This window comes from Aquarana catesbeiana, linkage group LG04 (genome assembly GCF_042186555.1).
Source record: "Aquarana catesbeiana isolate 2022-GZ linkage group LG04, ASM4218655v1, whole genome shotgun sequence".
Lineage (NCBI taxonomy): Eukaryota > Metazoa > Chordata > Amphibia > Anura > Ranidae > Aquarana > Aquarana catesbeiana.
In genome coordinates this window covers 298,389,297-298,461,385 of record NC_133327.1, presented here as the reverse complement: position 1 = coordinate 298,461,385, position 72,089 = coordinate 298,389,297, and positions in this window count along the sequence as shown.

Here is a 72,089-nt window from a genome sequence, read left to right as displayed (position 1 = left end):
GACGCTAAAACTGATATCACCGTCGGGCGATTAGGGGGTTAAACCTTTATTGGGTAATATATGACGGGTGCCCTGATGCTATAAAAAACAGACTAACTAACCAGCGTCACCAGTAACACTAATACGGTGATCACTGGTGACAGGGGGTGAAAGGGTTAACTAGGGGCAATCAGGGGGTTAAAACTTTTATTAGGTAGTATATGGGGGTACCTGACGCTATAAAAAACCTGAGGGTGAAACAAATCAACTAACTGGCTAACTAGCATCACCCGTGACACAAATACGGCGATCAATTAGTGACACTGGTGACAGGAGGTGAAAGGGTTAACTGGGGGATGATCAAGGGGTTAGGAGGATAACCTAGACCTAACAGGGGCTACTACTAACTGCCCTAACACTTATTTCAGTCACAGATGACACCAATGCAGTGATCAGTGAAAAATCTGAAAACTGCAATTAGTGACACAGTGACAGGGAGTGAAGGGGTTAACTGGGGGGGGCGATTAGGGGGTGATTAGGGGGTGACAAGTATACCTGTGTGTACTGGTGCTAGTGTAGTGTTGGTGCAACTCACGGTTAGATGTTATCTCTCCGCTCACTGGAATCGAAAAGACTCCACGAGGAGAGATGACATCACTTTCTCCTGTCTGTGCTTACACAGACAGGGGAAGGTTTCCATTCATTAGGAGAGATCACCAGGTCCAGACCATAAATCATTGGTCTGGCCCTGGGGACTGATCAGTCCTCTAACGAATCCGACTGCCGCGGGCACAGAGGGGTGCGATTGCGCCCACAGAGAGGGAGGGATGTACAGGTATGCCCATTTGCTCACCTGTGCCATTCTGCTGATGTATATCGGCGTGCAGGGGTCAGGAACCAGTTAACTTGCAAAACTGTCTGTTCTTCAGGATCTGTTCTTCAGGATCTAAGCCTCTGCCTCAAATGAATCTGTGTAAGAAGTTTGAGAACAGTGATAAGGTCTGTAATGACAGCAGGATTTATATGATTGTATCATCTCTGAGGAAAATTTTCAGTTTAGAAAGTAGATGATGACCATAAATGACTAAGTAAACCTATTATCATCCTTCTGCAAAAAAAGACACAAGATAAAGGCATTTTCAGGCAGAATATTGTGATCTCTGTGAAAGGTAATAAATACCTGAAGGTTTTACATGTACAAATTAATACTATATTTAATAGTAAGTCCCACTTTAGTAACAAAAAAAGAACAAGCTTGTTCATATAAAGCTGGGTCATATAAAAAAATAAACACTGATTTAATTATAACGAAATGCAGTCATTAAAAATACATTAAATGTTTCCTTTAAATGATATGGAAACAAATTATAGCTATAGTTATGAACAAAGTAAAACAACTTAAACTAGGAAACTGCAAAATTATCTTTATTTACCATCAACTAGAAATATAAAGATATATGATAATTGAATAGTTCTTAGCCAGTTGTGGATTTTATTAACATACACAGAGAATCCGTTAAAGTTCATTAGGAAATAGCAATTCATGCAAACATCCGCACTGTTCATGTACATTTAAAGCATCATTAGTTGTTGGCAATAAACATCTCCTCATGAGAATAGTTCTTGTTAAACAGACAGAAATTCCCTGATATTGTGAGAAATTGTTGGAGAGCAATGTCTGTGTGAAAAATAATTGCTGATATTGTCAATTAACTGTTATCAGTCTCAAGTACGTAAAAGCAATGTTTATGTTTTGGAACAACATTAATTCTTTTCACACTTTTGCAGGCAGCGATGCCATTGATTATGGGACTGCTAAGGTTTAAAAAGAGAAGAAAACATCAGGCTCATTTTGTGGATGCTGTCACTTAAAAATCGACAACTCTGCAGTAATAATCATAATGCTGTGAAGGACGATACAGTATGTAAACACTGTACTATGTTCTTGGTGTTAATCAAGGCAACAAACCAACTGGCTCATTGTGTGAATGTTGTCACTTAAAAATGCACCTTACTATAGTAATAGTTATAATGCTGTAAAGCAGTATGTACAAGGAAATAGACATGACTTTTCCAATGAAACCATTAGTGTTAGATTAAATAATATCTTAGTCATTTGTGTCTTCGGTGGTAGGTGATGTCCCCTTTGAAGAGAGAGTATACACATATTTTTTACATTGTTTTTAAGCACATATTAGACTTTTTTTGGGGCACTGTTTTTATAAAGAACCATGCTTATGTTTCTATTATGCCTTTTGAATTAACTTTTGCATTGCACTGTGACAGCTATACCCTCATGACTTTGATTGTAACTGTACCTGTCCCTTTGTGTAAGCATAGTAACAGCTGAAGCTAGAAGGAATGTTTTTAAATAACTTTCTATGATCATCATAAATGCTGGTCATGGTGTTCATATGATCTTGAAGCATGCTAATGATTCCTGATCATTAGGAAAAGATCAGTGCTGTCAGTCATAGCACAGACTTAGAACTATTAAAAATAAAATATAAAATACTAAAAATATAAAACAGCAGTTTAAGGACTTGTAAATATAAATATATAAACAAATACTAACCTAAAACCAATAAGCCGTTATAGTTTGCTTTTAAATATTAAGTAGATTTGTATTTAAAGGATACGTTCACCTATTTTAAAAAAAATAATAAATATTCATTTTTTGCAGGTAAAATAATGTGCATTTACTATTTCGTTTTTGAATCCTGAAAAGCATTGCACCAGTGATTAGAAGATTGTTGTTACCATTCAGGTCTCCTGCAGGCTGTCAGTGTAAGCTGTAGGTAGTTTTACACTGACAGGAAGAATAAAAAAACTACTAGTGCTACAAAGGGAAAAAGCCTAAAAAAAGAAAATGAATGCAGCCACCACAATAAGTAAACTTTTCATTAGAAAAGTACACAGTATAGCAGTTAGAGCGTCAGCACGACAACCAAGCAACTAACATTTTCAGACAGACAGGTCAGCAATGACATCCTCCATGTTTGTTTCCTGATAGGTTTGAGATAAGATTTAAGTCACATAGGAAAAGTAATGTTTTATTGGGTCAACTGAACCAGTAAATAGCAATCATCTGTGTAGTGTAACCAAAATTAGCTGAAAAACAATACTTGTGGTAGTCTTACTGAAAAGAAGAGAGCTAATATACATATTATTATTCTAAACCTGGAAAAGTCAGAAACTTAATCAAAAGTGTGATCAAGATATTGGTGAATTTTAGATTTAAATGTGTTATCACATTTTTCCAGATTCTCTGAGGAAAATGAAGTGGAGAATCTGGATTCTCCAGGTTCTCCACTTCATTCTCCATCTCTTCATTACTAGGCCATTGTTCAGTTTTCAGTGCTGTAATAGTTTGACTGGTCATACAGCACTTCACCCAGATGAATTTCACATAATTTGTGATACTGATAGAGCTTTCTTTTGGTGGTAGTTAAAAAAAACAATGATTTTTTTCCTTGCTATATGTACAGTATATGGGGAAAAAGGACCACATTTTGAAAAAAAAACTGATTGTGTTATGATCTCTTATAAAACCTTTGAAATAAAAATGCCAGAACAATATGAATCCCTTCAAAATCACTTCTTTATGTAAAGTATATACCCAAAGGTAATTTGTTTATTTTTTTTTTTGCTTGTTTTTGGAAATGCTGCTGCTCCCCTCAATGATTAAATGTCCATTCATAAAATCAGCCTTCCTCCCCTTCCTCTATTGTGAGAGGAAAGGGAGGTCTCCTAAATGTAATCATAGCACAGTTTATATAGCTAATAAAATGTGTAAAGTGCTAGGTATCAGCAAAAACTCCTAAAATACACCAGGTGTCTACTAAGAGACCCTAAAAACTTGCATAAATATCCAAAATACAAATACAAAATGTTATACAAAATAATATATTGTGTATTATCCCAACTTAATGCCTTTAAATGTCTACTAAAGTTCAAAAAACAATTTAACAGCTAAAGTGCCAGCTGTGATCTCATCACACTCTTTAAAGGTGTGCAACAATATTCATGCAATAAAAAATGCTCTTCAAAAGGTACTCTTTAGTGGCTCCATTCCTTCCCCCTACACACTAATGCTGCGTACACACGATCGGAAATCCTGGAATTTTTTTCCAACGAATGTTGGCTCAAGCTTGTCTTGCATAAACACGGTCGCATAAATGTTGTCGGAAATTCTGATCGTCAAGAACGCGCTGACATACAACACTTTCGATGGCACTATAAAGAGGAAGTTCAGTAGCCAGTGCGCCACCCTTTGGGCTCCTTCTGCTAATCTCGTGTTATTAGAAGTTTGGTGAGAGACGATTCGCGATTTTCAGCCTTGTGCTTTTCAGTTCGTTACTGCTCTTCAGTTTGTGCTTGTGGGTTTGTATCTGTTCTTCAGTGCGTGTAGTCATTTTGCATCTGGTTTTCAGTGTGTATTTTTATACTACGTATTTGATTTGCAGTGCATTCTTGTCTGCTCGTTTCTGATTTTCAGTGCGTTCTTTTAGACCATTCTGACCAGCCAACCGTTTTTAAGCCATGTTGAGGGTACATACTCATTGTACAGTTCGTGCTGTGAAGGGGCTTGGTGTTGGGGTTCTTACTTTGACCCAAGTCCAGTCCAGGAACAGGGCGAGGAGGAGTTCATTGATGAAGAATTGGTTGCTCCAGCGTGACCAATTCTCTCATATGTCTTTGTTGCGGGAGATCCGTGAGAATAATCCTGATGATTTCAGGAATTATCTCCAGATGACGGACCCGTTTTTCACCATCTGTTGGCTTTGCTGTCCCCTTATATTACCAAGCAGGACACCTGCATGCGGCAAGCCATCACTCCCGAGCAGAGGCTCGTCACCACCTTGCGGTACTTGGCAATGGGGAGAAGTCTGCAGGACATCAAGTTCTCGACAGGCATTGTCCTCCAGGCTCTGTGAATCATTATTCCAGAGACCTGTTCTGCCATCATTCAGGTCCTGCAGAAGGACTATATTAGGGTAAGTTTTATCCTTTAACATCACATTATATATATGTATATATGTATTTAAATAAATGTATTTTATATGTATTTTATATGTATTTATATGTATTTAAATAAATGTATTTTTAAAATAAATTTGTATTTAAAAATGAAAAATATTTCCTTTGATTTACTGCTTGTGTTTCTTTTAGCTGTCTCCTATGTTCTCCAATGGGTCATTTTCTTCAATAGTTCCAACGTAATTTCTTTGATACATGAGGTGACAATCTCTTCTTCAGCTAACTATTATTTATGTTGTGGTTCTGCTACACACACACCTTCTTTTTGTTATTAATGTATGTATTCAGCACCCTGAATTAATTTTTTGGAGTGACGATAATGGCCTGATTGATGCAAATTATAAAGCACTGTCGGTGTTATTTACTAAAGGAAAAAATACTTTGCACTACAAGTGCACTGCAAAAGTGCACTTGAAAGTGCACTGAAACTGCACTGAAAGTGCACTTGTAGTGCAAAGTGGATTTGCCTTTAGTAAATAACCCCCATTATCACTGTCAACTTAAGCAAAAAACTGCTATTGAGCATTGAAAAAAGCCACACATTGTTGAATACAATTTTTTTTTTACTCTGTGCACATTCACATGTGCATTTAGAAAAGGGTTTTTTCAAACCAACATATTTTTTGGAATTTTTTTTTTTTTTTTGGGACAGTAGAAATATCATTTTTTGTGGTAAACAGGCATGTTTTTCAAAACATAGTACAATACACAACTCAGGAACTTACAAAGTTCAACTTTGAAAAATTGAAGGCAATATCAGACATTAGTATGTCCAAACTGTGTTGATATTGCCTTCATCAGATGGGGTGATACCACCCTTGTGAAAGCCAAATTTTGAAGATGCACACAAATTGAGAGACAAAATGGGGATTTCCCTCATGATCCCATGCCTAAGGTCAACATGTGCTAGCTCCCATCACGGGGGGGATCAATGGACGTGTTTCGGGGGTACAACCCCTTTCTCTCACCTACTTTAATTGCGAGGAAGGGGTTACACCCACAAAACGCATACCTTGATATCCCATGATGGCAGATAACACATGTTGACACACTGTGTGCATCTTCAAAATTTAGCTTTCAACATATTTTAGAAATGTTATAATAAAAATCAAAAAACTTTAAAATGTTGGTGTGGTTATTTTCTGCCTAAAACATCAATGATGTTTTTGAGTCTTTTTTCCTCATCATTGATGTCTTCCTTGATCTTCTGTAAAGCCAGATTGCACACCATGATCTCCACGATGAGGACGTGTGCACTTGCACTTGTGAAATGATATTCTTCTTCCACAACATCCACATCACCTAAAAGAAAAAAACACACCATGTATTATAAATATGCAGGCATACATTGATTACCTGAAGCAGTGGCCTCAGACACTCACCTGTTGTGGTCACTATTTCGCCCAATTCATAAACCTCTCTTTCCTCCACATCCTCAGGTTGTGGTTTTGGGATTTCCCCTTCTTTAGGAGGTTGGGGGTCCCTGGTGTCCTCTAACGTCCCGATTCTTTTCTCCCCATGTGAATAAAATAAAGGTATACTTAGCACACACATATTTGAGGCAAGAAATAGGAATATGAAACATTGCTTGAAGTGTCGTACAATTGTCGGTTTTGGCAGAGTTCCAAGCAGAAGACATTAATTTGTCCCTTTATTAAAGCTGAATACTTACCTTTTTGGGTAAAGTTTCACACATGGAGATACCCCTAATATCCACTGGAGCACCTGTGTGGGACAAAAGTTTGTTCTGGTGTCCCACACTAATGCTCCTGCGTCCAGATGTGTAGACACCCCTAATATCCACTAGATTACCTGTGTGGGTCAAAAGTTTGTTCTGGTGTCCCACACTAGTGCTCCTGCGTCCAGATGTGTAAACAGCTGCTGAGTGTTCTCTCCTTACACTGAATCAAGTTTGCATTTCATTCTAGTTACAAACCCATCTAGACAATAATGTATTAAACTTCTTAATAGAAATAGGCCTGAACAAATGTAGTTAACCTGCACCTGGCAAAAACATTGTATTAGCGGGCAAACAAACAAATGATTACTGTGCCCACGAACCTGAAACTTGCCATTTTAAACTGTACAACAGTAAAGAAAAGCACATGGAGCAGCATGAACCTAATAAGAAGAATAGGAACACACGACAAAATACTTACTTTTTTGCAGCACTCTCTTGATTCTTCAGTACTGATTCTGCTCCTTCAATCTGAGGTCTGACCATCGTTTCCTCAGTTGATCTTTCAATCGACGTACCCCAAAATTCTTCTGCAGACTTTTCACAACTTTAGTCATGATCTTGGCCTTTCTGACATTTGGGTTTGGGTAAGGTCCATGCTTCCCATCATAGTCGTCCCTCTTCAAGATGTCCACCATCTTACTCAAGGACATATTAGAGGCCTTAAATCTCCTTCGGGATCGGGATGTTCGTGGCTCTGGGCTTTCCTTGTTGCTGCTCTCTGCTTATGCTGTCTCTCCACCATGTGCTCTCCCACTGCGCCAAATGAAAAGGGGCTGCTGCACCCATTTCCTACAGTCACCTACAAAGCTTCAGTGGCTAAGCCAAAGAAAAAACAAAAGTTTTTCCCAACCAAAATGATCCTGCCATTAACCCAACCTGCCTCCATACCCACCAATCTGTGCCAGCTTGAAGTTCCGGGACCAGTATCCCAGCCTGAAGTGCCAGAGTTCGAGCCCAAAGTGCCAGAGTTCCAGCCCAAAGTGCCAGAGTTCCAGCCCGAAGTGCCAGAGTTCCAGCCCGAGGTGCCAGTGTTCCAGCCCGAGGTGCCAGAGCCAGCGTTCCAGCCTGAAGAGCCAGAGCCAACGTTGCAGTCTAAAAAGCCAGAGCCAGTGTTTCAGTCTGAAGAGCCAGAGCTGGCATTCCAGTCTGAAGAGCCAGAGCCAGCGTTCCAGTCTGAAGAGCCAGAGCCAGCGTTCCAGTCTGAAGAGCCAGCGTTCCAGTCTGAAGAGCCAGAGCCAGCGTTCCAGTCTGAAGAGCCAGAGCCAACATTCCAGCCTGAAGTGTCTGTTTCCCGGTCTGAGGTTGCGATGCCCGTTTCCCAGTCTGAGGGTGTATTGCCTGTTTCCTGGCCTGCGGAGCCTGCTGCCCAGCCTGATGTGTTCCTGTCTACTGCCCAGCCTGATGTGTTCCTGTCTGCTGCCCAGTCTGATGGGCCTCTGTCTGCTGCCCAGCCTGATATGTCCCTATCTGCTGCCCAGCCACTGTCTGCTGCCCAGCTTGAAGTGCCCATGCTTTCTGCCCAGCTTGAAGTGCCCATGCCTGCTGCCCAGCTTGATGTGCCCGTGCCTGCTTCCCAGCTTGATGTGCCTGCTGCCCAGCTTGAGGTGCCCATGTCTGCTACCCAGCCTGATGTACCTGTGCCTGCTGCCCTGCTTGATGTGCCTGTGCCTGCTGCCCTGTTTGACGTGCCTGTGCCTGCTGCCCTGCTTGATGTGCCTGTGCCTGCTGCCCTGCTTGACGTGCCTGAGCCTGCTGCCCTGCTTGACGTGCCTGTGCCTGCTGCCCCACTTGATGTGCCTGTGCCTGCTGCCCCGCTTGATGTGCCTGTGCCTGCTGCCCAGCTTGAAGTGCCTGCTGCCCAGCTTGATGTACCTGCTGCTCAGCTTGATGTGCCATGCCTGCTGCCCAGCCTGATGTACCCGTGCCTGCTGCCCAGGTTGATGTGCCTGCTGCCCAGCTTGATGTGTCTGTGCCTGCTGCCCAGCCTGATGTACCCATGCCTGCTGCCTAGCTTGATGTACCCATACCTGCTGTCCCGCTTGATGTGCCTGTGCCTGCTGCCCTGCTTGATGTGCCTGCTGCCCCGCTTGATGTGCCTGCTGCCCCGCTTGATGTGCCTGTGCCTGCTACCCAGCTTGAAGTGCCTGCTACCCAGCTTGATGTTCCCATGCCTGCAGCCTAGCTTGATGTGCCTGCTGCCCAGCTTGATTTGCCCATGCCTGCTGCCCAGCCTGATGTACCTGTGCCTGCTGCCCAGCTTGATGTGCCTGTGCCTGCTGCCCCACTTGATGTGCCTGTGCCTGCTGCCCTTCTTGATGTGCCGTTCCGGCTGCTCAGCTTGATGTGCCCATGCCTGTTGCCCAGTTCGATATGCCTGCTGCCCAGCTCGATGTGCCTGCTACTCAGCTTGAGGTTCCTGTGCCTGCTACCCAGCTTCTCATACTTATTGCCCAAGCTGATGTGACTTTGCCTGCTGCCCGGCTTGATGCCATGGACTTTCCCCAGCAATGGCTAGTTGGAGCGTATGGAGGTCGCTCCTTTGAGGGGGGGACTGTCAGGAGAGGTTCCCTCCGCTGGTAATATCTATCATTTGGCATGCAGTACTAAGGTCCAACAGCAGGTGTCTCCTGGCAGTTTGGAACTGTCAGGAGAACCTTTCCTTGCTGGTATTATGTGATCTTTGGGCCGCAGTCCCGGCGTCCACCAGCGGGTAGTTCCTGGCAAAGAAAATATTTCCACCGCTCAGGCTGACACTGAACCAGGTGTAAGTAGAAGTTTCAGAGCAGAAGAGCTCCAGGTGCTGGCTGAATGCTAGGCAAAGCAGGCTTGAACGGAGGAGAAGATTCGGATGCCGCACATCGGATGTAGTCAAAAAATTTTCACTTTATTGAAAAAATGGGATCATCAAAATAACAAGACTGTCATGCAGAAAGTACAGATAAGCTGACGCGTTTCGCACTCAGGACTGAGTGCTTACTCATAGCTAACAAATATTAAAAAGACAAACTTTTATATAGCTCAATGGGGTATCACATGATTGCCCAATTAGATGGTCATTGAGTCTCAGCTGGAAGCCGATTTAATGAGGTCTTGGCATCTGCTGGCTATTTGGTGTGTTGACTGATTGAGAAATGTTTTCAAAACCGTGACATGTAAATAGATGACAAAGAAGGTGAAAAAAGATGTGTATATGCACATGTGTAGGCAAAAAATATATATGTGTGTATATATATATGGTGAATCCTATCAATAAACGTGTATATAATATTATATACACGTTTATTGATAGGATTCACCATATATATATACACACATATATATTTTTTGCCTACACATGTGCATATACACATCTTTTTTCACCTTCTTTGTCATCTATTTACATGTCACGGTTTTGAAAACATTTCTCAATCAGTCAACACACCAAATAGCCAGCAGATGCCAAGACCTCATTAAATCGGCTTCCAGCTGAGACTCAATGACCATCTAATTGGGCAATCATGTGATACCCCATTGAGCTATATAAAAGTTTGTCTTTTTAATATTTGTTAGCTATGAGTAAGCACTCAGTCCTGAGTGCGAAACGCGTCAGCTTATCTGTACTTTCTGCATGACAGTCTTGTTATTTTGATGATCCCATTTTTTCAATAAAGTGAAAATTTTTTGACTACATCCGGTGTGCGGCATCCGAATCTTCTCCTCCATTCAAGCCTGGTTCCTGGCAGCGTGGGACCAACATTACCTCCTGCAATCAGGCATCACCTGAGTCTAATTGAGATGTGTATAAATACCCGGCAAGTGCACACACACCTTGCCTTGGTATTGTCCTTGTGCCCTGACATGCATTCTGTTTATCTGTTATCCTGATCCTGGACCTGAACCCTGATTCCTGTATCCTGAACCGGTTTGTATCTGTTCCTGTGTTCCTGGATCCTTGCCCTGCAGCCTGATTCCTTCCATCTTGTTCCCTGTCTGTTTATTCCTGGACCCCTATCTGCTGATCTCCTGTTTATGACCCTGGCCTGGCTTGACTATGATTCTGGTACTCCCTTTTGCTGTATATATACTGGTTGGTTTATTATCACTGTTTGGTTGTTCTGTTTGTTCACTCTGTATTGGTGATGTGTTCACATTTATATGCATTTACTTTAATAAACGTACTTTCTCCTATTTATGTCTGGTTCACTCTGTCGCAGTCACACAGTTCTGGTCACATCTGGTTTATGACAGGCGGGGAATATACTATAAAGAAGGTCAGGGGTGGGCAGAGTTTCACGTATGCGCAGTGTATATAAAGCGTAACGCGCGTGCACTGTATGTACGATCTGTGAGTGGAGGACGGAGTAGTGGAAGCGCCGATCATTCTAACGAAGGTACAATTTTAACTTGGGGCATCAGTGGCCTATACTGCTTAGAGATTGAGGCCTATATTGGGACAAGATTATACGAGTTTAGCCTGACATTAGGGTTTGTCTTGTGTTGTGTCTTGCAGAGAAAATGGATTGATTCAATGATCATGATTTCCTCCCCCAATTCATTGATTTGTACAGAGAGCTGTCCTGTCTGTGGCAGACAAAACACCCCTTTTATACAAATCGACTAAAGAGGAAGGTAGTGCTGGATAAATTGCTGGAATTTGTGAAGCCGCAGATCCCCACGGCAGACATCAACTATTTGATGTGCAAAATTGTTGGCAGGAGAAGCACATATAATAGGGAGCACAAGAAGGTCCAGGATTCCCAGAAATCAGGAGCAGCAGCAGATGACATTTATGTACCCAGGCTGTGGTACTACGACAGACTGTGATTTCTGTCAGACCAGACTGAAATCAGGCCATCACTCTCAACCATTCCTTCCACTCTTCCTTCCACCCCAGCTGAGGCTTCCGATGTTCAACCTGGGCCTTCCACCCAGGAAGAAGATATGGAGGAGCCCAGCGTGAGTCAGGTATAGCATTGTTCAACATATTTCTCAAAATTGTGTGTGATTGATGAACAATAAACTAAAACTATGTCCCTTTTTTATATACACAGGAAATCCTCAGCCAGGAGGAGGCTGTAGAAAGTGGCAGCCAGGAGGTGGCAGGGGAAAGTGGCAGCCAGGAGGTGGTGGGGTAAGTGGCAGCCAGGAGGTGGTGGGGGTAAGTGGCAGCCAGGAGGTGGCCGGACCCAGTAGCCTGACCAAATCCCAGGTCCCTCCCCTCCACCTTCAACAAAAAAGGCCCAGGAAGGGGAGGAATAAGGAGGAGTCAGCACTTGGGTTAATTTGGCAGGCTTCTGCGGCCCTCAGAACCCCCACCAATCTTCTGGAGGCCTATGCCTGCATGGCTGCTTACGAAATTCAGGAAATGGAGGTGGGCCAATGCCTCTTTTGTGAGGAACTGATATATATGGCCCTAAATACCATACTCACCTGTGTGAGTTGGACCATCCTCCTCCTCTTCCACCTCCCGCCACAACTCCAACACCAGAGCCAAAGCCTGGAAGCAAACATGGAAGTAAGCATGTAAGGAAGACAAGAGAGTGAAGGCATGGGTTCGGTCTGGTCTGGCAAAAGATGCAGGCTGTGGTAAGACCACAGCCTGGGGACATATATGTCATCTGCTGCTGTTCCTGATCTCTTGGAGTCCTGGACCAGATTGTGCTCCCTATTAAATGGACTCCTCAGGCTCCCAATTTTGTCTGTCAAATAGTTGATGTGTGCCTTGGGGTACAAAGGCTTCGCTAATTTCACCAGTTTATTCAGCGTTGCCTTCCTCTTTATTTTGTTCGGACCCCTAATAAATGTATATTTTTTGTTCTTAAATCATTGGCTATGTGTTATAATTAAAAAAGGACAGTTTGTTTGTGAGTAGGCAGGTACATTTCAAAAATACAATGTCAAATTAACAAGGGACACCAACACCAACCAATCTCTTTGAGGTTAAAAAATACAAGATAATAATGGTGTTGTGGTAACTTGACACACAAAACGAAAAAAAAAGTATAAAGATCACTAGAAAAAAAAAAAAAAACAGGAGATGTTGAATTCCAAAAAAAAGGAGATTACTATAAATAAAAATTAAAAACATTATTCTGGAGATCTGGCGAAAAAACTAAAAATTTTATTCATGCGATCATAAGAAATAATAAAGAAATCCGTTTGTCAGAACTCTGTGTGAATATCAGCTGCAAAACAACTTCATTATTCTGGCATTATAAAGAAGAAGAGAATGCGCTGCATTGAAAGATTTCAAAATGTGCAGTGTGACCACATTCCCAACCCCAAAGTCCCATGGGTTAGATTTGAAAAAGACTCCATCCAACCATATTCTATCTCAAGTATATTATGGGGTAATAAAGTATCAACTCACATCCTAGACAACCTTAATCAATTAGTCTCCCATTCATATCAATTATGGAAACTACATAACAAAAAATATAACTTAACCTCTAACACACCTCCACTTGCATCTTTTATTGGTGACCCAAAATTCCCCCTTTCCTCAAATGAGAGAGGAGACTTTTCATGGTGGACAAATAATAACCTAATATCCCTCTATAATTTTTTAGAAAACAACAACTTCACTTCATTCTCTTCATTGAAATCTAGACATCAGATTCCCAATACTGAGTTTAATAAATTTCTCCAAATCAGACATTTTTTAGTACATATTTCCAAACAGTAAACTCACTCCCACCATCATTTTTTGAAAACATTTGTCTAAAAACACCTAGGAGAGCAGGTCTGATATCTGAAATCTACTCTAATCTAGTCAATAATGCAGAACAATCCAAACTTCCCTATATGCTCAAGTGGGAACAAGAATGTGATTTCTCATTTACAATGGAAAATTGGGACAAATGTATCTCTAACTTGCACAAATGCACAAGATCAATTACGATCAAAGAAACTGCAATCAAACTTTTTACAAGGTGGTATTATACTCCAGTTAAAATTCATGCTATTTTCCCTGACACCCCTCATACATGTTTCAGAGGTTGCAATTCAGCAGGATCCTTTTCTCATATCTTCTGGAATTGTGATAGAGTTACTCAGATATGGAAACAACTGGAAAAATTTGCCTCCAAAATCTTAAATAGCAACATAAACCTCACTAAATATAACTGTCTCCTATTTTCCCCTATCATCGGTCTTTCCATACATAATATGAGATTGATCCACACAATATGTGTTGCTGTACACTGGTTGATAGCATACCATTGGAAATCAACCACAGTTCCTCTTTCACATTTGAAAACCAGAATTAACAATATTAATTTAATGGAAAAAATATTCCACACACTACAAAACACTAACCAATTCTACACAAAGAAATGGGACCCATGGTTTAACCATGCTAATCTCTTCTTTAACCCTGAATAATTATACTAAATACTGAAGTTCACTGAAGAGTATTATAAGAATATAGAGTTTAATGTATAATAGGAATTGCTATATTTATATATAAATTTATACTCCATTCAAGAACCGCTTAATATATATTGTTATTCCTTTTTGTAGAAATTACTTTGATTGTACATTTTATGGCATATGTTAATAAGCTTTTTGTACTATTTCTTTGTACCAAATAAAAAAGTTTGTAAGCAAAAAAAAATGTGCAGCGTGACGAATGTGCTATCTTCATTAAGAACGCTAGTTTTACCAGACCGAGCTCTTCCATCTCGTACTTGATTCAGAGCATGGAATTTTGTGTGTCGGAATTGTGTACAAACGCTCGGAAATTCCGACAACGGATTTTGTTGTCGGAAAATTTGAGATCCAGCTCTCAAATTTTTGTTGTCGGAAATTCCGACAAAAAATGTCTGATGGAGCCTACACACGGTCAGAACTTGCGACAAGCTCACATTGAACATTTGTTGTCGGAAAATCTGATTGTGTGTTCACAGCATAAGACTCATCAGACATTTAGACCCTGGTGATACACTAGCGTTTTTCCCAATAGGAACGGGTTCCAGCGGAGTTCAGGAGGAAAGATTTTGAACATGTTCTATTTCTAGGTCCATCAGAATTTTCAAAAGAAATGGTCCAATGAAGCCTACGCACGAGTGGTTTATACAATGAAAAGATTCCGTCAGACTTTTCCTGTCAAACATTCCGCTCGTGTGTACGCAGCATTATGTATACACACCAGCTCAGGGATAAAAGGCCATGGACAAAATCATTATACAACCAGTTTTTATTGAAACAAATGCACACTCACATGTTCCAGGTGCCTAATGCCCTGTACACACGGTCGGACATTGATCGGACATTTCGACAACAAAATCCATGGATTTTTTCTGACGGATGTTGGCTCAAACGTGTCTTGCATACACATGGTCACACAAAGTTGTTGGAAAATCCGATAGTTCTAAACGCGTATGTCGGGACTATAAACGGGGCAGTAGCCAATAGCTTTCATCTCTTAATTTATTCTGAGCATGCATGGCACTTTGTGCGTCGGATTTGTGTACACACGGAATTTCCAACAACGGATTTTGTTGTCGGAAAATTTTATAGCAAGTTCTCACACTTTGTGTGTCTGAAATTGTGAATTTTGCAATGGAAAATGTGTGATGGAGCCCACACATGGTCGGAATTTCCGACAACAAGGTCCTATCACACATTTTCTGTTGGAAAATCCGACCGTGTGTACAAGGCATAAGACCTTGGATTTGACATACAAGCACAGTTAGACCCATGTATCATCTGGGTTTAAATGTCTGGTGACAAAAACAAAACATACCTGTTCTCTAATCCCAAAAGCTTGTACATATATATTTTCTATCAGGATCTAAAAGGGCGTGACCACATACTAACACTACAAATTCTGTATGAACCCTCTGCACACTGCTATACACTCTTTCCAGTACGCTATGCAATGAAAAACAGGGATTTTTAGTTCGGACATATAAATGTCTGGTGAGTCTTTTTTTTTTTTTTTTTTTTACAATTATAACCAGCATATACATATTAACCAAAAAAGGAATAAGCCTATTTTAGAATAAAAGGAGAAATAATATCAAAACCAACATCCCTAAGCAGATATACAGTAACAAATAAACCAACAATAGCACTTATTGAATTTGTAAACTAAAAAATAATAATAATAGGAAGTTGGTACGGGTTGTGAATTAATACACCACCTTAATGAAAATTCATTATCAAAAAGAAAAAAAAGAATTGTAACCTCCAAAATATGATATGCGAAAAATGCTTCAATTGTTAACCTATAATCCATATAACTTGACTTATCTACCTTAGGATATAAGAAACCTCTCTCCTGGCCCCTAACATTGCGGGTCAGGAGACAGAATCTCCCCAAAAAACAAAAACAAAAACAAAGAAGAGAGAAAGAAAGAGCCTACCCCGCCCCCCTCCCAAATCTCCTCCCTCCAACCTGGCCCACCCAACCTATATGGGAATACAATCATTATACTGGGATGTACACGAAAAGGTCATCCATGGCCGCCAGGTGACCCTACACTCCTCTTCATTACCGTAGAGAGACGCTGTCATAAATTCCATTGTCCTAATGTCATCCTATCCTGGAGAACCAATGTTTCAGAGAGGGAGTGATTGTGGACTTCCACATGTCTGGGATATGTGCCCGGGCAGCATTCAACATTTGCGCTATCAATGTCTTTTTATAGAGCTTAAGAGGCAGCTCATTTAAATGCAAGAGATATCCCGGGGGGTCAGTACCAAGGTCAACTAAGGTCAATTGTTTAATCATGTTCCTCACTTCAATCCAAAATGATGTAATTAGAGGGCACAGCCAGAAAATATATAATAGTGTCCCTGTCTCTTTATTGCAACGCCAGCATAACTTAGAGGTTTGCGGATATAGTTTATTGAGTAGGGCCGGAACCCTATACCACCTGACCAATAGCTTGTATCCCTGTTCCTCTTCCCAGCGGCGTGTATACGAAGGAATTTGACCTTGTGGAGGCTCAATAATCTGTTTATACAGAAGAAACAACATATGTGGTACATGTTCCTCCGCCACACATAGGCACTCAAAGGGTGTTAGTGGCCTAACATATAATTCTGCTTCTGGTATAGACCTTAAATAATGTGACAGTGAAAAGCAGGCCAGGGGCTCAGGAGAGGCTGTGAAAGAGTAGAAAGAACTTGCGAAGACATCCAGCCCTGCTGGGTAACAAAGTGCATGCATCTAGATATACCTAGTCCTATCAACCCCCGAAGCTGTTTATTGTCGCGCCCAGGTGTGAAGTCTGGATTCTGAATCACTGGAGTTAATAAGGATGGATAGGGAGAAAGGCCTTTTGATGAGAGTATGTTAATAAGAACTGCGATGGTAGCCCCGATTGTAGGATGCCTCTTCAATCCCCGATAATATTTATGAGCAACCCATGGGAGTGCGGACAGAGCGATCGGTGAGGCATGTTGTTCCACTTGAACCCACAATTTGGTTTGCGAGGGGGGTGCACCATGACACCACTCTGGAAAGGTGTAAGACTCGGTAGTATGAGATCAAGTCAGGCAGACCAATACCCCCCGTGATTTAGGCAAAACCAACAACGAATGAATTCTAGAGACTTTACTGCTCCAGAGAAATTTAGTTAACAATGTCCGGCATAAGAGAAAAAGGCTTGAGGTAATTTAATAGGTATCGCTTGCATTAAATATAAAATCTGAGCGAGCAGTGTCATCTTAAATGCATTGCACCTCCCAGACCATGTGAGGGCGAGGGTCTGCCATAGTTGAAAGTGTGATTGCATTTTCAATAATAATGGGCAGAAGTTTGTCCCATAGAGTAAGGCCATATCCGGGGTCAATTAAACTCGCAGATATTTCATACATCTTAAAATTCAACCCAAAGTGCAATACCTCTCCTCCACTCCAATATTATTACTGTGTTATTTTAGTGATAATCAAGTGCAAGTGCTATATAAAAAGAAAAAAAAAGGGGGGGGGGAGAGGGGGAGGGGGGGAAAGAACAACAGAGAGGGAAAAAAAAAGAAAAGGGGGGACTATCACACGCCCCACCCTCCCCCACTATACGTAATCATACAATACTTAATCAAATCAATACATAATCAAATCAAGATAATTCCATGCTCATTATATTCTTCAGTATTATAAGTTTTTCTTATTTTCCTCTAACCACTGTGCCACATCAGCCGGGGAATTGAAAAATTAAGTTCCGCCAAGTGCTGACACCTGCAATCGGGCCGGACACAACAATGCATACGCAATCCTGTGTTTCATTAGAGTGCGCTTGATCAGTATAAATTCAGCTCTACATTTCTGGAGACCTGGCGAGAAATCAGGATAAAATGAGACCTTGACCCCATTATACTTAATGTCCCCCATCTCTCTAGCCTTCTGTAGGAAGGTCACCTTGTCGTTGTATTTGAGAAGTTTCAGGAGTAGGGGTCTGGGGTAATCGTCCGTCTGGTAGGCTTTAGACTCGGTGTGCTCTTTCAATCACAAATGTGGTGAAAAGGTAGTGAGCCCAAAAATTTCCCCAAACCACCTCTCCAGAAATGTTATGGGGTTGAGGCCCTTGCTTCGCTCTGGCAGTCCTATCACTCTCACATTGTTCCTGCGACTTCTATTCTCCATTTCATTGAGTTTAGCCACCTGTATATCCATTTGTTCCTTCAACCCTTTAATTTCTCGCCTCAGTGGGTATAAATCGTCCTCAACTGTGTTTAATCTCTCTTCTAAAGCATTAGTCCTTTCCACCGTTTTACACAGTTCTTGCCCAATAGTAAGTATTTCCTCCTTGATGTTTTTTAACTGGTTATCGAGGCTAACAATTGAATCTTTGCAGTCATTAATCGCATTTAAAACATCTCTTAATGAGGGTTCCTCTTGCAGCAAATTAGGACCAGCCACAGGGGCTGTCTCAGGCACCATAGCAGGCTTTGTAGATACAGTTCCTGATTTTCCTCCCCCTGGCCCTTTGATAGTCACTGCTTTGGCGGTTTTGGCGGTTAATGGAGTATATGGATTAGAGGATACCTGTCCTCTATCTATCTGCTGATGAGCCTGTCTGTGTTATAGGTTGTATTATTGCCTGTTGGCAACCACCCTTAACAGGTGACAGGGAAGCTGAATGGGCATATCGCTCCAGTTTGGCTGCTGCAGCTGCTTGGTGCCCCCTCTCCTTCTCAGCGCGCGTCAGCTGGGACCCTTCCTGGAGCAGCTGCTCCTCCGGACCTCATTTTTTGGACATATTGATCCAAGACTTTTCCCCTCTCTTCTTTCTTTGGCCCCAAGATTATTGCTGAATTTTTATTAAGAGAGGGATTAGAGCCACCAATGGCACTTGCTGCAGCATGCATACTGCCTCCACACTGCCTCCAGCTCCTTCCGTATCTATCAAGCACCGTGGCTTGTTATCAGGTCAGCAGGTCTTTCAGCAGGCTTTCTGTCCCCCGAACTCTTGCGAGACCACGAAAGTTCGTTCCCTGCGCGGCTTCGGCTTCCTCACTTCACCTCATATACCAGAGCCAGCCCAACACTCCAAGCTCTGTGAAAAGAGACCGGGGGAGCCAGGTGCCCCCTCCAAACATGAACCGGTCCTCGAGGTCTTCAAGCAGTACCCAGAACACAAGGCTCAGCACACCGGCCACTCTCCGTCTTGAAGTGGTAAGGTAAAGCGGAGTGGAGGAGAAGCACCTTACTCACTCGCTCTCATCCTCTCACACGCTCCTTCCCAATCAATAATCTTAAAAATTTTAGTGTAAAATATAACCAGTATAACCCCCAGATATTTCAAAAAGGATTGGACCCATTTAAACCGGTAGACACCTTGTAGATTAGCGATACACTCCTTAGAAAGGAGGATACACATCGCTTCACATACAGCATAATTTAAAAACTCCTTCCCGCTGAGCATACGCAGATGTGCGTATTTGGCGTTCGGGGGTTATACCGGGATGATGCCCGCAGCTGCAGGCATCATCCTGGTACTGTTTTGTAGAGCGGGTGATCGGCTTTCCTGGTATAACAACCGATGCGGCTAAAAGCCGCTCGGCTGTTATACCGGAGGAGCGGGAGGGGACGTACCCCCCTTCCGCCGCCTCCCGATGTTCTTACCGGGCCTGATGACCAATCGGCTGCCTCCGGCGGCTGGGGATGAGTGATGCGTGAGCGGCTTCGTTCCAGCCGCCTAATGGTAAACACGGAAGCGCCGTCATTATGTCACTTCCCGCTTAGTCGGCTGCCAATGGCGCCAGTTAAAAAAAATACAGTATTCAGAATCGCTGTTTTCGGCTATCTGAATACTTTGAAGTGCAAAGGAGGGATCGGGGGTCTTTTAGACCCCCGATCCCTCCATAAAGAGTACCTGTCACCACCTATTACTGTCACAAGGGATGTTTACATTCCTTGTGACAGCAATAAAAGTGATCAAATTTTTTTTTTTTTTAAACACAATTTATAAATCTAAAAATAAATAAGAAAATTTTTTTTTAAAGCGCCCCCATCCCCGCGAGCTTGCACAGCAAAGAAAACGCATATGGAAGTCGCGCCCGCATATGTAAACGGTGTTCAAATCACACATGTGAGGTATCGCAGGGATCATCAGAGCGAGAGCAATAATTCTAGCACTAGACCTCCTCTGTAACTCTAACCTGGTAACCGTAAAAAAATTTAAAGCGTCGCCTATGGAGATTTTTAGGTACCGTAGTTTATCGCCATTCCATGAGTGTGTGCAATTATAAAGCGTGACATGTTTGGTATCTATTTACTCGGTGTAACATCATCTTTCACATTATACAAAAAAATTGGGCTAACTTTACTGTTTGGTTGTTTTAAATTCATGAAAGTGTCCCTTTTCCCAAAAAGTTGCATTTAAAACACTGCTGCACAAATACCGTGTGACATAAAATATTGCAACAATCACCATTTTATTCTCTAGATTCTCTGCTAAAAAAAATATATATATAATGTTTGGGGGCTCTAAGTAATTTTCTAGCAAAAAATATGGATTTTAACTTGTAAACACCAAATTTCAAAAATAGGCTTAGTTATGAAAGGGTTATAGAAAAATTGAAAAGATCCTCATACTGAGCTAAACATTGAAGTAGACGTGGCAATGAAACCTCCGGGTTAGTAAGAAAAAATAGGAGATCATACGCATATGCGGCTATTTTATGCTCCATGTTTGAGACCGGAAGCCCAGTGATCAAAGGGTCTGATCTAACTTTGGAAAGGAAGGGTTCTAAAGTTAGCACAAATATTAAAGGAGAAAGGGGACAACCCTGTCTCCTCCCATTAGACATTGAGAAATACTTTGATAGTGCCCTGTTAACCAACACGGCTGCAGTAGGGCCAGTGTATAATGTCTGAATCCAAGACTCCATTCGTTCCCCCAGGCCAATATGTCTAAGAGTGGATCGTAGAAATTGCCAATCCACATGGTCGAATGCCTTTTCAGCATCTGTTGATAAAAGCAGGAAGGGTCGGTTCTCCGAGTGTGCAATGTGAATCAAATCTATCACCCTTATAGTATTATCCCTGGCCTCTCTCTGAGGAATAAAGCCTGCCTGGTCTGCGTGGATAATGTGAGAAAATGTGTCTGCAAGGTGAGGAAAATGTGGAAGTAACCTATTCACTAGGATTTTTGAGAATAATTTTACATTAACATGTAAAAGTGCTATTGGCCGATAATTCCCGCATTGAGTATGATCTTTATTCTGCTTGGGGATCACAATAATGTGGGCCCTCAAGGCATCCTCTGTTAGCTTACCATTAACTGAAATGAAGTTATAGGCACGTAGGAAATAAGGAGAGAGGATGTCCCATCTAGGCCGGGGGCCTTCCCTGATTTAGAGGATTCTCTTGCCGAGGCCAGTTCTTTATTTGTTATAGGTGCTTCCATCCCTGCAATCACCTCTAACGGAAGTGAGGGCCTACCCGATGATGTCAAAAAGGAAGATATCAAGTCTGCCCGGGTGGGGCTTTGCTGGGTTTGGGCGTTTTGAAGATTATAAAGCCTCCAATAAAAATTTTGAAATTCCTGGGCTATAGCTGCTGGGTCTGACAGCTTAGTACCGGACTCGACCATAATTTGAGTAATATGTGGTTTTGTTTGTGACCCTTTTAGTACCCTAGCTAAAAGGACACCCAGTTTATTCCCGTACTCATAAATAGACTGTTTATATCGGCTCAAATTCTCCCTTGCTTCTGAATTTGCGATTTGATTATACTGCTGGTGTAGGGAGAGTAGGGAAAGAAAAAAAAAATAGTCTCTGACATTGGGGTGTTGTAAGCGCCATACATCTACCAATTGAAGAAGATTTAATTCTGCCTTTAATCACTTTAAATAAGAGAATGATAAATGAGATACACCCCTTGAGGTATCTAAGAGTGGATCATATGCAAAGTTAAAATCCCCTCCTAGAATCAATACGCCATCACTATGCTCCAAGATCAGCGGAAGCAGTGACCTTAAAAAAAGCAGCTGATTCGAATTAGGAAAATATACATTAACCAAAGTTAACCAAGTAGCTCCAATTACACCCTTAACAATCAAAAATCTACCTTGCTCATCGCTGATGTAAGTGCCTAGCGACCATGGAACAGACCTTGCTATAAGAATACTTACTCCCTTAGCTTTAGAGATTGGTGATGAACTGTGATATACCACTGGGTAGGCTCTGTTACTCAATTTTGGGATTTTCCTGGCTTGGAAGTGTGTTTCCTGGAGGAAAACAATCTGACTACGCATTTTTGTCAAGTCTCTCAGTAATCTGGACCTTTTTTTCTGGGACATTAAGACCCTTCACATTAAGGGAGGTTAACCTTACCAAAGTGGTTGGTTGTACCTCAAGAGGAAATGGTGCCATGGTTCCCCCTTAAAGAAGTTAGGATTGGGTTTCAGGGGGGGCGGGGGGAGGGAATGCAGAGGGGAAGCAGCAGGGAAGGGAGGAAAAAAAAAAAAAGGAAAATCACACCTCTCCCAACTTAGCCCAGTGGGACTGGGAGAGGCCTATTTGGGGGGGGGTGTCTATGGCTGACTGTGCTGCCGTTAACGCTAAGAATAGCTAGTAATATAGAGCTGCTTCCTCCAAGGGCATTAATGCTAAATAATTACCTCAAAGCATAGTAATAGAAACTGTGGGCCTAACTGATTTTCATACCCATCCATATAATGCTCAAGCTTGCATAAACCACTAAGCTAGAACCATAGAACAGTGCAAGCATAAAGACATAAAAAAAACACTAAAATGAAAAATAAACAGCCTTGGGGAAAAAAAAGAAAAAGAAAAAAAAAGACTCAGGCATGTTTAAGTAGGGTCCAACCAGTTAGGAACTTGTATTGGTTCACACCCCAAAAATAAAAATAAGTCTTGAAGCTGATCCTGAGCGTGGAGTGGAAAGGACTGGTTGTCTTTTTTGACCCTCAGATGGAATGGGTGTCCCAAAGAATATGTAGCCCCAGTGGCTTTAATCTGATCTAGGAGTGGACGCAGGCATCCTCTCATACGTCGTGTATTCCTTGATATGTCTGAGAGGATACGGCAAAGAACATCTCGTGGATCCAACCCCTGATGACCCCTATACGGAGTGACTCTATGTACTCTATCTATTATAAGTTCAGCTAATGGGGATTTGCCCAAGATTTTATTACAGATAGACTGTATCGTGGATCTCAGTTCTGCGTGTTAAACATTTTCGGGAATACCTCTGAAGCGGATATTATTCCTGCGGCTATGGTTTTCCAAATCATCTACTTGTAGAAGAATTGAAGTGAACTTTTGCTGAGCTGCAGAATTCGATAATACCAATTCATCCATACGCATATTCACGTTGTCTACTGCAGATTAGGTTAGAGACCCTAGTTTCCACAATATCCAGCTGTTCCCACACCTCTGTAATCTCTTTCTGTAGAGCCCCTTCTAGATGTAACGCCACAGCTTCCAAATCTCCTCGGTTTGGTAATAATGCTAGATCTTGTTTAGTAGGGTGTGAAAGAAATATTGCCCTTAACTCAAAATCTTCTGTCTGTGAATGACTAGGACTTAGATGAGCTGAGTTTAAAGGATCCGATGTTCCTGGTAGTGAGTTGACTTTACTCCCGGTCTCCTCTAGGAGTACTGATACACTTAGTTGGGCGTCAGAAGCTGTGTGTTCAGGTACCTCCGTTACTACCGCCAAGGTAGTAGAAAGGGCATTATAGCCAGTAGAGAGGTTTGGTAGCCTAAGTGGCAGATTCTCAGGTCTGCCCATACTCACTGAGTTGTCAGCCAGTACCGTACTAGGGGTAGGGGTAAAGGTATCACCTCTGTCTCCACTGTCAGTTCCTGTTTCCAGGACTGCCATGAGTCCCAGGTTGCCCTCTCCCTCCCTCTGTGCCCTGCTTGACCCCTGCTGGCCCCCTCTTAAACTGGCAGCTGTTGCCCCCCCTGTTGTCAGATGGGTTTCCAAGGGTGTTCTCATTATCCTGATGATGCTCCATATCATGCATATCAACTAAAGGTCCTGCAGATTTAGCATTCCGAGTATTGCGAGCTATTGCTGAGGAAGGAGTAACTTTAATTTTTGTTTTTGCAGTGTTAGAAGTGGAGGCGAAAGCGGAGGTAGAGGTAGAGGTAGATGCAGATGGAACGGAGGCCATATAACGATGAAGGTTATTAGGTCTAGACAGTTTAGGCTGTTTAGGCTGTTTGGCTATTGCTCATGTAGTATGTTCCACATGCTTTCTTCCCCTGGTCATGTCCTTGCGGTGTCTTCAATAACACAGATCCAAATGGTCTGCAGGATTTCCCAAAAGAAAAGCATTAAGCATTTAGAGGCTGACCGGTCCTGTGAGAACGATACTGAGCACTGGATTGGGCTTAGGCTAAACTTAATAGGGCTGGATTGAAATACCTTAACAATGGGAATGCCAAAACGCCCAAAGAAAAAATAAAAAAAAAAAAGCTCAGATATAGAACAATTTTTGTATTTATGTCTATTAATAACTGGCTGTGGCTGTGACCGTGGCTATGTCTATAACTGTGACTACAGCTATAGGTGTGGCTGTAACTATAGAAGAGAAAGAAATATCAATAATATCTGTAATATCTATAAAACAGTACTACATGAGCATAATATGTGACACAGTGTGTTTTAATAAATCCGTCTTCCTCCAGATGTAGTGTCAACTTTGGACTGGAGACCACAGAGCCACAATCCAAATAGATAGATTGAAAATTTCTACAAGCTCTCCTTTCCTTTTTATCAGGATTTTTTTTTCTTTCTCTCCTTTTTTTTTTTCTTCTCTCTCCCTTTTTCTGAACAGGGTTATTGGTCAGTTATTGGTCAGACTAATTCATCTGCCCCCTGTGACCACGTATATACTCATGCATAGGGGCTACGCTGAAAGGAGGCTGGAAAAACAGTTACACAGTATTACACAGTATTTTGAACAGTCACACTGTATTTTAGACAGTATATTTTTTTGAGGGTTTTTTTTTTTTTTTTTTTTTTTAATTTTTTAAGGTTTTAAAGTTTTAAAGTTTTAAAGTTATAGGATTGCCATGCCTTGCCTTGTTCCGTTGCTGTAGAAGGTTCAAAGAGGATTCAAAGAATCACTGGTATAGCACAGCACACTCAACGCAATCTCTGATGGTTTCTGAATACTGCAGGCTCTGCTAGGTGAACAGAGAGGTACAGAGAAGGTGTGCAGAGCGACAACAGAGATGCAGCAGAGACGCAGAGAGGCAACAGCAGCGATTGTAATCTTCATGGCATGTCACAAGTATCCCTGTGTGCTCTATGTGTACTCTATGAGGAGCCTTATCTCTGCTTATCTCTGCTTTAATGTCTGGTGAGTCTCTGTGTGTATGAGGGAAGGAGTGGAGCTTCGTTTGAAGAGCATTTTTATTGTATGAATAGTGTAGAGCAATATCAAAGAGTATGTTAGAGATCACAGCTGTCACTTTAGCTGGTTGGTTTTTGAAATTTTATGGACGCTTAAAGACATTAAAGAGGAAGTAAAGTCCCCCCAGGTGGGTTATGCCATGATGTACCAGTATGCACAGCATATTCGTACATTATGACAGAGTTACCTGTCATTCAGTATCCTCCCAGCACAGCGCTGGGACTGATCCGATGGGCCGATGGCGCTTCCATCCTCGCCCGGTCTTCCTTACGGGTCCACTTGATAGGCCAGGTCACGATGACGCCACTCCCACGCATGCGCAAGGGAGTCACATCACCGTGTCACGGACCGGGGCCATAAATGTTCGCTGAGCTGTGCATGTGCGGCTCAGTGAACATAACAGCTGACAGGTAGAAGGATGCATTTATGGCAGAAGAGACCAGTAGGGTCTTTTCTTTCATAAATACCCTGCCTGTCAGCCATTTCAATAAAAAAAGTGTACTTCCTCTTTTCCTCTTCCTCTTGGGATAATGCACAATATATTATTTTGTATATATTTTTACATTTTATATAGGATATATATGTTAGTTTACAGTCTTTTAGTAGACACCTGGTTTAATTTAGGGGTTTTCACTAGGGATGAGCCGAACACCCCTCGGTTCGCAGCAGAATATGCAAACAGGCAAAAAATTTGTTCGAACATACGAACACCGTTAAAGTCTATGGGACACAAACATGAAAAATCAAAAGTGCTATTTTTAAAGGCTTATATGCAAGTTATTGTCTTAAAAAGTGTTTGGGGACCTGGATATTGCCCCAGGGGACATGTATCAATGCAAAAAAAGTTTTAAAAACGGTAGTTTTTTCGGGAGCAGTGATTTTAATAATGCTTAAAGTGAAACAATAAAAGTGAAATATTCCTTTAAATTTCGTACCTGGGGGTGTCTATAGTATGCCTGTAAAGTGACGCATGTTTCCTGTGTTTAGAACAGTCCAAGAGCAAAATGACATTTCTAAAGGAAAAAAAGTCATATAAAAGTACTTGCGGCTATAATGAATTGTCGGTCCTGGCAATACACATAAAAGTTCATTGATAAAAACGGCATGGGATTCCCCCACAGGGGAAACCCGAACCAAAATTGAAAAAAAATGTGTGGGGGGTCCCCCCAAATTTCATACCAGGCCCTTTAGGTCTGGTATGGATATTAAGGGGAACCCCATGCCACAATTAAAAAAAAATGGCATTGGGCCCCCCTTAAAATCCATAAATCCTTACAAGACCCTTCAGAGGGAGGACGAGAGAGCACCCCCCTTCCTGAACCGTACCAGGCCACATGCCCTCAACATGGGGAGGGTGCTTTGGGGTTATCGGAATCTGGAAACCCCCTTTAATAAGGGGACCCCAGATCCTGCCCCCTCTCGTGTGAAATGGTAATGAGATACAAATGTACCCATACCATTTCACAAAAAATGTGTGAATATGGTAAAAAAACACAAGACACAGCTCCTTTATTAAAATAAATAAATAAATAAAACTGTCCGACGAAGTCTTCTTCTTCTCTCGCTCCGACGGACCAAAAAAGAAAAGAAAAAAAAAGCAGCACATCGCCTACGATCTGCCTCCATGGGAGGCACCCACTGTAATGACTGGCCTCTCAGGTGACAGCTCTTTTATAACTGAGGGCGAGGCCACACAATGACGTTAAACCAAATAGTACACACACTGCGCTTATCAAAATAAAAATGTAAGAAATTTCTACTAAAATATTAATAAAGTGATATTGTGCTTAACATACAAATTATACAAAATCTATTAATACTATACATTAATGTGCAATAAACTTCAATGAATGAATAAATAGGTAAAAGTGCTCCAATCAGCCTGTGTATTGCAAAAATTCCACAAAGCTTGTGCAATTTTCAAATATTAATAGATAATTCAAAACAAACATCCATGCAATTTAGTGTTGCATCTATTCATTTCATTACTGCATCTATGCAATGTGGTGTTAGTTGCACACTGAACATTACAGTAAGTCTACAGTTTTCCATGGAACATATAGGCAAAAGACAAGGCCTTCTGGAACAATGTACTGTGGTCTGATGAATCAAAGATACAATTGTTTGGCCAGAGTACCAATGTATGGTGTATGTTTAACAGAAACAGAAAACAGCATTTCTGGGGAAGAACCTCAAATCAACCATGAAATATGGTAGTGGAAATGTTATAGTTTGGAATTGTTTTGCTGTGGAAGGGCCTCTGCATTTGCCCATTAAGCACCAAAGTGTACTTAATAAGAAGCTGAGGCATCTGTTCCAAAGTTGAATTGGAAATTGATTTTTCAGCAGGATAATGATGTGAGGCACACTATCAAACCCACCAAGGAATGGCACAAAATGAGGAAATTGAGGATTACAGAATTGACTAGTCAAATCCCTGATTTGAAACTCAACGAAATGTTGTAGAAGGGAATTGAAATGGCAATTCATAAAAGGAAATCCACAAATATTTTACAACTGAAGTATTTTTCCCTGAAAGGGAGGTCTCAAATATCACAGATTTGATGTGAGAGACTGGTTGGCAGTTATGCAAAATGTCTGCAAGATGTTATTTTTTTGCTTAAAGAGCAAGTAAACTTCCATCTTTAACCACTTTCCGTCTGGCCTATAGCAAAATGACAGCCGGGAAATGGTTCCGTTATCCTGACTGGGCATCATATGACGTCCAGCAGTGTGGGGGAAAAGTGTCAACAAAACAAAACACACTAGACAGGTTTTTAAAGTATTTTATTAGGCAGCTCCGGGGGTCTTCTTCCGACTTCGGGGGTCTCTTCCGCACTCTCCGGCTCTTCTCCGCGCTCTCTGGCCTCTTCTCCTGGTCTTTGGTTCTTCTCCCGCTCTCCGGTATTTTCTGCCGGGCTCCTCCGCTATTTTCTGCTCTTTTGCCCACTCTTTTGCTAGCGGTGGCCAGGTCTTCTCCGTTGCCTTCTTCTCTCCGGTCTTCTTCCGATGTTAACACAACGTTCTCTCCCGCTGTAATGCGGTGCGCAACAACTTATATAGGCATGGGGCGTGGTCACCAGATGATGTCATTCCGTGACTCCACCCCTCATGACATCACCGTCCCATCATGCCACAGGAAGTGGCATCATAAGGGGCAGGGTCACCGGATGACATCACCCGGTGACCACGCCCCATGCCTATATAAGTCGTTGCGCACACCACATTACAGTGGGAGAGAGCGTCGTGTCAACATCGGAAGAAGAGAAGAGGAAAGAGGACAACGGAGAAGATCGGGCCAACCCTAACCAAAGTTTGGACAAAAGAGCAGAAGATAGCGGAGGAGCCCGGCAGAAGATACCGGAGAGTGGGAGAAGAACTGGAGAGCACGGAGAAGAGGCCGGAGAGCGCGGAGAAGAAGGAAGAGACCCCTGTCAGAAGAAGCTGCCTAATAAATTACTTTAAAAACCTTTTTAGTGTGTTTTTTTATTGACACTTTTTTCTAGGTGAATGGGTAGGGGTACGATGTACCCCATACTCATTCACATAGGGTGGAGGAGCCAGGATCTGGGGGCCCCCTTATTAAAGGGGGCTACTGGTTTATGATAAGCCCCCCGCCCGCAGACCCCGACAACCAACGGCCAGGGTTTTTGGTAAGAGGCCCTTGTCCTCATCAACATGGGGACAAGGTGTTTTGGGGAGGGGGGCCGCAGGGCGTCCCCCTGCCCCAAAGCACCCACCCCCCCATGTTGAGGGAATGTGGCCTGGTACAGTTCAGGGGGGCACTCGCTCGCCCCCACCCCTTTTCCTGACTGGCTGGGTTGCGTGCTCAGATAAGGGCCTGGTATGGATTATGGGGGGACCCCCACACCGTTTTTTTCGGCGTAAGGGGTTCCCCTTAAAATCTATACCAGACCCAAGGGCCTGGTATGCTCCTGGAGGGGGAACCCATGCCAGTTTTTTATTTAAAATTTGTCGCAGAGTTCCCCCTCAAGATCATCTGCGCACAAGTCGCATGTCAAAGTTGGATCATGCAAGACGGCGATCCGACTTTGATCCGACTTCAATGATAGTCAATGGGCTGAAGTAGGATCAAAGTCAGACCAAAGTAGTACAGGGAACATTTTCAAAGTCGGACCGACTTGTTGTCAGACCAGTTAGGATGGCTCCCATAGGGAAACATTGATTTTCACACGTCATGCGACATGAGCTCCCAATGTCAGAGCATTTGTCACACTACAGCTGTCCTACTTTGGATCCGACTTTGCCCTGCGACATGAAGCTGGCATGTGTCCGAAGTTCAATGAACGGGGATCCGACTTGGTTCCCCGCCAATGGCCGGCACTGTGTTTGGTATGAATCTTGAGGGGGAACTCCGCGCCAAATTTTAAATAAAAAAAACGGCATGGGTTCCCCCTCCAAGGGCATGTGTGGGGGCCCCCAAATCCATACCAGACCCTTATCCGAGCACGCAGCCTGGCCTGTCAGGAATGGGGGTGGGGACGAGGGAGCGCCCCCCCTCCAGAACCTTACCAGGCTGCATGCCCTCAACTTGGGGAGGTTGGTGCTTTGGGGAAGGGGGGCCGCAGGGCGCCTTCCTTCCCCAAAGCGCCTTGTCCCCATGTTGATGAGGACAAGGGCCTCTTCCCGACAACCCTGGCTGTTGGTTGTCGGGGTCTGCGGGCGGGGGGCTTATCGGAATCCGGGAGCCCCCTTTAATAAGGGGGCCCCCAGATCCTGGCCCCCCACCCTTTGTGAATGAGTATGGGGTACATCTAACCCCTACCCATTCACCTAGGGAAAAAAGTGTCAATGAAAAAACACAGTACACAGGTTTTTAAAGTCATTTATTAGGCAGCTCCGGGGTCTTCTTCTGACTTTGGGGGTCTTTTTCCAACTCTGGGGGTCTTCTTCTGACTTCGGGGGTCTCTCGCGCGTCTCCTCCCGGTGTCCTGATCTTCTGCCGGCTCCTCCGCTATCTTCTGCAGCTCTTTTGCTAGTGGTGGCCCGGACTTCTGCCTTCTGCCTTCTTGTCTTGTATAGCATAGCCAGCACACTCAACGCAATCTCTGATGGTTTCTGCATACTGCAGGCTCTGCTAGGTGAACAGAGAGGTACAGAGAAGGTGTGCAGAGCGACAACAGAGATGCAGCAGAGACACAGAGGAGCAACAGCAGTGATTGTAATCTTCATGGCATGTCACAACGTATCCCTGTGTGCTCTATGTGTACTCTATGAGGAGCCTTATCTCTGCTTATCTCTGCTTTAATGTCTGGTGAGTCTCAGTGTGTTTGAGGGAAGGAGTGGAGCATCGTTTGAAGAGCATTTTTATTGCATCAATAGTGTGGAGCAATATCAAAGAGTATGATAGAGATCACAGCTGTCACTTTAGCTGGTTGGTTTTTGAAATTTTATGGACACTTAGAGACATTAAAGTAAAGTCCCCCCAGGTGGGTTATGCCATGATGTACCAGTATGCACAGCATATTCGTACATTATGACAGACTTACCTATCATTCAGTATCCTCCCAGCACAGCGCTGGGACTGATCCAACGGGCCGTTGGCGCTTCCATCCTCGCCTGGTCTTCCTTACGGGTCCCGTGCCTTCAGCCACTTGATAGGCCAGGTCACGATGACGCCACTCCCACGCATGCGCAAGGTAATCACATCACCGTGTCACGGACCGGGGCCATAAATGTTCGCTGAGCTGTGCATGTGCGGCTCAGTGAATGTAACAGCTGACAGGTAGAAGGATGCATTTATGGCAGAAGAGAGTAGGGTCTTTTCTTTCATAAATACCCTGCCTGTCAGCCATTTTTTTTTTTTTTAAATTCTTTTTATTCAAGTCTTTCATACATACAACAACCCCCGGGCCGCCAACGTGGCAGAGTCCCAACTTTGGCCTCGCAGGGCCCAAATATTAAAACCCCCTCCCATGAAACCCCCCCCCAGACCCTCTCCCCCCGTCACAGCCCAAATCCCGATTGAAATTGTCTAATACATACTTAAAACTCCTATTTTCAAATCACCTCACCGCCGAGAAAGACAGCCTTTAAAATCACTATACGTCCTCAATCCACCGCCATCATTTCAACCCTCCAATACCTTCAGATTAAATAGAATTCTCACACATTTGTATTTTAACTTTCTCCTGTTAAGACTTAAACATTGTACTAGAGTGGCTATCCCACTGTATTGTCAGCTCCATACCATGCCTGCCATACCTTATCAAATTTTTTCCTACATCCTCTAGCCTGGTAAGTAGATTTATAAAAGGGCACCATATTATTTACCAACTTCTTCCAAAAGGCGACGTCTGGAGCTCTTGAATCTTTCCATTTGAGTAAAATGGCCTTTTTAGCTTAAAAAAGCAAAATGGTGAGCAAAGTTCTTAGTGCCCTGGTCTGAATCACCCCTTCTACCAGTCCCAACAGACATACCTTAATATTTAAAGGAATAGGGATTGTGAGAAGGTCCGAAATGCATGAAAGGACCTCCTCCCAGTAGCTTTTGATGTGTGGACAGTCCCAGAAAATATGACCAGCGTCAGCTGGGGAAAATGAACATCTCCAACATTCCGCTGAGGCTGTCCCAAAAATCTTTTTTAATCTTGCCAGAGTAAAATAGCTCCTATGAAGAAATTTGAATTGAATCAACCTGTCCCTGGCTGACACCAAATGGTGAAACGGTTGATCCCACACTTCATCCCAATCCTCTCCCTGAAGCTCTGGAACCTCCAGTTCCCATTTACTTCTGGTTTTTGCAATTGCTTTTGGTGTAGTTTTGAAAAACTCTTTGTAAGATTTGGAGAGGGGTTTGTCTAGAACATCCTCCGATAACATTAACTCAAGAGTCGATGGAAAAGATTCCACTTTACGGACCCTGAATTGTGACTGATATGCATGTCTGAGTTGTAAGTAACGGAATAAGTAGACATTTTCCAAGTTGTGCCTTGACTTTAACTGGGGAAACGTCAAAAGATCACCGAAAGCTGTTATGTCTCCTAGTGTCTTAACTCCCTTTATTGCCCATATGATGGGGTCAGGTATGTTGTAAAAATGCTGCAGCATAGGATTCATCCACAGCGGATTCGAAGCCAAATGAATCGCCATGTCCCAAGCTTTTATCGTAGCCTTCATAGTAGTAGTTAACGGTAATTCAGATTTAAGCCCCCTAAATAGAGCCATACGCAGGCTTTCATAGGACCCCAAGTGAGCCGCTTCCAACACCGTGGCTGCGTCCCCTTCATCCATGGTTAACCATCTGTGTGCAAAAACCATCTGCCCTGCCAGATAGTACTTGTGCCAATCTGGGAGTGCTAGTCCCCCCCCCCCCATCTCCCGGTTCCTGAAGTACCTTAAGCATAATCCTGGGGGGTTTTGGGGCCCATAAAAAGGAACCCACTATTCCATCCAATTGATGAAAAAACGATTTTGGAATCCACACTGGTGCATGTCTCAAAAAGTATAGAATTACCGAAAGGACCTTCATTTTAAGTAGACTGATCCTGCCTATTAGAGACAGTGGAAGCCTAGTCCATGCCTGAGTTTTTTGTTTGAGGAAAGTCACCAGTGGGAGTAAATTGAGGAACATATAATCATTTATATTTGCTGTAACCTTTACCCCAAGGTATTTCATGGACGATACCCATTGTAGCGGCAGATCCGGATCAACCCCGTTTTTTGCCCTGTCATCTAATGGAAGAATTGAGGACTTACTCCAGTTCACTTGTAACCCCGAAAACCTGGCAAAGTCATCCAAGATTTCCAGTACTACCTTCAGTGAGTTCCCCGGATCCGTCAGAAACAAGAGCATATCATCAGCATAAAGTGCTACTGTTTCGTGGATGGTGCCCACTTTAATATATGGCACCCTCCCAGAGACACGCAAGGTGATAGTCAAAGGCTCCATCACCAGGGCAAAAAGGAAGGGGGACAGAGGGCAGCCCTGCCTTGTACCTCTACCTATTGCAAAAAAAGGAGACACCCTCGTACCCATGCGTATCGCCACCTTAGGGTTTTTGTATAACATAGAGACCCACTTCCGAAAGTGGGGTCCGAATCCCATGACCTCCAGTACCTTACTCATGAATTGCCAATCTACAGAGTCAAAGGCCTTTGCTATATCTAAGGATACCACAATTCTAGATTCAGAGTCTGTGGAGGGGAGCTGTAAATGCGTGAACAGTCTCCTTAGATTAGTGTCTGTCGATTTTCCTGGCATGAAACCTGTTTGGTCGATATTAACTATTGTCTGGATAACCTGGGCGTGTCTGGTTGCTAATAACTAGGTTAAAATTTTAAGGTCTATATTTAGGAGAGCTATAGGGGGGTAAGATGCACAATCAGTCAGGTCTTTCCCTGGCTTTGGCAGAAGAATCATATATGCTTCCATCATAGAGTCAGGGAGGGAGGAGTGTTCTAGACAATGTTCCAGTAACCAATTAAATCTAACGACTAATAGTTCAACATTCGCCTTATAAAAATCAGCTGGGATACCATCTGGCCCAGGGGCCTTGTTGGGTGGAAATGCACATATTGCAGCCTCTATCTCCTTAACTGTTATTTTGGCCTCCAACAAGGTACAGTCTTCCTCTGACAATCGAGGTATAGGTAGACCCTGCAGTACATTATCCAATTCCGCCGTGTCATATGGAGGAATGGGAGAATATAGTGATGAGAAAAAATCCACAAACTCCTGCATGATAAGTACCAGATCACTAACCATCGTCCCACCCCCGTCCTTTATAACCGGGATGTGAGCCATCGGAGGGTGATCCGCCACCAGCATAGCCAGGAGCTTTCCATTTTTGTCCCCTTCAGTGAAAATTTTATGCATTTTCTGAGATTCCTCTGACTTTCTCTGTCCTTTAACCAACAGTGACAGACACCGTCTGACCTCCAGTAGGGATTCATACGAGACCCTCGATGGGGATTCCGCATGCTCCCTGGCCTCTTCTCTCCTGTTGCAGGTTTTTATATTCCTCGTTCTCATTTACCCGGGCGGTCTTTATGGCCGATATGCATTCCCCTCTGGCGACCGCCTTGAAGGCATCCCAGACCACCGGGGGCCCTGCCGCATCAACATTGGACATCCAATAGTTTTTAATAGCCTCCTCCAGCTGAGCAGAAACCTGTTCATTCTGCAACCAACCAGGAGATAGACGCCAACCCCCCCTATCCCCCCCGACCTGACGGCCAGAGTAAGAAACAGAGGGTTATAATATTATTGCCAAAGGCTAGGTCTATTCTTGTTGAGGAACCATGAGCTGTCGATATGTGGGAGAAGCATCTATCTGTTGGATGCTTCCACCACCATAATTCCTCCACTCCAACCGTGGAGGCCCAACTCCGCAAATCAGCAGAGCTTGTCCTGCTCGGGTTGGAGGAGTCCAACGCCGCGTCTAGCACCGCGTTGAAATCCCCCAACCCAACCAGGGGTAAATGTAGAAATTGTGCCAGTCTTGTCAACATGTCATACAGAATTTGAACCTGGAAGGGTGGGGGCACATATACATTAATTAACAACATGCGACTGTTAAGAATGTCCATTACAACTGCAGCATACCTGCCCTCTGGGTCTGTAACTACATGTTGAATAGTACATGGAACAGATCTACTAATGAGAATGGACACTCCTCTCGCAAACGTGGAATAAGTAGAGTGAACAGCTTTTTGGATCCACTGTTTGCGCAAAGCCATAACTTTACTACCCTCTAAATGCGTTTCTTGTAGAACAACTAGGTGTGGTTTATAATGCTTTAAATAGTGAAAGACCGAGGCCCTCTTGAATTTGTTGTTGAGTCCCCTGACGTTCCAGGACACTATATTAATTTTATCCGTCATGACCTTTTCAGTCCTTAGGACCAATATTATGAAACGTCAGGGGACCTACCTGTTCCCCCCCAACGGTGTCATCCTCACTCAATAACATTAGGAGATTCTTACACCAGACTAAAGGCTCAGATATTTGGTCTGTGACAGTTATACCTTCCCCCTGCTATTATACCAGAGAAAAGTCCCCAACAAAACACAAAAACAGTTCCGGTATGTAGCTTCATCCCAAAAACAACAAAAAACTTCTTGTGAAATCTGGTCGTTGCGATCAACAGTTCTGCAGCTCGGTGTCGAATCCACCTGTATTCTCATCGCTCCAGTTCAAAAACCAACGGAGCATCCGGAAAAAATAAAAATATTAACAACAAAAAAAAGGAAAAAAAAAAAAAAATGTACCTTAGCACAAGTTGAGGAGAGAAGCATTCCTCCTTGAACAACAAAAACCCACTTCCATTGCAAACTTTGTTACGGACCATTGTATATATATATTAAGCTCCACTGGATGCATCCTCAGTTTGGGGTTAGTGGATGGTTGTTTAATGTATAACCTCAGTTCACCGTCTCATCTGCTGTGGGTCCTCACATACGATTGGATTCTCGGTCCATCAGACCTCCATCACTGCAATTTCTTGACCTTTTGGTGAAACGCCCGGATATTCAAAGAATGGCCATGAGAACTTCCATCTTTTCAATCCTAAATAATCACAAATGCCCCCTCTCGGCAGTCCACGGACACCTGAATGTTAGGATAAGATCATGAGCCTTAGAACAAAGCACAACAGGTGCAACATTAATTCCAAGTGAGATTGATCACCAATTCATAACAAATTCAGGATAGTTCCTTGTCAAGCCAGTCGCTGGCCTCTCCAGGGTCTTCAAAGAATCTTACGCTGCCCTTATATTGGATCCTGAGCTTGCTCGGGTACAGCATACTGTACTGGATCTCTTTATCTCTCAGTCGCTTTCGTATTTCGTTAAAGGACCTGCGTTGTTGTTGCATAGCCGCCAAGAAGTCTGGAAAAAACATTACTCTAGCATTTTCATACTTCAGCTCAGGTATTTGCCTAGACTTGGCCAGGATCATATCACGGTCCCTATAGTTCAGGAACCGGACTAACAGGGGCCTGGGGAATGCTCCTGGCGGTCTGCGACCTGTGGGTACTCTGTGTGCTCTTTCTACAACGTAGGTGGGGGGTAAATCTTTCAGCGACAGTATTTGTTTGAAAAAACTCTCAGCAAATAGGACAGGCTTGTCCCCTTCTGCACCCTCAGGCAGGCCCACCACTCTAATATTGTTCCTCCTCTGTCGGTCTTCAGCATCAATTGCTCTGCGCTGCAAGGAGAGCACCATATCTTTCAGTTCAGCTAAATATGCCCCCTGAGAGTGAGTGATGTCTTCCACATCATAGACCCTTGATTCCACAGTATTGAGCCGCCCCCTGATCTTATCAAGATTATGCCTTATCAGAGTACATTCAGACGATAGGTGATCAATCCTACCCATAAGTTCTGACTTACTGGCATTAATGGCTTCTAGGATCGGTCTGATTATGGCATCTGTATCCACAGCCTCCTGTGATTCCTCCACTTGTTCAGCATCTGCCACCAGCTCTGCAGCATCACTTTCCGTCGCCATCTTCCCTGTTGTCAGTGTGGCGCGCTTTGCTGAACTCTGTGCAGGCAAGATGGTGGGGGTGGAGTCTTTCATCCCGTCATTCGTGGAGTGAGTATGGCGCTGTTCGTTTGCAGCTTTCTGCCGCTTCTTGGAGGCCGAGGAATGCATCGTTCTGACCCTGGCAGCTTCCTCTGTAGGATGGTTATCCTGGAATGGCGGATTGAGTGCTCCTATATCACGGATAAGTACAGGATAGACAGAGCCTCTGAGAATAGCTTGCTGTCTTGCTCATGTCCGGCCACGCCCCCATCGCCTGTCAGCCATTTCAATTAAAAAAGTGTACTTCCTCTTTTCCTCTTCCTCTTGGGATAATGCACAATATATTATTTTGTATATATTTTTACATTTTATATAGGATATATATGTTAGTTTACAGTCTTTTAGTAGACACCTGGTTTAATTTAGGGGTTTTCACTAGGGATGAGCCGAACACCCCCCCGGTTCGCAGCAGAACATGCGAACAGGCAAAAAATTTGTTCGAACACGCGAACACCGTTAAAGTCTATGGGACACAAACATGAAAAATTAAAAGTGCTATTTTTAAAGGCTTATATGCAAGTTATTGTCTTAAAAAGTGTTTGGGGACCTGGGTATTGCCCCAGGGGACATGTATCAATGCAAAAAAAAGTTTTAAAAATGGCAGTTTTTTTAGGGAGCAGTGATTTTAATAATGCTTAAAGTGAAACAATAAAAGTGAAATATTCCTTTAAATTTCGTACCTGGGGTTGTCTATAGTATGCCTGTAAAGTGACGCATGTTTCCCGTGTTTAGAACAGTCCAAGAGGAAAATGACATTTCTAAAGGAAAAAAAGTTATATAAAAGTACTTGCGGCTATAATGAATTGTCGGTCCTGGCAACACATAAAAGTTCATTGATAAAAACGGCATGGGATTCCCCACAGGGGAAACCCGAACCAAAATTTAGAAAAAAATGTGTGGGGGTCCTCCCAAATTTCATACCAGGCCCTTTAGGTCTGGTATGGATATTAAGGGGAACCCCATGCCACAATGTAAAAAAAAATGGCATGGGGCCCCCCTTAAAATCCATACCAGACCCTTATCTGAGCACGCAACCTGGCAGGCCACAGGAAAAGAGGGAGGACGAGAGAGCACCCCCCTTCCTGAACCGTACCAGGCCACATGCCCTCAACATGGGGAGGGTGCTTTGGGGTTATTGGAATCTGGAAGCCCCCTTTAATAAGGGGACCCCAGATCCTGCCCCCCCTCGTGTAAAATGGTAACAAGGTACAAATGTACCCATACCATTTCACAAAAAATGTGTGAATATGGTAAAAAAAACACAAGACACGGCTCCTTTATTAAAAAAAAATAAAAATAAAACTGTCCCACAAAGTCTTCTTCTTCTCTCTCTCCGACGGACAGAAAAAGAAAAGAAAAAAAAGCAGCACATCACCTACGATCTGCCTCCATGGGAGGCACCTGCTGTAATGACTGGCCTCTCAGGTGACAGCTCTTTTATAACTGAGGGCGGGGCCACACAATGACGTTAAACCAAATAGTACACAAACTGCGCTTATCAAAATAAAAATGTAAGAAATTTCTACTAAAATATTAATAAAGTTATATTGTGCTTAACATACAAATTATACAAAATCTATTAATACTATACATTAATGTGCAATAAACTTCAATGAATGAATAAATAGGTAAAAGTGCTCCAATCAGCCTGTGTATTGCAAAAATTCCACAAAGCTTGTGCAATTTTCAAATATTAATAGATAATTCAAAACAAACATCCATGCAATTTAGTATTGCATCCATTCATTTCAGTACTGCATCTATGTAATATGGTGTTAGTTGCACACTGAACATTACAGTAAGTCTACAGTTTTCCATGGAACATATAGGCAAAAGACAAGGCCCTCTGGAACAATGTACTGTGGTCTGATGAATCAAAGATACAATTGTTTGGCCAGAGTACCAATGTATGGTGTATGTTTAACAGAAACAGAAAACAGCATTTCTGGGGAAGAACCTCAAATCAACCATGAAATATGGTAGTGGAAATATTATAGTTTGGAATTGTTTTGCTGTGGAAGGGCCTGGGAATTTGCCCATTAAGCACCAAAGTGTACTTAATAAGAAGCTGAGGCATCTGTTCCAAAGTTGAAGTTGAATTGGAAATTGATTTTTCAGCAGGATAATGATGTGAGGCACACTATCAAAACCACCAAGGAATGGCACAAAATGAGGAAATTGAGGATTACAGAATTGACTAGTCAAATCCCTGATTTGAAACTCAACGAAATGTTGTAGAAGGGAATTGAAATGGCAATTCATAAAAGGAAATCCACAAACATTTTACAACTGAAGTATTTTTCCCTGAAAGGGAGGTCTCAAATATCACAGATTTGATGTGAGTTGGCAGTTATGCAAAATGTCTACAAGATGTTATTTTTTTTGCTTAAAGAGCAAGTAAATTTCCATCTTTAACCACTTTCCGTCTGGCCTATAGCAAAATGACAGCCGGGAAGTGGTTCCTTTATCCTGACTGGGCCTCATATGACGTCCAGCAGTGTGGGGGAAAAGTGTCAATAAAAGAAAACACAGGTTTTTAAAGTATTTTATTAGGCAGCTCCGGGGGTCTTCTTCCAACTTTGGGGTCTCTTCCGCACTCTCCGGCTCTTCTCCACGCTCTCCGGCCTCTTCTCCTGGTCTCTGGTTCTTCTCCCGCTCTCTGGTATTTCCTGCCGAGCTCCTCCGCTATCTTCTGCTCTTTTGCCTAATCTTTTGCTAGTGGTGGCCCGGTCTTCTCCGTTGCCTTCTTCCCTCCGGTCGTCTTCCAATGTTAACACGACACTCTCTCCCGCTGTAATGCGGTGCGCAACAACTTATATAGGCATGGGGCGTGGTCACCAGGTGATGTCATACGGTGACTCCACCCCTCATGACATCACCGTCCCATCATGCCACAGGAGGTGGCGTCATAAGGGGCAGGGTCACCAGAAGACATCACCCGGTGACCACGCCCCATGCCTATATAAGTCGTTGCGCACCACGCACACCGCATTACAGTGGGAGAGAGCGTCGTGTCAACATCGGAAGAAGAGAAGAGGGAAGAGGACGACAGAGAAGATCGGGCCAACCCTAGCAAAAGATTGGGTAAAAGAGCAGAAGATAGAGGAGGAGCCTGGCAGAAGATACCGGAGAGTGGGAGAAGAACTGGAGAGCACGGAGAAGAGGCCGGAGAGTGCGGAGAAGAAGGAAGAGACCCCTGAAGTCAGAAGAAGCTGCCTAATAAATTACTTTAAAAACCTTTTTAGTGTGTTTTTTTATTGACACTTTTTTTCTAGGTGAATGAGTAGGGGTACGGTGTAGACCCAAGGGCCTGGTATGCTCCTGGAGGGGGAACCCATGCCAGTTTTTTATTTAAAATTTGGCGCGGAGTTCCCCCTCAAGATCATCTGCGCACAAGTCGCATGTCAAAGTTGGATCATGCAAGACGGCGATCCGACTTTGATCCGACTTCAATGATAGTCAATGAGCTGAAGTAGGATCAAAGTCAGACCAAAGTAGTACAGGGAACATTTTCAAAGTCGGACCGACTTGTATCGGACCAGTTAGGATGGCTCCCATAGGGAAACATTGATTTTCACACGTCATGCGACATTAGCTCCCAATGTCAGAGCATTTGTCGCACCAGTGTAAACCCGGCCTTAGGCTGGGTTCACACTGGTGCGACACGATAGCTGTCCTACTTTGGATCTGACTTTGCCCTGCGACATCAAGCTGGCATGTGTCCGACTTTCAATGAACGGGGATCCGACTTGGATCCCTGTCAATGGCCGGCACTGTGTTTGGTATGAATCTTGAGGGGGAACTCCGTGCCAAATTTTAAATTAAAAAACCTGGCAGGGGTTCCCCCTCCTGTAGTGATCGGGTATATTAATATATACTGGGTGATATGATGTAACGGTATCGTGGGTATGATAATTAATTAGTAAGTACTCTTCCGCAGCAACCCAATTCTTCCAGAGAGATGCACTTTATTGAATTCCAACACAGAACAAAGTCCAAAGTCCACAGGTGACAAAAAAATCCGACAGAGTATATAATTCAAAGTCCCATGTTCTTAGGTCTGTGTGTCCATACACAGACAAGCCTAACTTCAACTATAGACTGAATGCCGTGTTATATTCACCAGGCATTGAATGGCTGAGCAATTTGATTGGCCGTTTCAATTTAGGACTTTGATAAGCTTTAGTCTATCAAACAGACAACAACCCCCAGCCGTGAACAGCCGTGAACCACCCCAATTTGCACTCCCACATATCAACATCAACAAGTCCCCTTTAGATATATGTAATTAGATTAGATTAACAGATACCACCTGAATACCCTTTGAGATGTTCAAATAGACTTGCATAAGATTAACACATCAAAGAGTCTTCAGCTGTTAAAATTCAGTTGGAAAAATCAACCATTGTCATTCTGGCCTGGTCAACATTGACTGCATGTGTACATACACACAACAATGTCCCACATAAATCGGTGAACATATTACAACATATACAACACTTCCGAGGGCATACAAAGCTCTTGGGTCTGGTATGGACCTTAAGGGGAACCCCCTACACTGAAAAAAATGGCGTGGGGGCCCCTCAAATCCATACCAGACCCTTATCCGAGCACGCAGCCCGGCCTGTCAGGAATGGGGGTGGGGACGAGCGAGCGCCCCCCCTCCTGAACCGTACCAGGCTGCATGCCCTCAACATGGGGAGGTGGGTGCTTTGGGGAAGGAGAGCCGCAGGGCGCCTTCCTTCCCCAAAGCTCCTTGTCCCCATGTTGATGAGGACAAGGGCCTCTTCCCGACAACCCTGGCCGTTGGTTGTCTGGGTCTGCAGGCGGGGGGCTTATCGGAATCCGGGAGCCCCCTTTAAAAAGGGGGCCCCCAGATCCTGGCCCCCCACCCTTTGTGAATGAGTATGGGGTACATCGTACCCCTACCCATTCACCTAGGGAAAAAAGTGTCAATGAAAAAAAACAGTACACAGGTTTTTAAAGTCATTTATTAGGCAGCTTCTTCCGACTTTGGGGGTCTCTCCGGCGTCTCCTCCCGGTGTCCTGATCTTCTGCCAGCTCCTCCGCTATCTTCTGCAGCTCTTTTGCTAGTGGTGGCCCGGAATTCTGCCTTCTGTCTTCTTGTCTTCTTGTCTTCTTGTCTTCTTCCCTCTTCTTCCGATGTTGACACGACGCTCTCTCCAGCTGGAATGCTCTCTAAGCGCTCCGCAATGGACTTATATAGGCGGTGACATCGCCCCCTTATGAGGTCACTGTCACGGGGCATGCTGGGACTGTGCCGTCATAAGGGTGTGTGGTCAACATCACCCGGTGACCACGCCCCCTAAAACATCACAGTCCCAGCATGCCCAGGGATTGTGATGGCATAAGGGGACGGGGTCAGCGCCTATATAAGTCACAACGGAGTACTCAGAGAGCATTCCAGCCGGAGAGAGCGTTGTGTCAACATGGGAAGAAGACAAGAAGACAGAAGTCCACTAGCAAAAGAGCTGCAGAAGATAGTGGAGGAGCCAGCAGAAGATCAGGACACCGGGAGGAGACGCCAGAGAAACCCCCGAAGTCGGAAGAAGACTCCCAGAGTCGGAAGAAGACCCCCAAAGTTGGAAGAAGACCCCGGAGCTGCCTAATAAATGACTTTAAAAACCTGTGTACTGTGTTTTTTCATTGACACTTTTTTCCCTTGGTGAATGGGTAGGGGTACGATGTACCCCATAATCATTCACAAAGGGTGGGGGGCCGGAATCTGGGGGCCCCCTTATTAAAGGGGGCTCCCGGATTCCGATAATCCCCCCGCCCGCAGACCCCGACAACCAATGGCCAGGATTGTCGGGAAGAGGCCCTTGTCCTCATCAACATGTGGACAAGGTGCTTTGGGCCCCAAAGCAACCACCCCCCATGTTGAGGGCATGCGGCCTGGTATGGTTCAGGAGGAGGGGGGCCGCTCGCTCATCCCCACCCCCATTTCTGACTGGCCGGGCTGCGTGGTCAGATAAGGGTCTGGTATGGATTTGGGGGGGACTCCCACGCCATTTTTTCAGTGTAGGGGTTTCCCCTTAAGGTCCTTACCAGACCCAAGGCCTGGTATGCTCTTGGAGGGGGAACCCATGCCGGTTTTTTTATTTAAAATTTGGCGCGGAGTTCCCCCTCAAGATCATCTGAGCACAAGTCCCATGCCGAAGTCAGATCATGTGAGACGGCGACCTGACTTTGATTGGACTTCAATGATAGTCAATGGGCTGAAGTAGTGTCAAAGTCGGACCAAAGTAGTACAGGGAGCATTTCTAAAGTTGGAACGACTTGTGTCGGACCAGTTAGGACGGCTCCCATAGGGAAACATTGAATTTCACACGTCATTGGACATGAGCTCCCAATGTCGGAGCGTTTGTCGGAGCAGTGTGAACCTGGCCTTAGACTCATGGTGTCACACTCTAATCAGCTAATTAACTCAAAACACCTGTAAAGGTTTCCTGAGCCTTTAAATTGTCTCTGAGTCTAGTTCAGTAGGTTACACAATAATGGGGAAGACTGCTGACTTGACAGTTGTCCAGAAGACAGTCATTGACATCCTCCACAAGGAGAGTAAGTCACAAAAGGTCATTGCTAAAGAAGCTGGCTTTTCAGAGTGCTGTATTCAAACATATTAATGGAAAGTTGAGTGGATGTAAAAAGTGTGGTAGAAAAAGGTGCACAAGCAACAGGGATAACCACAGCCTAGAGAGGATTGTGAAGCAAAGGCCATTCAAGAATTTGGGGGAGATTCACAAGGAGCGGGCTATGGCTGGTGTGAGTGCTTCCAGGCCCACCACACACAGATTTATCCAGGACATGGGCTACAACTGTGGCTTTGGCCAATTATGGCTCAGAGGGTTTAGAACACGTCCCACACTATATAAGGCCGCCTACATGGCGGCCCTGTGTAGTGTGTTCTGGCGTGCTGAGAGATAGAGAGAGAGAAAGTGTCATTTCATTTGAGTTAGATAGATTAGGCAGGACAGTCAGTCAGATAGCTGCACTTACAGTGTATTGTGTATATATATGCATCCAAGGTGTTATATATATATATACACACACACTGTATTCAGTTTAGCTAAATCCATTCCTGTTATCTTCCTACTGACAGGCAGGCTTGTCTTGTTACAGTATTTACAGCTACCTGAAGAAAATTGCTGGTGTTCTTTTGATCCTATTAGTACCACAGTCAGGCAGCTAGACAATTTACAGTTAGTGTAGTGCATCCTCCTCACGGTGTTCAGCTAAAGCTACAAGTTAGTTTAGTGTGACCTCTGCACAGTGTTCAGCTAAAGCTACAAGTTAGTGTAGTGCATCCTCTGAACAGTGTTCATCTAAAGCTACAAGTTAGTGTATTGTGTCCTCCTCACAGTGTTCAGTTAAAGCTACAAGTTAGTGTAGTGTGTGCTCCTCACAGTGTTCAGCTAAAGCTACAGGTTAGTTTAGTGTGACCTCTGCACAGTGTTCAGCTAAAGCTACAAGTTAGTGTAGTGCGTCCTCCTCACAGTGTTCAGCTAAAACTACAAGCTAGTGTAGTGCGACCTCTGCACAGTATTCAACTAAAGCTACAAGTTATTTTAGTGCAACCTCTGCACAGTGTTCAGCTAAAGTTACAATTTAGTGTAGTGCGTGCTCTGAACAGTGTTCAGCTAAAACTACAAGTTAGTGTAGTGCGACCTCTGCACAGTGTTCAGCTAAAGCTACAAGTTAGTGTAGTGCGTCCTCTGAACAGTGTTCATCTAAAGCTATAAGTTAGTATAGTGCGTCCTCCTCACAGTGTTCAGCTAAAGCTACAAGTTAGTATAGTGCATCCTTCTCACAGTGTTCAGCTAAAGCTACAAGTTAGTATAGTGCATCCTTCTCACAGTGTTCAGCTAAAGCTACAGGTTAGTTTAGTGTGACCTATGCACAGTGTTCAGCTAAAGCTACAAGTTAATGTAGTGCTTCCTCTGAACAGAGTTCATCTAAAGCTACAAGTTAGTGTATTGCGTCCTCCTCACAGTGTTCAGCTAAAGTTAGTGTAGTGCGTCCTCTTCACAGTGTAATGTGACCTCTGCACAGTGTTCAGCTAAAGCTACCTGTAGAAGGTTGGTGGTGTTTTCCTGATCCTATCACTACCGCAGGCAGCTAAAGTATTTACACGTTAGTGTAGTGCGACCTCTGCACTGTTCAGCTAAAGCTACCTGTAGAAGGTTGGTGGTGTTTTCCTGATCCTATCACTACTGCAGGCAGCTAAATTATTTACTGTTCAGCTAAAGCTACCTGTAGAAGGTTGGGGGTGTTTTCCTGATCCTATCACTACCACAGGCAGCTAAATTATTTACACGTTGGTATAGTGCGACCTGTTCTGTTCCTGTTATTTTCCTACTGACAGGCAGGCTTGTCTTGTTACAGTATTTACAGCTACCTGAAGAAAATTGCTGGTGTTCTTTTGATCCTATTAGTACCACAGTCAGGCAGCTAGACAATTTACAGTTAGTGTAATGCGTCCTCCTCACGGTGTTCAGCTAAAGCTACAAGTTAGTTTAGTGTGACCTCTGCACAGTGTTCAGCTAAAGCTACAAGTTAGTGTAGTGCGTCCTCTGAACAGTGTTCATCTAAAGCTACAAGTTAGTGTATTGTGTCCTCCTCACAGTGTTCAGTTAAAGCTACAAGTTAGTGTAGTGTGTCCTCCTCACAGTGTTCAGCTAAAGCTACAGGTTAGTTTAGTGTGACCTCTGCACAGTGTTCAGCTAAAGCTACAAGTTAGTGTAGTGCGTCCTCCTCACAGTGTTCAGCTAAAACTACAAGCTAGTGTAGTGCGACCTCTGCACAGTGTTTAGCTAAAGCTACAAGTTATTTTAGTGCGACCTCTGCACAGTGTTCAGCTAAAGCTACAAGTTAGTGTAATGCGTGCTCTGAACAGTGTTCAGCTAAAACTACAAGTTAGTGTAGTGCGACCTCTGCACAGTGTTCAGCTAAAGCTACAAGTTAGTGTAGTGCATCCTCTGAACAGTGTTCATCTAAAGCTACAAGTTAGTGTAGTGCATCCTCCTCACAGTGTTCAGCTAAAGCTACAGGTTAGATTAGTGTGACCTCTGCACAGTGTTCAGCTAAAGCTACAAGTTAGTGTAGCTCGTCCTCCTCACAGTGTTCAGCTAAAGCTACAAGTTAGTGTAGTGCGACCTCTTCACAGTGTAGCATGACCTCTGCACAGTGTTCAGCTAAAGCTACCTGTAGAAGGTTGGTGGTGTTTTCCTGATCCTATCACTACCGCAGGCAGATAAATTATTTACATGTTAGTGTAGTGCGACCTCTGCACTGTTCAGATAAAGCTACCTGTAGAAGGTTGGTGGTGTTTTCCTGATCCTATCACTACCGCAGGGAGTTAAATTATTTACACGTTAGTGTAGTGCGACCTGTTCCGTTCCTGTTATCTTCCTACTGACAGGCAGGCTTGTCTTGTTACAGTATTTACAGCTACCTGAAGAAAATTGCTGGTGTTCTTTTGATCCTATTAGTACCACAGTCAGGCAGCTAGACTATTTACAGTTAGCGTAGTGCCTCCTCCTCACAGTGTTCAGCTAAAGCTACAAGTTAGTTTAGTGTGACCTCTGCACAGTGTTCATCTAAAGCTACAAGTTAGTGTATTGCGTCCTCCTCACAGTGTTCAGCTAAAGCTACAAGTTAGAGTAGTGTGTCCTCTTCACAGTGTTCAGCTAAAGCTACAGGTTAGTTTAGTGTGACCTCTGCACAGTGTTCAGCTAAAGCCACAAGTTAGTGTAGTGCGTCCTCCTCACAGTGTTCAGCTAAAACTACAAGTTAGTGTAGTGCGACCTCTGCACAGTGTTCAGCTAAAGCTACAAGTTAGTGTAGTGCGTCCTCTGAACAGTGTTCATCTAAAGCTACAAGTTAGTGTAGTGCGTCCTCTGAACAGTGTTCATCTAAAGCTACAAGTTAGTGTAGTGCGACCTCTGCACAGTGTTCAGCTAAAGCTACAAGTTAGTGTAGTGCGTCCTCTGAACAGTGTTCATCTAAAGCTACAAGTTAGTGTAGTGCGTCCTCCTCACAATGTTCAGTTAAAGCTACAAGTTAGTGTAGTGCATTCTCCTCACAGTGTTCAGCTAAAGCTACAGGTTAGTTTAGTGTGACCTCTGCACAGTGTTCAGCTAAAGCTACAAGTTAGTGTAGTGCGTCCTCCTCACAGTGTTCAGCTAAAACTACAAGTTAGTGTAGTGCGACCTCTGCACAGTGTTTAGCTAAAGCTACAAGTTATTTTAGTGTGACCTCTGCACAGTGTTCAGCTAAAGCTACAAGTTAGCGTAGTGCGACCTCTGCACAGTGTTCAGCTAAAGCTACAAGTTAGTGTAGTGCATCCTCTGAACAGTGTTCATCTAAAGCTACAAGTTAGTGTAGTGCGACCTTTCCAAAGTGTTCAGCTAAAGCTAACTGTAGAAGGTTGGTGGTGTTTTCCTGATCCTATCACTACAACAGGCAGCTAAAGTATTTACACGTTAGTTTAGTGCGACCTCTGCACAGTGTTCAGCTAAAGCTACCTGTAGAAGGTTGGTGGTTTTTTCCTGATACTATCACTACCGCAGGCAGCTACATTATTTACACGTTAGTGTAGTGTGACCTCTGCACAGTGTTCAGCTAAAGCTACCTGTAGAAGGTTGGTGGTGTTCTCATACTGTAGGCAGGCAGTTGATTTTGCTAGCTGCAGTATCAGTATATCAGTGCATCAGATCGCACCGCTGATATTTGCAACATATGTCTCAAGCGTATCTCGCATGGCCAAAACATCTCCTGCTTGGGCACCACATGCTTGACCAGACATATATTGACCTGCCATGCAGTTCATTGGCAAGCATATCTAAAAGACCCACACCAAAGAACAAAGAGGACCTCTCCTTGCTTCTCATCAGCTGAGATCTCCAACCCCACTATACCTTCAGTCCTCTCTGAGATCTGCACTTAGAGGAATGAAGGTGTAGAATTAGGTGTGTCACAGCCAAGTACTTGTGGGCAATCTGCTTTCAGTACACCGACGTCAGATTGTACCAGGCAAATTTCCCTGCCCCAGCTGCTGCACCGCCGAAAGAAGTTCGCTCCCAGCCATCCACATGCCCAGTGGTTGAATGCTAGCTTGGCAAAATTGCTAGCACTTCAACTGCTACCTTTTCAGTTGGTAGACTCTGCCCCCTTCCGTGAGTTTGTGGAATGTGCGGTTCCTCAGTGGCAGGTACCCAAACGCCACTTTTTCTCACGGAAGGTGATTCCGGCTCTCTACCGGCATGTGGAAGCCAATGTCTGGGCCTCGCTGGACAGGGCGGTCAGCGGTAATGTGCATAAAACCACTGACTCATGGCCCAGCAGGCACGGACAGGGACGTTACCTAAGTTTCACGGCGCATTGGGTCACTCTGCTGGCAGCTGGGAAGGATGCAGGACAAGGTGCAGTAGTGTTGGAGGTTGTTCCGCCACCACGCCTCCAAAATGCCACTACTAATGATTGTAACACACCTCTCTCCTCCACCCCCTCCTCTTCTTCTTCCTCCATGGCCTCTTCCCGTGCTTTGTCCTCGGAACCAGTGGTTCTCTGTAGGCATTCAAAGGGCTACGCAAGTACGCAGGCCAAAAGATGCCATGCGGTGCTTGAGCTGGTGTGCTTGGGGGACAGGAGCCACACTGGGGCAGAGGTTCTGTCAGCTATGCAGGGGGCAGGTTCAGAGGTGGTTGACGCCACGCTAACTTAAGGCAGGAATGGTGGTTTGCAAAAATGGCACCAACCTCCTCTCCGCCCTCCGACACGGACGACTGACCCATGTGCCCTGTTTGGCTCACGTCCTTAACTTGGTGGTGCAGCAGTTCTTGGGCAGGTACCTGGGCTTACAGGATGTCCTGAGGCTGGCCAGGAAAGTCTGTGTGCATTTTCACCGGTCATATAATGCCAGTGCTCAGCTGGCAGACCTCCAAAAGGAGTTTAACCTGCCCAAGAATCGCCTAATCTGTGACATGCCCACCAGGTGGAACTCAATGTTGGCCATTCTGCAGCTGCTGCACGCACAGCAGAGGGCCATCAATGAGTACCTGTGTGACTATAGCACCAGGACAGGGTCAGAGGAGCTTGGTTTTCTTTCCCCACACCAGTGGGCCATGATCAGGGATGCATGCACTGTCCTGTCACCATTTGAGGAGGCCACGAGGATGGTGAGCAGTGACAGTGCATGCATCAGTGACATTGTCCCCCTTGTCCACCTGTTGGAGCACACGCTGCGTGGAATATGGACAGGGCACTTGAGGCAGAACAGAGGCAGGAAGAGGAGGACTTCCTTAGCTCTCAAGGCCCCCTTTATCCAGACAGTGTTCCTGCATGCCCGCCGATCACACAGGAAGCGGACGAGGAGGAGGAGGAGGAGGAAGAGGAGGAGGATTGTGTCAGTATGGAGGTGGAGTCTGGCACTCAGCATCAGCAGCAGTCTTTAAGGGATCAGTCCCAAGAAACACATGGACTTGTACGTGGCTGGGAGGAGGTGGCTGCGGACCATGTCATCCTTAGTGACCCAGAGGACTCCGGACCGAATGCCTCAGCAAACCTACGCTGCATGGCCTCTCTGATCCTGCAAAGCCTGCATAAGGATCCTCGTATTCATGGTATTAAGGAGAAGGACCAATACTGGCTAGCAACCCTCCTTGATTCACGTTACAAGGGTAAGGTTACAGATCTTATCTTGCCATCGCAGAGGGAGCAGAGGATGAAAGGTCTGTGCAACGCGTTCCCAGAGACTGGGAGGTTACAAACTCCTGTTTCTGGACAACGTGTTGCTGAGGCTTTGGTCAGTCAAAGAAGGAGCGGTGGAGAAGGTGGCCGTCTGACCGATGCGTTCAGACAATTTTTTAGTCCGCAGCCCCAAGGTATGATCGGTTCCAGCAACCATCGCCAGCGTCTGTTTTACATGGTGCAGGAATACCTAGGGGCAAGATCTGACTTGGACACCTTTCCCACCGAAAATCCTCTGGGTTACTGGGTCTTGAGGATGGATCACTGGCCAGAGCTTGAACAGTATGCAATTGAGCTACTGGCCTGTCCTGCATCCAGCGTTCTTTCGGAACGCACATTCAGTGCTGCTGGAGGCTTTGTAACTGATCACAGGGTGCGTCTGTCCACTGACTCGGTCGATCGACTGACCTTCATAAAAATGAGTTACTGAGTCTTGGATCACCACCAGCTACCAAGCACCTGATGCTGATGTAACCGAATAATTTTTTTTGAAATGTCAGATCCCTTCAAAGAGTGCCTATGCTGATGCTGAGTGACCATCCTGTCATGCTGAGTAATTATCCTCTTCCTCCTCAATGATCATGCTGATAGCTTGTAAGAACATTTTTGGTTCTGGGCCTAAGGCCCAATTTTTAAGCCCTGTTTAGGGCATGTAATTACAATTTTTGATGCAATTCTTTGCAGCAGGGCTAGTTTGTGCGCTCCAACTAGAGTATTTGTGAGGGTTTGCAGTGTTGTGGCACCAGTGCCTAAGGCCCAATTTTTCAGCCCCTGTTTAACAGGGATGTGTAATTACAATTTTTGATGCAATTCTTTTGCAGCAGGGCTCGTTCCTGCATTCCAACTAGAGTATCTGTGAGGGGTTGCAGTGTTGTGACACCAGCACCAGTGCCTAAGGCCCAATTTTTCAGCCCCTGTTCAACAGGGACATGTAATTAGAATTCTTGATCTAATATTTCACAGCAGGGCCCGTTTCTGTGCCCACCAAGATTAACTGTGAGGACTTACAGTGTTGTGGCACCAACACCACCACCACCACCAAAGGCCCAATTTTTCAGCCCCTGTTCAACAGGGGCATGTAATTACAATTCTTGATCGAATATTTCACAGCAGGGCCCGTTTCTGCACCCACCAAGATTAACTGCGAGGAGTTACAGTGTTGTGGCACCAACACCACCACTACCACCAAAGGCCCAATTTTTCAGCCCCTGTTCAACAGGGGCATGTAATTACAATTCTTGATCTAACATTTCAGAGCAGGGCCCGTTCCAGCGCCCACCAAGAGTAACTGTGAGGACTTACAGTGTTGTGGCACCAGCACCACCCCCACCATCACCAAAGGCCCAATTTTTCTGGCCCTGTTCAACAGGGGCATGTAATTACAATTCTTGATCTAATATTTCACAGCAGGGCCCTGTGAGGGCTTACAGTGTTGAGGCCACAACAACATCTAAGGCCCAAATTTCTGCTTAGTATATAGGGCAGGCTCCTACTTTCAAACATACAACTTACAAACGACTCCTACTTGCAAACGGAAGGAGACAACAGGAAGTGAGATGAAATCTATCCCATAGGAAGGGAAATTCTCTGCTGTAAGAGTTAATATGGGAAAAACTTTTCTCCTTTCCACTGATGCTTTATCACCAATCCTTGTTTCACTAAAAACCCCAAATTTTCAAAATACATTTGTCATTGGGACAAAAAGTGAGGTGAAATCTTCTGAAGAGGAGCACAGACAGCAAAACAAATGTCACAGGGGTGATAACCTTTCCCTATGTTTTCCAAAAAGCTTAAAAACAGATTTTTTGGCTGGAGCTACACTTTATAAATGTACCAGTTCAAAATTACAAACAGATTCTACTTAACAACAAAGCTACAGTCCCTGTCTTGTTTGCACCGCCTATATACTGCTGTTCAGAGTATATAGGGCCTGGGGGCCCCACACCTTTCCCTTTTTTTAATTTGGGTGCGGGGTTCCCCTTAACCACTTCAATACAGTGCATTTAGACACCTTCCTGCCCAGACCAATTTTCAGCTTTCAGTGCTGTCGCAGTTTGAATGACAATTGCGCGGTCATACAACACTGCACCCAAACTAAAATTTTATCATTTTGTTCCCACAAATAGAGCTTTCTTTTGGTGGTATTTGATCACCTCTGCGGTTTTTAATTTTTGCTAAACAAATAAATAAAGACCGAAAATTTAAAAAAAAATAAAAGTTTTGCTTTTATTTCTGTTAAAAAAAATTGTAAATAAGTAAGTTTTCTCTTTCACTGATGGGCACTGATAAGGCGGCACTGACAGGCACTGATAAAGCGGCACCGATGAGGTGGCACCGATGAGCGGGCACTGACGGGCACTGACGATGGGCACTGATATGCGGCACTGATGGGCACTGGTAGGTGGCACTGATGGGTGGCACTCATATGCAGCACTAATGGGCACTGATAGGCGGCACTGATGGGTGGCACTGGTTGGACACGGCTGATCACATGGTAAAGAGTCTCTGTCAGAGACTCTTTACCTAGATCGGTGCTTCAGGGTGTCAGACTGACACACCGCAACAACGATCGCTACGATGCACGCCCCCGGGGGCGTGCAGTGGCTCAATATCCTGCGGACGTCATATGACGTCCAGTCAGGATTTTGAAACCATTTTGCCACCGTCATTCTGCTATATGGCGGGCGGCAAGTGGTTAATATCCATACAGGACCCAAAGGGCCTGGTAATGGACTGGAGGTTACCCATGTCATTTGTCTCACTGATTTTCATCCATATTGCCAGGACCCGACATTACATTAAAGCCGCAAGCAGTTTTAAATTACTTTTTTCCTTTAAAAATGTAATTTTGTGCAGGGACTGTTCTAAGCACGGGAAACATGCGCCACTTTACAGGCATACTATAGACACCCCCCAGGTACAATATTTAAAGGAATATTTCACTTTTTTTTTACTTTAAGCATCATTAAAATCACTGCTCCCGAAAAAACGGCCATTTTTAAAAGTTTTTTTTGCATTGATACATGTCCCCTGGGGCAGGACCCGGGTCCCCAAACCCTTTTTAGGGCAATACCATGCAAATTAGCCTTTAAAATTAGCACTTTTGATTTTGAACGTTCAAGTCCCATAGACGTCAATGGGGTTCTAATGTTCGTGCAAATTTTCGGTCCGTTCACAGGTTCTGGTGCGAGCCGAACCGGGGGATGTTCGGCTCATCCCTAACTGTGACACACTAAAACAGAGCATGATCCCCTCTCTTCAGAGACTGGGCCGCAGGGAAATATTCCAACATGATAATGATCCCAAACACACCTCGACCCAACCACTGCCTTGCTAAAGAAGCTGAGGGTGAAGGTGATGGACTGGCCAAGCATTTCTCCAGACCTAAACCCTATTGAGCATCTGTGGGGCATCCTCAAATGGAAGGTGGAGGAGTACAAGGTCTCTAACATCCACCAGCTCCGTGATGTCGTCATGGAGGAGTGGAAGAGGACTCCAGTGGCAACCTATGAAGCTCTGGTGAACTCCATGCCCAAGAGGGTTAAGGCAGTGCTGGAAAATAATGGTGGCCACACAAAATATTGACACTTTGGGCCCAATTTGGACATTTTCACTTAGGGGTGTACTCACTTTTGTTGCCAGTGATTTAGACATAATGGCTGTGTGTTGAGTTATTTTGAGGGAACAGCAAATTTACACTGTTATACAAGCTGTACACTCACTACTTTACATTGTAGCGAAGTGTTATTTCTTCTGTTGTCACATGAAAAGATATAATATAAAAATAGATAAAATATTTACAAAAATTTTAGGGGTGCACTCACTTTTGTGAGATACTATATGTTACAGGTAGAGAATAAGAATATGTAAGGAGATTGTGGAGCAGGTGACAGAAGGATGATGGTTGAGGAAACAGGATGAGAAGCATCAGGATCCTCTTTAAAATGTATTACTTTAGTGTTGTTTTAGTTTTACAACTATAAAAAGTAATCAGCTGATTTGGGAGGTACATGATTTGGGAGGTACATCATCCAAATATATTACCATTTATCAACAAAAACTTTTCTTTTGTTTTGGACTTTACTGGTACCAGAGACGGTCACACAATATTATAAGATGTACATTGTTCTCTAATGCGATATAAGCCATATTAATAAGCCATAACAAGTTATCGTTGCTGTATGATCATGGAGGTCGACGTGTTTCACAACAACAACCTTTTTCAGGACCTCCTTAGTTTAGTAGCAAAGAGAAATGGCCTACTCAAAGGAGAAAATATACATAAGCAACATGACATATAATACATAGAGTTATTAAGTGTAAATTTCTGGGCATATTCTGTCCCACTTACGCATCACATTAAGAGTATAGACTATTAGATGGCAACAGGACATCCCCCCTTCGTTGTAAAGGAGCAGGACATATGTCTTATATGTCATGAGTCATGAAATCTTAACAAAACACATATATCTGTAGTGTTCCTTTGTTTCTCTTCAGAGCTCCAAGTGTCGTTTCTCTCTGGTGCTTTGTTCTTCTGTTATTAGCATGAGTCACTTCTGAGAAGTTTTCCTGACACATGGTTAGGGATGGGCCGAACACCCCCAGTTCGGTTCGCACCAGAACATGCGAACAGGTAAAAAATTCATGCAAACCCTATTAAAGTCTATGGGACACGAACATGAAAAATCAAAAGTGCTAATTTTAAAGGCTTATATGCAAGTTATTGCCAAAAAAGTGTATGGGGACCCAGGTACTGCCCAAGGGGACATGTATCAATGCTTAAAGTGAAACAATAAAAATTAAATATTCCTTTAAATATCGTGCCTAGAGGCGCATGCGTGGAGGACTCCAAGATGGCCGCTTAAGCCTGGCGCTCCGCACCACCCCAGCCTAGTGGCACACACAGCAACTGACTGTGACTAGTGGTATGGCATCGAAACACACCATCATCTAGAGGAAACCCCCAGGAGCCAGTACATGTCCAGGAGCTCGGCCAGAAGAAACCTACGGCTGCGATTTAGCCCCATTGTTTCCAAGATGGCAGCCACAGCAAAGTCCTGTGCTGACATGTGCTGACACAGTTCTGTGCTGACATGGAGGAGGAACTATAGACCCCCTGCAGACGCCCCCGGGTCAAGCTGTGAGAATCCGCCACACTGTGGCACCTACCCCGGCCTCCACAGAGTTGCTCATAGGCCACACCATCGAGGATTACATGCTTTCACCTATGGGACCTGCTGAGGCCTACTTGACCTCCCCACACCAGCCTAAACAAGGTACCTCAGACACCCTCATAAACACTGCTGACCTATTCAATAAACTGTCAGAATTACTGGACAGGGCCTAACCACCACCGCAGCAAAAATTACAAGAGACATTAAGGCTGGTTTTTGGAACCTAGGCGACAGGATGGAGGCCATTGAACACAAGCTGGATGCCACAGTTGCCAGGGCCAATCAAAACTCCAATCACATTCACGTACTACAGGAACAGCTGGACACAGCTCTAGCAAAGATCAATGATCTCAAAAACAGATCAAGAAGGTATAATTTCAAGATAAGGGGACTCCCGGAGTCTGACAGACTTTATTAAGGGCCTATCCCTGAAATTCAGGTGCATAAGCTGGAACTGGACGGAGCCCCTAAAGATGTAGTGGAGAAGCCACATTTCTACACAGTGAAGGAGGAGATCATGAAAGATCCCACACGCAAACACCACTTCTCTGCCAAAATCATCCAGTCCAGATCTTTGCTGTCATTTCGCTTTCGACCATTCAAAGGAGGCCATCCCTGAAACCCCTGCTCACGGTTCTTTCCCAGAAAGAAATCAAGTACTGGTGGGCATTCCCATTTGCTCTCAAGTTTGCCTTCAAATCCAAAACCGACCCCTTCTTCAGTCTCCAGGAAGGTGAGAGACTTCTGCTGGTTTTGAGATTAATCTCACTGGGCCCCCCATCTACATAGGCCAGTCGGCAACTTGCAATTAGGGCAGCTTAGCGTAAAGGCTAACTCTTTTATCAATGTGTTTTGAATTTTGTACCACTCTAATAAATTATTGATTGTTTAAGTAATTCCACGTGTTTTGCTCTTCAGTAAGCCCCATTCTTTTCTTGGTTCCCCCCCTGTTTGGGACATATAGTTTTGCTGCCATTTCTCCAGTATAGAACACATCCAATTTCAAACAATCCAAGGAAGGCAGACCTCCCTGACTTAAGAAGAGGACAGAGTGGACACACAACCTTTTCTGGTCCTAACCAGACAATGGAAAATGATCCGTTCAGCCATGAACCTTACAGAGATACCTTCATGTTGTTTTACATATTTTATGGTTTGAAAAGTTTATAACATCATTCAGACCCCTTCAAAGTTACTCTGGAACAAAGACTCCCCATATACTGTAGTACTGTATACTAAACCCCAGTTATGATTCCAAAGTCTCGGGACTGTAGTGCACTAGATGAACTCTCATTCCGGGTGGTTTATCCACACCACATAGCGATCAAAAATTTTGATCTTTTTCTTAACCCCCCCAACCACCCTACCCCCCATTCCCCCACCTGCCTGTCCCGCCCATTTAGTCTCTGCACTCCCCCCTACCCATTTCTTCCTCCAATCTATTGAACAAGGGTCACTTATGGTATAATTAACACATTAGAAGAGATGTCAGATTTCACAGTTTCAGTTTTCAACTGTTTACAAGTTTTGGTGTGTTTCAGTGGGGGTGGTATGTTTATGCACCTCCCCTACCCAGTGGTTATGGTCTTTCCATGTCCATTTGGTGGGACTTTAGCCTCTCTAGCAGAGGCTGAATCGACCGTAAGTTTTGTGGACAGCGAGATAGCCTGTTTCTCCTGCCCACTGGAGCTCCTAGAGGGCTCCTCTCTCCTCTTCTTTCTTTTCTTTCTCTTTGCTGATACTTATCTCTTATCTCTTTTTGCCAACCTCCAGGATCCCCTTGTTGATGCCTCTCCTGCCTGGGAACTCAAGCCTTGCTGGAACAAAACCCATGTATGGCCCACGGGCGTCTCTGAGATAGGTGACAGTGTAACAGATGAGGGTCTTTCTCCTTTGCTCAATGGCTGAAGACACTTTACCCCCTCCTCCCCTGTGTGTTGCCTCACATAATACGCAGAGGAAGAATTCTTCGGTCAAACGCTGTAAAATTTTACAGTCTATGCACTTCCAAAAGATAGATATTGTCCTACTTCAGGAGACCCATTTTCCAAAGCAGTATAACCCTTCCTGCCAAATTCCCGATGTTTTTCCTTGCAAACGCTGAGGATAAAACTAAAGGAGTAGCTATCCTAATTTCTAAGAACTGCAAGTTCACGCCCCAACTAGAACACAGGGACCCGGAGGGCAGATTGATTTGCATAAAGGGTACGATAGATGACCAATGGTACTCCATCTTTTTTTATGCACCCAATCAGGGCCAAGCTGCATTTTTCCAGGTGATGCTCAAAACATTAGGCCCCCATGGTGGGTGGGACAGTCGTATATGAGAGTGATTCAAATACTGCCCTTGACCAGGAACTAGACAAATCCAGACCCCCCGGAGCACAGCTTACCCGTCCGCCCAAAAGGAGTCTTAAAATAGCTAAATTGATGCTTGGAGGGAACTGAAAACTAAAAGGGATTACACCCACTTTTCTCACTCGCATCAGTCCTACGCTAGGATTGTCTACATTTTTATCTTCACTTCTAAAATCCCGGACATTGTCAAGTCCTACATAAGAGACATGGTGTGGTCTGATAATTCCATAGTCCTCCTTTCCCTAAAAAGAAACTTTAACCTTCCCAACCTCCTTCAATGGAGGCTCAACGAATCCCTCCTCAGCGACCCAGTTAGGGTTACAGAAATTGAGAAAGCCATTGAGGAATACTTCCTCATGAACAAGGCAGCAGAGGTCTCGGCTGAAACCCTTTGGGCTGCTCACAAGGCCACAATTCGGTGCAAACTAGTTCAATTATCTACTCAGATTAAAAAAGAAAACATGGTTGATATCGAAAGGCTTGAATAGGAATTTATTCACATGTGCCATCTTCACAAACAAGACCCCAAATAGGTCCCTGTAGATAAATTAGACACAGCACACTTATCCCTCAACCTAGCCCTTACATCCAAGTTCGAAAAAAAAATTAGATGGAGTGGAGCCATCAGCGGAACACAATTGGCCCAATGCTGACTGCCAAATTATCCCCCCCAACCAAGATAGTGTACCCTACCCAAAAAATCGAGTTTCAGGGAATCACCATACTCTAAACCCGCAACGCATTATGGAATCTTTTCACCATTTCTATGAGAAACTATATAGTGCAGGGAATAATGATAATAAGTCCCATATGAACTCGTTTTTAGATTCTCTTCCAATCCCAAAACTAGAACCCAGATACCATGACTAGGGATGAGCTTCGAGTTCGAGTCGAACTCATGTTCGACTCAAACATCGGCTGTTCGTAAGTTCGCCGAACAGCGAACAATTTGGGGTGTTCACGGCAAATTTGAATGCCGTGGAACACCCTTTAAAAGTCTATGGGAGAAATCAAAAAGGGTATTGTCATAAAAAGTGTTTGGGGACCTGGGTCCTGTCCCAGGAGACATGTATCAATGCAAAAAAAGTTTTAAAAACTGACGTTTTTTGGGGGGAAGTGATTTTAATGATGCTTAAAGTGAAACAATAAAAGTGTAATATCCCTTTAAATTTCGTAGCTGGGGGGTGTCTATAGTATGCCTGTAAAGGGAAGGGGGTACAAAAGTATCCCCTTACCATTTCACAAAAAAACTGTCAAAAATGTTAAAAATGACAAGAGACAGTTTTTGACAATTCCTTTATTTAAATGCTTCTTCTTTCTTCTATCTTCTATCTTCCTTCGGTTTCTTCCTCCATCTTCTTCTTCTTCTGGTTCTTCTGGCTCTTCTGGTTTTTCCTCCGGTGTTCTCATCCAGCATCTCCTCCGCGGCGTCTTCTTCCCTTCTTCTCCTCGGGCCGCTCTGCATCCATGGCATGGAGGGAGGCTCCCGCTCTTCTCTTCATCTTCTTCTCTTCTTCATCTTCTTCTCTTCTTCATCTTCTTATATTCTTCATCTTCTTCTCCGGGCCGCTCCGCATCCATGGTGGCATGGAGGGAGGCTCCTCTTCTGACGGTTCTTAAATAACGGGGGGGCACTGCCACCTGTTGACCCCACCCCCCTCTGACGCACGGGGACATGACGGGTTTTCCCTGTGGCATTCCCCGTGACGCCACAGGGAAGTCCCGTCAAGTCACCGTGCGTCAGAGGGGGCGGGGTCACTGGGTGGCCCCGCACCCCCTGTTATTTAAGAACCATCAGAAGAGGAGAAGCGTCACACAGCGGGAGCCTCCCTCCATGCCACCATGGATGCGGAGTGGCCCGGAGAAGAAGATGAAGAAGAGAAGAAGATGAAGAAGAGAAGAGCGGGAGCCTCCCTCCATGCCATGGATGCGGAGCGGCCCGAGGAGAAGAAGGGAAGAAGACGCTGCGGAGGAGATGCTGGACGAGAACACCGGAGGAAGAACCAGAAGAGCCAGAAGAACCAGAAGAAGAAGAAGATGGAGGAAGAAACCGAAGGTAGATAGAAGATAGAAGAAAGAAGAAGCATTTAAATAAAGGAATTGTCAAAAACTGTCTCTTGTCAATTTTAACATTTTTGACAGTTTTTTAGTGAAATGGTAGGGGTACTTTTGTACCCCCTTACCATTTCACACAGGGGGGAGGGCCGGGATCTGGGTGTCCCCTTGTTAAAGGGGGCTTCCAGATTCCAATAAGCCCCCCGCCCGCAGACCCCCACAACCACCGGCCAGGGTTGTGGGGATGAGGCCCTTGTCCTCATCAACATGGCTACCCCAAAGCACCCTCCCAATGTTGAGGGCATGTGGCCTGGTACGGTTCAGGAGGGGGGGCACTCTCTCATCCCCCCTCTTTTCCTGTGGCCTGCCAGGTTGCATGCTCGGATAAGGGTCTGGTATGGATTTTTGGGGGGACCCCACGCCGTTTTTTTTTTTTTATTTTGGTGCGGGGTCCCCCTTAATATCCATACCAGACCTGAAGGGCCTGGTATGGAATTTAGGGGGACCCTCACGTCATTTTTTTTTTAAATTTTGGTTCAGGGTTCCCCTGTGGGGAATTCTCATGCCGTTTTTATCAATGAACTTCTATGTGTATTGTCGGACCGGCAGCCGCGAGTAGTTTTAAATTACTTTTTTCCTTTGAAATGTCATTTTGCTGTCAGACTGTTCTAAACACAGGAAACATGCGCCCCTTTACAGGCATACTATAGACACCCCCCAGCTATGAAATTTAAAGGGATATTACACTTTTATTGTTTCACTTTAAGCATTATTAAAATCACTGTTCCCGAAAAAATGGCCGTTTTTAAAACTTTTTTTGCATTGATCCATGTCCTCTGGGGCAGGACCCAAGTCCCCAAACACTTTTTATAACAATAACTTGCATATAAGCCTTTAAAATTAGCACTTTTGATTATTCATGTTCGTGTCCTATAGACTTTAACGGTGTTCGTGTGTTCGAACTAATTTTTTTCCTGTTCACATGTTCTGGTGCGAACTGAACAGGGGGGTGTTCGGCTCATCCCTAACCATGACACACTGGAGTCCCCAATTACAGTGGAGGAAGTACAAAGTGTCATTAAAAACCTCAAATGGAGATCTGCCCCTTGACCAGATGGCTTCTCCACACCCTACTACAAGACATTTGCGCAGACTTTGGCTCCGCACCTCACATGCTTCTTTAACTCTAAAACAAATCGGTATCCTCTAGATAAACACCTTAATTCAGCTTACATCTACCTCTGTTATCCCTAAACCACACAAAGACCAAGAAAATGTAGGGAACTACAGGCCCATATCACTAATAAATAACGATATGAAAAGCTTGACCAAGATCCTAGTGAACCACATAGTCTCCTTTATAAGTCTTTATGTTCACAAAGACCAAGTGGGCTTCATCCCAGGCAGACAGGGCCAAGACCAGATCACACCAGCGATAGACATCATATCAATTCTACAATCAGGATGGGCCCAGGGGACTCATCAGGAAGGGCTACGCCTTTTGATCAATCTCCAAAAGGCCTTTGATTTAGTCTCATGGCCCACCCTGTTTAATATCATGCACCGTTGGGGCTTTGGTCAGAGGTTCATGGGCCAAATGGTGGCATTGTACTCCTATCCGGAAGCGAGAGTACAACTGCAGGGTTATTATTCAGAGCCCATTAAAATAGTCAGAAGGACCAGACAGGGCTGTTCCTTATCACCCCTAATATTTGTGATAGCCATAGAAACCCTGGCGATAGCCATTCGTACCAATCCTGATATACAAGGGGTGATCTGTGGACCACAGACACACAAATGTGCTCTGTTTGCAGATGATCTATTGCTTTTCATCACATCGCTGACAACCTCTCTCCCAAACATCTGCAAACTGCTGCATAACTTTACTAGAGGCTCGAGCTTACAAGTTAATCTTACTAAATCCCAAACTTTGAATGTGAATGTCCTGAATTTCCTTCCAGTTTGAATGAAGTGAATCTACCATTCGATATTTGGGAGTGAAACTTCCCCCAAAGGTAGAACAACTCTACTCGGTCAACTTCCCCCCATGTATAGTAAACTCGGTGCGGATCTTAAAAGGTTGGGCACTCCAAGACTTATCCTGGCTAGGGAGGCTGAATGCGTTTAAAATAACACTACTTCTCAAATTACTTTTTTGATTCCTTCTGATCCCTCTCAGAAAAGACCACCTGAGAACATTTCAAAGCAAAATAATAAAATTCATTTGGGGCGCCTCAGATCACTGCCTATCAAGAAGAGTCCTCTACAGACCAAGGAAGCAGGGAGGGTTGGGGGGGTCCAAAACCTCCTATGGTATTATGAAGCGGCTAGACTGGCACAATTATCAGTTGTCTATACACACCTGGAAAAGCCTAATTGGGTGCAAATAGAGAGGCAAGCAGTTCCAACACACACATTGCAACCGCTAGCACATATTTTTCATTACCCCAAATTCCCGCCAGGAATGAATATTAAAGACTTCAGCTGGTGGTTGGACAAAGGGTTATACCGCATTGGACACTAACTGACTACCCTGGGCCACTTTCTCTCGGCTACTGTAAAAGCAAGCTGGAGATGCCCGATTTCCAAACGGTATAGATACTTACAATCTTCCCATTTTTTGAACGCTCAATGGCAGAATAGGCCATCACCCCAACGTTAAAAACCTATGAACAATGGTGAGGTCAGACCACAGAGAGGGGGGGGGGCATTTCCTTATATGCTGGCCTAAGAAAATGAGACCCAGACCAGCTGGAATAAGGACACCTGGAACAGAAACTTCTTTTGGTTATACAAAGGCATGTGTAACACAGCCCTGATTGAAGCAAACCTCAAAGTAATAAACAGATGGTATCTCATTCCAACAAGGCTGGCAAACATGTTCCCCTTTTCCTTGCCCCTTTGCTTTAGAAGTTGTGATATCCCTGGTTCCATGTTGCACATTTGGTGGGATTGCCCAAGAATTAGGGGATTCTGGAACAAAATATTTTACATGATACTCAAAGTAACGGGATGAAAAATCCCAAAGGGCCGCTCCATAGCTGTACTCAATGCCCAGATACCTGACGTTACTAAAGTTATCCAGACACTCATTTTCTTCATCCTACTGGGAACTAAATTGACCATAGCAAGAGCAAGGAAACAACACAATGGGGTTTATTTGCTAAAGGCAAATCCACTTTGCACTGCAAGTGCACTTGGAAGTAAAGTCACTGTAGAGCTGAGGGGGATATGCAAGGAAAATAAAAAACAGCATTTTAGCTTGCACATGATTGGATATTAAAATCAGCAGAGCTTCCACTCATTTCAGATCTACCCCTTAGATTTAGGGCGACTGCACTTTCAAGTGCACTTTTAGTGCACTTTCAAGTGCACTTGTAGTGCAAAGTGGATTTACCTTTCATAAATAACCCCCAATGTCTCCTTTACCGCAGCCACAAAAAAAATCTCCTGGATAATGGCTCAAGAAAAAATGGTAAGCTCATTAAAGGACACAGCAACAAAGTTTGAGCCAGTTTGGGAACCTTGGGCAACCTACATAAGTATTCCCTGATAATTTATACACAATATGATGGGATAGGCAGGATCCCTGAAGGCCGGCAAAAGCTGAATTTCTCTTTCTCTCCCTCTCTTTCTTCTTTCCGACTTTCTTCTTTATCATTAGTCTCTCTTCGCTCTATCTCTTACGGCCCGTACACATGATCAGATTTTCCGATGGGAAATGTTGGATGTCAGGCTGTTGGCGGAAAATCCTACCGTGTGTGTGCCCCATCCGACAATTGTTGTTGGAATTTCCACCAACAAATGTTGGCTAACATGTTCTCAAATTTTCTGCCAACAAATGTGTGTTGTCAGTCTTTCCGATCATGTGTACACAAGGCCGTAGGACAAAAGTCCAAAGTACAAACACACATGCTTGGAATCAAGGACGAGCCGGAAGCCCTCGGTCTTGTAAAATTAGCGTTCGTAATGGAGATATTACATTCGTGACGTGGCAGATTATGAAATATCTCAATGCAGCGCATTCTATCCTCTTTATAATGGTATAATAATGAAGCTGCTTTACTGGTGATATTCAAAGTTCTGACAAACATATTTCTTTTTATTTTCCAGTGATCTCCCGAATAATATATTTTTTTTTCTAGTGATTTCCAGAATAAAATTTTTTTGTGTTTTTTTCCAGTGATCTCCAGAATAATATATTTTTTTTCTAGTGATCTCCAGAATAATATATATATATTTTTTTTTTCTAGTGATCTCCAGAATAATATGTTTTTTAGTTTTGTGTGTCAAGTTACCACAACACCATTATTATCTTGTATTTTTTAACCTCAAAGATACAACTATGTTGGTATCCCTTGTTAATTTGACATTACCTGCCTACTCACAAACTGTCCTTTTTGAAGTAAAACACATAGCCAAGTATTTGTCCAAACAAAATGTTTTAATTTAATAGGGAGCACAAGGTCATATCAAAATAAAGAGGAAGGCAACAATGGAGAAACAGTTGGAATTGGTGAAGCCTTTGTACCCCAGGGCAGACATCAATTATTTGACTGTCCAAATTGGTAACCTGAGGAGTCCATTCAATAGGAAGCACGATACAGTCCAGGACTCTGAGAGATCGGGAGTAGCAGCAGATGACATATATGTCCCAAGGCTGTGGTCTTCCAACAGCCTGCATTTTTTGCCAGACCACACCGAACCCAGGCCATCACTCTCAACACTTCCTTCCACACTTCCTTCCATTCTGCTGTGGTGGGTCGGGTGGCTGTGGTGTTGGTGGAGGTGGTGGAGGAGCATGGTCCAACTCGCAGAGATGCGTTTTACGGGTGAGTTCGCCCCTTGTCCCCTTGTTTGGGGCCTGAAGAATTATTTCCTCACACATAGTGCGCTGGTTCTCCTCCATCTGTTTTAATTTATTGCCTGTCAGGCATCCAAACGCCTCCTGGCCATCAGGGGCCATGCTAATTGCAGCTGTAGCATGGCAAAGAAAATCATCCGTGGCATCATCCAGGTTCCTGGACTTCCTAGCCCTTTTGGTTGGAGGATGGAGGGGAGGAACTTGCGATTCTGTCAGGCTGCTTGCCACGGCCCCCTCTTGGCTGAGGCTGAGACTTTCCTGTGTATGAAAATGGTACATAGTTTTAGGTTTTTTGGTCATCAATCACACACAATTTTGAGCTCACGACTGTTGCAAATTGAATGTTAACAAATAGAAAAGACTATCATTCTGATCCCAGCATTTTTCATTCTTGTCCCAATCATTTTTGGCCACTAGTGTCTATTGATATGTAAACCACTTTGGTAAATCAGAAATTTGTGATTAATAACATCTAGTTAACATCATTCAATTTTTGACAAGAAATATGTTCAACAATGCTATACCTGGGTCAAGCTGGGCTCCTCCACATCTACTTCCTGGGTGGAAGGCCCAGGTTGGACCTCAGGAGCCTCAGCTGATGTTGAAGGAAGTGTTGAGAGTGATGGCCTGGGTTCCCTCTGGTCTGACAAAAAACGCAGGCTGTGGTAGTACCACAGACTGGGGACATACAGTATATGTCATCTGCTGATGCTCCAGATCTCTGGGAATCCTGGACCTTCTTGCGCTCTCTATTATATGTTCTCCGCAGGCTACCAATTTTGCCCTTCAAATAATTGATGTCTGCCGTGGGATACACAAGCTTCACCAATTCCAACAGTTTCTCCATCGCTGCCTTCCTCTTCATTTTATTGGAGTAATCCTTGCATTTTACTTGCCATAGACATGGCAGCTCCCAGTATTGCTGGATAAAGTCAGGGAGGAAGTCAGGGGCAGTAAATTTATCCACCATTTTCTCTGCAAGACACAACACAGCACAAACCCTAATGTCAGGCTAAACTCTCATAATCTTGTCCCAATATAGGCCTCAATCTATAAGCAGTATAGGCCACTAACCACTGATGCCCCAATTTAAAATTGTACCTTCGTTTCAACGTCCCTTTGCGTGAAAACTATCTTCAGTCCTCCACTCACAGATCGTACCTACGTGCATTACAGCAACCGCTCATTATGCTTTATATACACTGCGCATGCATCAAACTCTGCCTCTGTCCTTCTTTCTAGCGTATTCCCTGCCTCTTCTCTTTCGGGCCAATGAAAGAGCAAATGGCGGAGAGACAGCAGGTGCCTGCAGAAAGCAGCAATGAGGAAAGCCCAGAGCAAAGCAGTTCTCAATCCAGGAGGAGATATAAGGCCTCAAATATGTCCTTTGAAGAGATGGTGGAGATGGTGGACATCTTAAAGAGGACAGACTATGATGGGAATCATGGGCTGTACAGAAACCCTAATGTGAGAGAGGCCAACATCATGGCTAAAGTTGTCAGAAGTCTGCACAGGACTTTTGGGGTAAGACGATCCAAGGTTAAATTGATGAAACGCTGGTCAGACCTGAAATTGAGGGAGCAAATCAGTATAGAAAGATCAGGAAAGTGCTGCAAAAAAGTAAGTATTTTTCGTGTGTTCTTATTATTATTACTTTCGTGCTGGTCCATGTGCTTTTCTTTACTGTTGTACAGTTTAAAATGCCAAGTTTGAGGTTCGTGGACACAGGAATCGTTTGTATTAAACATCATTCATTCGACCACTAATACGTCATTTTTGGCAGATGCGGGTTAACTACATTTGTTCAGGCCTATTTTTATGAAAATTTGTTTATTACATTGTTGTGTAGATGTGTTTGAAACTATAATGAAGTGATAACTTTATTCAGTGTCAGGAGAGGACACTCAGCAGCTGTTTACACATCTGAACGCAGGAGCACTAGTGTGGGACACCGTAACACCCTTGTTATTATTATTATTATTATTGTACAGGATTTATATAGCACTGACAGTTTACACAGCGCTTTACAACATTAGGGCAGACAGTACAATTACAATACAATTCAATACAGGAGAAATCAGAGAGTCCTACTCATTAGAGCTTACAATCTAGGAGGGAGGGTCAAGCTATACAAAAGGGTAATAGCTGTGGGGGATGAGCTAATGGAGAAAATAGTGCAGTTGTTAGATTGAGGCAGGACAGGCTTCTCTGAAGAGGAAAGTTTTCAGGGATCACCTAAAAGTGGATACATTTGGAGACAGTCTGACAGATTGGGGTAGGGAATTCCAGAGGAAGAGCAAGGCTCAAGAGAAGTCCTGGAGGCGGATATGGGAGGAGGTGATGAGGGAGCTAGAGAGCAGGAGGTCTTGGGAGGAACGAAGAGGGCAATTAGGTTGATATTTTGAGACTAGGCTAGTGATGTAACTGGGGGCAGAGTTGTGGATGGCTTTGTAACTTATTGTTAGTATTTTGAATTTAATTCATTGGGTGAGTGGCAGCCAATGGAGGGATTGGCAGAGAGGGGTAGCAGACACTGAGCGGTTTGTAAGGTGGATGAGTCCGGCAGCAGCATTCATGATGGACTGAAGGGGGATAGTCTATTTAACCAGTTGCCAATGGAGGGATTGGCAGATTGGCCTTACGCAGATATACTGCGACAGAATGGCACAGGCAGACAAAATCACGTACCTGGTACGTGATCTGCCTCCCACGGGCTGGGGGTGCATCGCGTTCGCCGTCAGCGTTTTATAGCGACAGGGACCCCCATATACTACCTAATAAAGGTTTTAACCCCCTGATTGCCCCCTAGTTAATCCTTTCACCAGTGATCACCTTATAACTGTTCCGGGTGACGCTGGCTAGTTAGTTTGTTTATTATAGTTTATTATAGTTTCAGGGCGCCCGCCGTTTATTACCTTATAAAGGTTTAACCCCCTAATCACCCGGTGGTGATATAAGTTAAGTTTTTAATGTCAGATAAGGTCTGCATCGCCCCAGGCAGCGTTAGGTTAGTGCCAGTACCGCTAACACCCACGCACGCAGCATACACCTCCCTTAGTGGTATAGTATCTGAACGGATCGATATCTGATCCGATCAGATCTATACTAGCGTCCCCACCAGTTTAGGGTTCCCAAAAACGCAGTGTTAGCGGGATCAGCCCAGATACCTGCTAGCACCTGCGTTTTGCCCCTCAGCTCAGCCCAGCCCAACCCACCCAAGTGCAATATCAGTCGATCACTGTCACTTACAAAACACTAAACACACATAACTGCAGCGTTCGCAGAGTCAGGCCTGATCCCTGCGATCGCTAACAGTTTTTGTTGGTAGCATTTTGATACAGTCGCTAACAGTCAGGAGCTTTTTTGCCTGTGAGTCTCACTAGTGTACCAATAAATTTAGAGCCCAAAATGGCAAATCGAAGGTACACTAGTGAAGAGGCCTACACGTTTCTGAGCATGACAGATAGTGAAGAGGAAGTCACTCATCTGTTAGATTCAGGCTTAGAATACGATCCTGTAGACAACAGCGGCTCCATGACAGATAGCTCTGATGATGGAGTTGTGGTCCCTGCCAAGGTCAGGCGTACCAGACCCCAAACTTCTTCTTCTATCCTTGAAGTGCAAGAACCGCAGGTCCCTCGTATGGAGCAGAGAAGTACTTGCGCCGCTATTCCTTCTGGTGAACTGGCAAGCACCAGCGGCCTAGTACACCCTGGTCCTATATCCAGCACTGCAGTAACACTTGGTGACGTGGAGAGTCCCATAAGTGCAGTTCAAGCTGGCGAGGTGGCAAGCAGTGTCCCACTGCCACCAAGAAGACGAACACAGGCCGATCGTGCCCATAGTGCCCTTCCTGCTGCATTCGCCAATCCGAATTGGGAACCCACCACTTCTGCAGCACCCGTACTTCCCCCATTCACTGGACAATCCGACATTCAGGTGGAAACAGTTGATTTTACATCACTGGATTTTTATTCACTGTTTTTCACAGAAGATCTCTATAGATCTATTGTGGACCAAAGCAATTTGTACGCTGGTCAACACATCGCCACTATTCCCCAGTCCTCCCTTGCCAGAGATTGGAAACCAATTACGGTTTCTGAATTTAAGCTTTTCTGGGCCTTTCCCTCAACATGGGCATAAATAAAAAGAGTGAGTTGCGGTCATATTGGTCCACTGACCCAATTTACCATATGTAAGAATTCTGTATGGGGGTATGGCGCTTCCTGGTGGAATGTGTAAATAATAAAGTGAATTATATAATATACCATACACAAACGGTGACTACAATACTCATATTAAATGACCCCATGGGTATTTGAATCAACAAACATGTGATAAGAAAAGTGAAAAAAACCCTTAATATATTGCATGTGCCTACATATCACAGGTAGTTCCAGAGAATAACCACTAGGTGCTGCTGCTAATATACTATGCAGCCAATGTGATGGATCCAGCATATACAAGTGCAAACAGTGCAGTCAGATCTAGAAAATATCCATATGGACTAGAAAAATGTGTAAAAAACATAAATAGAATAAAAAACTCCAAAAAAACAAAAAAGTCTGTTCACAAGAGAGGAAAGTTCCAAAAGCTTAGTGACTGTGGTGCCCTCAACGGTGAAAATCAGTGACTTCTGTGCTCCCCTTTTGGCTCCCCACTCACCGGCTCCCACTACCCCTGCAGGGGTGACAGACACTTTAAATTCCGAATGTTGTCCTCTTGGCCGATATCCCGTGGTCACTGAGATAGGATGTCCTCTCTCCCAGGCGTTTCCAGATTACCGCTTATGCCACGTCCAAGAAAGAGATCGCCAGAGAAATCCTCATAAAAAGAGATGCCACCTCATAGTGTAATCCGATTAAAACTTTAATAGCATAAAAACTCCCCACATGGGAGAAATTAAAACCGCATAACACTACACTATGGGTGAAGCCGAAAGCCAGGAAGTACTTTCCCGCAGCGTGCGGTCCAGCTGCGTTCCAGGCTCACTCGCTCCGTACCCGGAAATGACGTAAGTGCGTAGCCCCGCCTTACGCGTTTCGTCATCGACGGTTTCAAAGGCGCCTTTGAAAACGTCGATGACGAAACGCGTAAGACACCTTTGAAACCGTCGATGACGAAACACGTAAGGCGGGGCTACGCACTTACGTCATTTCCGGGTACGGAGCGAGTGAGCCTGGAACGCAGCTGGACCGCACGCTGCGGGAAAGTACTTCCTGGCTTTCGGCTTCACCCATAGTGTAGTGTTATGCGGTTTTAATTTCTCCCATGTGGGGAGTTTTTATGCTATTAAAGTTTTAATCGGATTACACTATGAGGTGGCATCTCTTTTTATGAGGATTTCTCTGGCGATCTCTTTCTTGGACGTGGCATAAGCGGTAATCTGGAAACGCCTGGGAGAGAGGACATCCTATCTCAGTGACCACGGGATATCGGCCAAGAGGACAACATTCGGAATTTAAAGTGTCTGTCACCCCTGCAGGGGTAGTGGGAGCCGGTGAGTGGGGAGCCAAAAGAGGAGCACAGAAGTCACGGATTTTCACCGTTGAGGGCACCACAGTCACTAAGCTTTTGGAACTTTCCTCTCTTGTGAACAGACTTTTTTGTTTTTTTGGAGTTTTTTTATTCTATTTATGTTTTTTTTACACATTTTTCTAGTCCATATGGATATTTTCTAGATCTGACTGCACTGTTTGCACTTGTATATGCTGGATCCATCACATTGGCTGCATAGTATATTAGCAGCAGCACCTAGTGGTTATTCTCTGGAACTACCTGTGATATGTAGGCACATGCAATATATTAAGGGTTTTTTTCACTTTTCTTATCACATGTTTGTTGATTCAAATACCCATGGGGTCATTTAATACGAGTATTGTAGTCACCGTTTGTGTATGGTATATTATATAATTCACTTTATTATTTACACATTCCACCAGGAAGCGCCATACCCCCATATAGAATTCTTACACATGTTAGTCCTCTTTGAGGGCTCAACTAGGGGAGGCAGCATACCTATACTCCTTCTTCTTTCTTTCTTTTTCCCTTCTCTTTCTCAGTGGGACACCTACCCTCTGCACCTTCTCTCAGGTCCCCCTCTTCCTCTCTTCTTCCCCTGTCCTCTCTTTTCTTTCTCTTTCTCCCTCCTTTTGTTACTTGTCCTAAGCGCAGAGACTTTGTGGCTTTGATCCAATTTACCATATGCCCGTGTTCTCTACCTCCATGGCCAGAGCACGATACGAGCAGATTTTGCGGTTCATGCACTTCAACAACAATGAACTCTGTCGTCCTCGTGGAGACCCTGAATACGATCAGGTCTACAAAAATCGGCCCCTCGTAAACCACTTCAACCAATGTTTTGCAGACTTGTTTACTCCCCATCAAGTTGTCTGCGTTGATAACTCCCTGATTAAGTTTTCTGGCCGCTTGTCATTCAAACAGTACCTTCCCAGCAAGCGTGCCAGATACGGGGTCAAGATGTATAAGCTCTGTGACAGGGCCACAGGCTATACATGTAGTTTTATGGTTTACGAGGGCAAAAATAGTCACGTAGAGCCGGCAAACTGCCCTGACTACATAGGAAGCGCTGGCAAGATTGTGTGGGACTTGGTGTCACCCTTATTCAGAAAGGGGTACCACTTGTATGTGGACAATTATTACACGAGCGTGCCACTTTTTAGTCACCTTTTTGATCATCAGATTGGAGCATGTGGCACCGTGCGACCTAATCTCTGGGGCTTTCCCCAGCGGCTTGTAGATTCCCGTCTTAGGCTGGGGGAGAGAGCATGCTTGCAGTGTAATAATTTGCTCGCTATGAAGTGGAGGGATAATAAGAATGTTTTCGTTCTTACCTCCCTTCATGCAGACACGACGGTCCAAATTACTACGGCGACTGGTGTTGTGGAGAAACCCCTCTGTGTCCACGAATATAACCAAAATATGGGAGGGGTGGACCTCAACGACCAGTTGTTGGTGCCGTACCTAGTTGCCCGTAAGGCCAAACACTGGTACAAAAAAGTGTCTGTTTATTTATTTCAATTGGCTTTGCTGAACGCTTATGTGCTATACAGAGCTTCAGGACAGACTGGATCCTTCCTTAAATTCCAGGAAGAGATTGTTTGCTCCCACGATACATAAAGCCGTGACTCCAGCACTGTCGGAGGTGATTTCACCACCACAGTTACATACTTCAGCATATATGCCAAAGCGTGGGGGCAGCAGTGGGTGGAGGAGCGATTTGCTCCTGCCTTTTGCAGGAGGATGCCCCCATGCTTCGGCATATATATATTTTAGGCACAGGTTGCGTTAAATGTTTTATTTTTTACTATGGTTTTTTTGTATTTGCTTTGCAGGTATGGTATGTCTTATGCCCCGTACACATGGTCGGACATTGATCGGACATTCCGACAACAAAATCCATGCATTTTTTCCAACGGATGTTGGCTCAAACTTGTTTTGCGTACACACAGTTGCACAAAGTTGTCAGGAATTTCCGCTCGCTAAGAACGCGGTGACGTACACCACGTACGACGAGACTAGAAAAGGCCATTTCAGAACCAAGCGCGGCAGCCTTTGGGCTCCTTTTGCTAATCTCGTGTTAGTAAAAGTTTGGTGAGAGACGATTCGCGCTTTTTCAGACTCGTGGTTTTCAGATCGTTTTCTGCTGTTCAGTTTGTGCTTGTGGGTTTGTATCTGCTCTTCAGTGCATGCAGTCAGTTCGTATTGTA